Source organism: Perognathus longimembris, chromosome 1 (genome assembly GCF_023159225.1).
Source record: "Perognathus longimembris pacificus isolate PPM17 chromosome 1, ASM2315922v1, whole genome shotgun sequence".
Lineage (NCBI taxonomy): Eukaryota > Metazoa > Chordata > Mammalia > Rodentia > Heteromyidae > Perognathus > Perognathus longimembris.
The window spans coordinates 94,706,783-94,778,871 of NC_063161.1; the positions used below are offsets into that span (position 1 = coordinate 94,706,783).

General features: G+C 35.6%; 1 protein-coding gene across 1 annotated transcript; it reads left to right on the plus strand.

Annotated features, from left to right (window-relative positions):
- Window positions 1-9,317: 9,317 nt before the first annotated feature.
- Window positions 9,318-57,595, plus strand: LOC125340653 (aldehyde dehydrogenase 1A1). Its single transcript, XM_048332412.1, has 13 exons — window positions 9,318-9,450; window positions 21,946-22,050; window positions 31,209-31,349; window positions 33,515-33,644; window positions 35,392-35,453; window positions 37,033-37,161; window positions 38,520-38,633; window positions 42,897-42,999; window positions 44,680-44,864; window positions 47,714-47,878; window positions 49,788-49,945; window positions 51,421-51,495; window positions 57,048-57,595. Exons 1-13 carry the CDS (start codon window positions 9,388-9,390, stop codon window positions 57,118-57,120), a joined length of 1,503 nt encoding a protein of 500 aa, XP_048188369.1. The 5' UTR covers window positions 9,318-9,387; the 3' UTR covers window positions 57,121-57,595.
- Window positions 57,596-72,089: the final 14,494 nt, after the last annotated feature.

Here is a 72,089-nt window from a genome sequence, read left to right on the forward strand (position 1 = left end):
TATGGCCTAGTGGTAGAGTGTTGTCTCATATACATGAAGCCCTAGGTTTGATTCCTCAGCACCACATAGTAAAGGCCAGAAGTGGCGCGCTGTGGCTCAAGTTGGCAGGATGCTAGCCTTGAGCAAAAAGAAGCCAGGGACAGTGCTCAGGCCCTAAGTTCAAACTCCAGGACTGGCAAAAAAAAAAAATTAACGCCCCCCCCCAAAAAAAAGGAGAAGAAGAAGAAGAAGAAGAAGAAGAAGAAGAAGAAGAAGAAGAAGAAGAAGAAGAAGAAGAAGAGAAAGAAATAGCCATTGCTCCTTTAAAAAACTTACTTGTTACAGTATCATACGTTGGGCGTTGGATACATTTCTTGTACTGTTTGTTGCCTTGTCCCTCATGCCCCCCTCCCTCCCCCCCTTCCCTCCCCCCCGCCCAGTTGTTCAGTTCACTTACACCAAACAGTTTTGCAAGTATTGCTTTTGTAGTTATTTCTCTTTTTTTACCCCGTGTCTCTCGAATTTGGTATTCCCTTTGAATTTCCTACTTCCAATACCAGTAAACACGGTTTCCAATATACTCAGATAAGATTACAGAGATAGTGTAGGTACAAACATAGGAAGGTGATACAAAACATCATCAATAATAGAAACTACACATTCACATAGGACGTTGAAAGTAGTTATAACTGTGATATATCACTTGTTTCCATATCATGGAGTTCATTTCACTTAGCATCATCTTATGTGTTCCTAAGGGTATAGCTATTGGGCCTTGTGATGCTCTGCTATGGCTTGCCTAAACCTGTACTAATTATTCCCAATAAGGGAGGCCATAGAGTCCATGTTTCTTTGGGTCTGGCTCACTTCACTTAGTATAACTTTTTCCAAGTCCTTCCATTTCCTTACAAATGGAACAATGTCATTCTTTCTGATAGAGGCATAAAATTCCATTGTGTAAATGTACCACATTTTCCTGATCCATTCATCTATGGAGGGGCATCTGGGTTGGTTCCAGCTTCTCGCTATGACAAATTGTGCTGCGATGAACATTGTTGTGCTGGTGGCATTACTGTGATTTTGTTTGTGGTCTTTTGGATAGATACCCAACAGTGGGGCTGCTGGGTCATAGGGGAGTTCTATATTTAGCCTTCTGAGGAATCTCCATACTGCTTGCCAGAGTGGCTGAACCAGTTTACATTCCCACCAACAATGAAGTAGGGTTCCCTTTTGGCCACATCCCCTCCAACAATTGTTATTATTAGTTTTCTTGATATATGACATTCTTGCTGGGGTGAGATGGAATCTCAATGTTGTTTTGATTTGCATTTCCTTTATGGCCAGTGATGTAGAGCATTTTTTCATATGTCTATTGGCCATTCTCCTTTCCTCATCAGAGAAGTTTCTTTGTAAGTCTTTAGCCCACTTGATGAGGGGGCTGTTGGTTCTTTGCAGTTTTGTTTTGGAAGAAGGTAATTTTTTTAGTTCTGCATATATTTTAGAGATGAGGCCTTTGTCTGTTGAATGTCCGGTAAAGATTTTCTCCCAGTCTGTGGGCTTTCTGTTTATCTTGAGAGCTATGTCCTTTGCCGTGCAGAAGCTCTGGAGTTTGATGCAATCCCATTTGTCCAACCTTTCTTTGATTTGTAGCCTTTCAGGGTCTTCTCTGTACGTCAGTTTGAAAATAAAAATTTGAGAAAAAAAAAAAAAAAAAAAAGATTTTCATTGGAAGTCTATCCAAATATTATGTTAGTGACAATATCTAGAATTCAAAGTAAATTTAATTCCAAGAACCTACAACTTAACCACATTTTACTCAAAGTTTCATTTGCCTGTCCCAATCCAATCACCACCACAAAGCAGATGTTCAATAAATTATGGATTAAAAATTGAATGAGAGGCCAAAATAGATCAAGCACCAGTACTTTCCCACTTCCTTATACCTCAGCCTTCACATGAAGAAATTTACAGCCAATACAGAGATTAAATTAGGTTGTTTATACAGTGGCCAACTTTTGTAAGGAGGTAGCTCAGAATTATGTGGCATAGCAGAGGGACAGAAATTCAGAAATAGGTTCTCCACACACAAGGTACTACGTGGTATTTCATAGTTGACTCTATTTGATAGCATGTACTTAGATCCAAATATCTCAAGACCTTCATGAAATATTCAAGGTTTTATATTCATGAAAACCTCATTGGGATTCATAAATACTAACACGAATATTTTACCAAGGGCAAAAAGGTTATAAAATTAAGTGATTTGATTTGGCAAAGATTTGCCAGTAAATCTATGGGTATGACTGAAATAGAGACTATAAATCTAACTACATAATCTCTAGAGACAGCTTGTTTAATTTCCGCCACTGGCGCTGCTAGTCTCTCTCCTAATCTGTTTATCTTCTTCTTCCTTCTTTCTTCTTCTCCTTCTTTTATCTTCTTTCTTCTTCTTTTTTCTTCTTCTCCTCCTCCTCCTCCTCCCCCTCCTTCTCCTCCTCTCCCTCCACCCCCTCCTCCTCCTCCTCCATTGCTTTTCTTCTCCTTTTCTCTCTGATCCCATTTACACCTTTGGATAAACATGCAAGGTATGAAAGAAAGGAAAATGGTACCAACTATGGAAAAGGGAATAAAAAAAAAAAAACTTACTTGTTGCTGCATATTTTGCATTTGTCATTTTGTGTTTCTTGTAAAGAAAGTAGGCATCTATCCAGATTCATTGTGATAGGAAATACTGCTAGAAAAAAATTTCATATATCTAACTTGTCTGATTAATTTGCATCCTTGAGTTTCCTGTCCTAAAACATCCTGAATGAAATATCTTTGTATATCAAACTAAAAATCAAAGCAGGGGTGGGGGGAATGAATCAAAGGGAAAAAAGGAATACTTCAGAAGTTGGGATAGTGTTAATTGGAAGGGAAAAGTAGGAAGAAGCTACCACTTTGTGTGTTTCAAGTGACAAAATTGCTCTACTTGAAGTAGTGCTTATTTTGTTTTGTTCATTTTTAAAGTATATGTTGAGTTGCACACTTACTATTTTTTTAGTATTCCATACATGGCATTTAACATTTTTCTTGCTGTTGATGGTGGTCATGAGGTGTGAACTCAGGGACTGGGCCCTGTCCCTGAGATTTCTGCTCAAGGCTAGCTCTCAACCATTTGGGGCCACAGCTCCATTTCCAGTTTTCTGGTGGTCAAGAGTATCATGTACTTTCCTGTGTGGGATAACTTCCAACTTTAGTCCTCAGATCTCAGCCTACTTGGTAGGTAGGATTGCAGGCGTTGAGCCACTCATGCCTGGTTGGCTTTTGTTATTGAAAACAAAAAATAAAAAGCAAGAGAGCCTGGAGTTCAAGCTCTAGGACTAGCACACACACACACACACACACACACACACACACACACACACACACACATAAAATAACAATACTAAGGGCATTGCAAGGTGCTGGTGGCTTAGTCCTGTAATCCTAGCTACTCAGTAGGCTGAGATCTAAGGATTGTGGTTTAAAGCCAGCCCAAGCAGGGAAATCCATGAGACTCTTTTTTTTTTTCTTTAATTTTTTTCTTTATTGTCAAAGTATAGAACAGAGGGGTTACAGATTCATATGTAAGGCAGTGAGTACATTTCTTGTTCAACTTGTTACCTCCTCCCTCATTTCTCTTCCCTCCTCCCTCCCCCTTCCCCTCTTCCCCCAAGAGTTGTACAGTTGGTTACACCAAATGGTTTTATAATTATTGCTTTTGGAATGGTTTGTCTTTTTATCCTTTGTCTCTCAATTTTAATATTCCCTTTCCCTTCCCTAGTTCTAATACCCATATAAACAGTATCCAGGTTACTCAGTTGAGATAGAGTGGTAGCAAGGGGGTACAACCACAGGAAGGGAATACAAGATGGTCTACCCACTTGAGCCACAGTTCAAAAGCTCTGCCTTTTTGGTGGTTGATTGTAGACAAGTGTCTCACAGATTTTCTTTCCTAAGATATCTTTGAACTATGATTTTCAGATCCCAGCCTCCTGAGTAGCTAGCATTACACGTGTAAGCCAGCACCAGGCAGGCTTGCTCTTTCTAAAATTTGCACCCAGGCACTAGACAGGGTTTTATGAAAATGGCACTAATCAAGAACAGTGCTCCTAATGACTTAACCTCCTTCCACTGAGGCCACCTCTTAAAGAATCCACATCCTCAACCTCACTGCAGACCAACTCTCCTGCACTTGAACATTTCAAGCAACCATTCAAATCACAGAAGACATAGAAGTTTGTAAACTTATTTTAGTGCAAGAAATTATCCATTGAAAGGCAATTCACTATATCACTGGCCATAAATAAATGCAGATCAAAACAACATTGAGATTCCACATCACCCTAGTAAGAATGTCCTTTATCAAGAAAACTAAGGATAACAGATGCTGGAGAGGATGTGGCCAAAAGGGAACCATACTACTCTCTTGGTAGGAGTGTAAACTTGTTCAACCATTCTGGAAGGCAGTATGGAGGTTCCTCAAAATGCTAAACATAGAGCTTCCACATGACCCAGCAGCCTCACTTTTGGGCATCTACCCAAAAGGTTACAAGCAAGACTACACTAAAGCCAACAGCACAACTATGTTCATTGCGGCACAATTTACGATTGCTAAAATATGGAACCAACCAAGATGCCCCTCAGTAGATGAATGGATCAAGAAAATGTGGTACATGTGCACAATGGAATTGTATGCCTATATCAGAAAGAATGACATTGCCCCATTTGTAAGGAAATGGAAGGACTTGGAAAAAAATTATACTAAGTGAAGTGAGTCAGACTCAAAAAAAAAAAACATAGACTCTATGGTTTCCCTCAATGGTAATAATTTGTACACATATAGGCTAGTCCTATCAGAAGATTAAAATAGATCAATAGCTATGTACATATGAACATGTGTTCATATGCTAAATGAAATGAATTCCAACATATGAAAATAAGTGGTTTCCCATTGTTGTTGTTATTTTCAATATACCATCTGAAATTATGCCACTTTCTTTTATCTTTTGTCCCCAGGGTTTTACCCCTGATGTCACTGTTAATGATTTCAGTACCCTGGGTATTGTATATATGTTTATTGGAACTAGGGAAGGGAAGGAGAACATCAAAATGGAGAGACAAAGGGTAAAAGACAAACCAATGCAACAGCAGTACTTACAAAACTATATGCCGTAATCCAACTGTACAACTCATGGGGAAATGGGAAAGAAATGCATAGGGGGGAAGGAGGGAGAAAAATGGGAGAGGAGGCAACAATTTTGATAAGAAATGTATGCAATGCCTCATGTATGAAACTGTAACCCCTCTGTACCTCACTTTGACAATAAATAAATAAATAATTTTTAAAAAGAAAAAAAAAGCAAGAGAGCATTGCACTAGAGCATATGTGAATGCTCAGGTGTAGAACACAGGGTTCTCCACCTATCAGCACTCAATCTCCTTGCTTCAAAACTTGATCATTCAGCTGAACCTACTATTCCAAGTACATGGTTACACTGATATTATTTAACATTGATTACTTAGAGGGAAGAGGGAGTTATTTCTATGAAAACTAAACCAAGTAAGTTGCAACCACTCACACTGCTAAGAAGCAAAACACATTGTTCAATAATCTATGCATACGTCACTTGCAAAAAGCCTGAGACACATAGAATTCTTAGCTGCTGTAATGTACATTGCCTCATTCATATATCCAGTGTCTCTAGTGTCTCTCTCTACTTCAAAAAAAAAAGGAAGTAGAAAACATGGGCAAAATATTGAGGGGGTCTATATGTAAGATCATCTCCAAGCAGACCCAGTTCTAAGAAATAACTCTAGCCCTTGACTATCCTGCTTGACTGAATCATGTAAGTCATTAAGAGACATCAGGTAAAGAAACTTTGCTAAGAATGGCAAATCAACACACATACCTATGAGAAGAGTGGCAAATCTACACACATATTCAAAATTTACTTCTGTTTTGAAAGTCAGCCAAGAACAGGTTCTCTCACCCCAAACGTATCTGTTTGCTACATTATTTAAAAACCTACATGGTCCATACTAAAACTTTAAAAGACTTGAGAACAATGTGGCATCTCGTAAAATTGTAGTCCTCAAAAATATAAAGAAACTCTCACTGTTGGAAGCAGCCGAAGTTGAAGCAAGAGACACTCAACCAGCCATGGCTGAGGCACCAGGGAAAGGATGCGAGTGAGCACCGCAAGATATTCTATGTAACTGACTGAGAAAATCAGCTGTGATCAATTGTCTAAAAGAATCAGAGAATGTGAAGGTAGCTATGTTGGTCCATTTCAGGCTATGACAAAAATGCCAGAGACTTGATAGATTGTAAACAATAGAAATTTATTTGTCACACTTCTGCAGGCCAGAAAATCAAAACACTAGAATGTCAGTTGGGCCACATTCTGTGATAATCCTGGTTTGGGGTGAAGTCTACTGACTTTGGTTTGGATTTTCCCATCCCAGAACCCTTCTGGGTCCCTGAGCACTGATTCTATTCATGAAGGTTCTACTTTTGTGATGTACTTGTGTGCTGAAGGTGCCATCACAATTGAAATTTCAATTTTAAAATGCATATTTTGAGGAGGCACAAATATGCAGACGACACAGAAGTTGCTTTATGTAACCATACAAGCAGATTCTGCAAAGAAATTTGACTTAAAAATTAATTAGTTAAGTGAGTAGAAAGGCTTCTTGTATCTGGTCAGAAAGACTGAGTCTTGAACATGCTATAAAATGAGAGTAGTTTCAGTACTGGCAGAGGGCATGAACTGTATGCTTCTTGTTATAATGATAGCTCTCAACGGTGTTGGAGGAAGTCACATAAAAGAGATGAATAAACTTATGTTTCTTATTTCTCTCTCTTTCCTTCTGTATCACACACACACACACACACACACACACACACACACGGAAAAGGGAGGAGACTAGAGGGGAATTAGCTTGTCTCTAAGAAGGAAAAAAATAAAAGATCAAATATCCTTTGTCAGACATCCCAAGTTAGAGAATCACCTCCTTTTCCTCTGCCTGAGTAGAATACATAAAAATCAAAAAAGTAATACATATCCCTCAGTTGAGCCTTAAGTGTTCATCTATAACTCCTTTATTCTTACCAAAACTAAGTTTATCTCTGTGAAAGAAAGGAAAACGATGTCTCCTATCAATACAACCATTCCCAGGAATGTATTATTCTATAAAATGATTTCTAAAACCAGGCAATATCTCAGATATATATGTGTGAAGATAGATATTGATATATGTGAGTCAATATATACATATGATTCAAGGTGTGTCTGGGAAGAAAAGACCCACCTTTCAAGTGAATTAAATTTAAACAATGATTAATGCATGATGCATAAGGGATACTTAGTAAATATTTGTCAAAAATTATGTGGACAGATGTGGTAACCTGCCTCAAAGCTGTTGCCTTTGTCTGCGATCAGTAATGCCTGGTTTAAAGAGTCTGTTCTTACATAATTATCCAACAAAATACAACTGAGTATTCATCCTAAGAACAAGATGACATGCCAAGTGTGCTACAAAGTCCTGCACTTTCACTGCTGAGACATCAAATAAGTAGTTTGAATCCATGAACTGTGAGGCTGGGAGCAGAAGAAAGCAAGAAAACACAGATGTTAGGGATGGCTGGAGTGCCATTCTGCATGTTACATAACAGCTCTTGTGTAAGTGGACAGTTAACTCAAAACACATTTGTGAAAAAGAAACCATTTGGTTTTCCAAAAAGGAAGGACTTGAGAGGGAAAAGAGAAAATGTTGAAGGAGCACAGAAATTGCTCTATGGATCTTTAAATGAGGTGCAGCCTAGTCAAGGACACTGAAATGATATTGCCTTAAAAGCTACAGGACTGTCCGTTGCCCTCATAGTTGGCCTCACTGATTTTTTTGTGTTTTTTGGTAAACAGAATTTTATTTAGAAAATCACATATTCATTAACTTACCCATTGTTGATTTTTTTAAAGTAGACTGGCAGAAATTACAACAGAATTTATCTGGCTCAGAAAGATGAAAATATTTACTTGTCCTTTCTACAACATTTTCTAATCTCAACCTAAGATGAAATAAAAGATCAAGTGTAAGTGTCTGGGAATCCACTTGTGGAGCAGAGAGAAAAAAGCAAAAGATGGGCCCAGACTTGAGAGTTAGTGTGGGCTATAAGGAGATTCTGCCTTTATTAAACTTTAGATCTGTGATCATAAGCAAGCTACTTTATTTCTCAATATCTATAAAATGAGGGTGGCAAATGAAGGTAGAAGGAGAAACAGAGGCTCCTACACCTAATACTTAGCTTCCTCACCTGAGTTTCATATTCAAGGAGTTGCCAATATTATCAGAAAGAAGTTGTTATTGTTAAGCAGAACACCCAAAGAATTTTATCACATTGACTTTGTAACTTTTGCTGGGGCTTCAACACAGAAAGCATTGTACTTAAAATGTGAGTAATACTATTAAAAATTACTTGCTCTGAAAGTTCCCAACTTGAAACATTTAAGTTATTGAGGAGCACTGGTCTAGTTCCTTCTTTGTACAGTTGTGATTTGCAAATGCAGATTATCTTCCCAAGGAAGACATTACTTTCTTTAATGTGAATTTTCTTACATAACACTGCCATGTTAATTGCTACCTATGGTTTGTGTGTATGACTGTGTATGCTATTTCCAAACAGCCCTGGTCTTTTTTCTTTTACAGTATGAAAAACAAAAACAATTGACAGCTTCTGAAATAACAACAGCCTACCTATTCAGCACTGAAAATACTGATCTGTTGCTTTATTTTGTTTTTAGACCATTTTAGGTCTAGATAGAAGGTCTCTGTTTCCCCACTCTCATGCTAATTTTCTAGGAGATAGATCAATTTGCTGACAGTCTTATCCTGAGACACAAGGGTCCTCTCCTCCTCTTTCCTAGTGAGAACAAGTTCTTTTTACACTCAATTCTGAAATTCTCTGGTTCCAAGTCTGTCAGAGAACAGAATATTATAGCGCAGCATTAAAAAATAAGCATGAAGAGCTAAAACTAAATCATAATAATAACTGGCTTTAGTGGCCAGAACAGCTGCGCCCCACTCACGTATCACAGCCTTCAGCTTCGTAAATGAATTCATCTGTAAATAGTGCAATAGTCTCCAGATGCAACTTCAATGCTTTTGGTTTCTTAAGGATTTAAGTTTAAAGGCAAAGGCTTTCTGCCCTAGGTGTTACAAATAAGTAGTGTCCTTTCTGTTCTGCTCGAGTCTGTTCATCCAATCATATTCCAATATGCAAATAAACCTTAGTCTGAGCAGATAAAAAGGAACAAATAAAGCTAAGTGCTCTATCAGAAACAAATTGCTGAGCCTGTCACCTGTATTCCAGGAACTGAATCAGAAATGTCTGCAGCAAAACCAGATATACCTGCTCCACTCGACAACGTGAAGTTTCAATATACTAAGGTTAGTATAACTTGTACGTGGTGCTGCTTTGCTTTGAGTTTGTAAAAAGTCCATCTCTTTAAAAGCATAAAAGGTCAGATTTGCCAAACTCTGTAATGATCCCTTTGTAATTTTTTTAAAGGCTTACAAACTATAGGTCTGGTTTAGTGACCTATTCAAATTGGGAATTTTAAATCCTGTCAACTTGTCATAAGTTCATTCCTTAAAATTTCTCCAAGTGATAGTAATTCTGTTGTGCGTGAAAGGTTCTTAAACCGGAAGTCAGCAGACTTTGAAAAGCAGTTCTATTAACTTCAGTGCAGCCTGCACTTATGATAAGTCAGCAAATAAGCATTAGAAAAACTTGTTAAAACGGACAAACAAGTGGGATATATTGGTTTTAATAAACAGACACAGAACATATTTTTCAATGTTTAATAAAATGACTGTTAGAATCAGAAGACTTAAGTCTGAAAATGGGATGAAGACTTTCAAAAGAAAACTTCAAGTGAACTTGTATTATTTTGTATGTTTAGAGAAAAAAGTATGCTTAATTTTCCAGTCAATTTATTGCTATTGGAGTGTATGTGTAATTGTTAACTGATAAATATTTAGAGCAACAAGTCCAAGAGCCAGATCCAGACTTCAGACTCTGCAGCTAGGAAGAAACAGCAAACAGATTCTGCTGGAGTTAAGAGTAACTCTTATTTCAATTATGTGCCTGCTTTCTTCACACATCGCAGCACTCCAAAACAAAGAAATAGAACAAAAAGCAATCCAGCTCAAACTATTTAATATTAGCATTATGGTGTGCATACAGAAAGTAAAGTCATAAAATGAAGTAGTTCAACTCCAGGGAGAGTTATTTTGCTTTCTGAATTAACCAGTGAAAGACTGAGACCATTAAACCTCATGATAAAGTGTAAGTCCCCAGTATGTGATATTTATGTCATTACAGGTAACTGATTTGTTTTGAATCCTAATGCCTGTCACATTTTGAAGCACAATGAATGTGGAAGCAGCTCAGCTTTTTGGCTCTTTTACTTAGGACAATGCCAGCAGACATAAAGTTGTAACTTTATCATGGTTGACATGCAGCTATGAAGTGTGTCTTGGTATTACTTCTCCAAGTTTTACTAGTGAAAAAATTCCTTACCAATTAATTGTACTGTAAATGGGAACATGAAAAGTGAAAACTATTCTCAAACATTTTTTTTTTACAAAAATATGTTCAAAATATCCCAGGATTCTAGTCTCCTCACTTTCTTATCCCAAGTTTGTCATTTGCAGAAATTTTATTTCAAAGTAGGAACATTTAAAATCGTATCTCGTGAGGATCAAAATTGTTGATGAATATTACAGGAAGTATATTTCCAGTGATTTTACCTAGGAAAACATTTTAGTCATTTAGGTGGCCTCACACTTCTGTAAATTTGAGTTTGTAGAATTTTGAAAAGTCATCTCTGTAATGCATTTTTAAGGAAGCTTTATTACGAGAGTTCTACCAGTGAATTACCCTTTCACAGCCATAATTAACCCTATAAGTAATAGCACTTGACAAAGGAGATGTTACACAAAATCTAATGTACAACCAAGGAATTATGGATACCTTGAGAGAGAAAGTTGTGTTTTTAAAGTTGAAATCTGTTTATTTCAGTCCTTGCACAAGATCATCCTTTAGCAGAAAGTGACTAACCTAAGTGTTTAAAAATGGGGAAGATTTGAAGTACAAGGTATTTTCTCTCTGTATGAGTACCTTTCTAGGTAGAAATCAACAGCTTAGTTCAGTGGATTGTGACTTATACATGCATCTTCTATAAAAATGGCATCTGTTCCAGTGGAATTTTATTGTTTGACCTATAGGTTACCATACTCTCATACTTGGGAATTTACCAGTTCATCTATGTTATTCAAATCTAAATGGGTTAGTTTTTACAAATGCCTTTGCATGTCCTTTTTACTGTGTACCACCAAAATATAGTTTGCACTTGCAAAAGGAGATGGAAAAATGGTGGCTAGTAACTGAGCTTTCTTTCTGTTTGCAAGCCAAGAAAAGAAAAGTTTCATAATATCCAAGGAATTTGTTTTTCTTACCAGCCTCTAAACATATGTATTAGTTTTCTTTAATCATTTTAATATGCTTCTTTTAGATTTTTTAAATGTATTGGTCATTGGGTCAAGGAAGAGAGGACAAGCAGAATTGAAAAACAATAAAAATACAGCTGAAATAGCAGTAGAGATACATATTCTTCACCTTGAAAGAAACAAAAGAACTCATTGATGCTTAGCTTTGGTATGCCTTATTTTCTACCAAATAAAGATTATTCTTTTCTTAAGGCAAATGTAATAAAATAGGAGTTTCAAAAATGTTTTCTAAAGTGATATAAAGCTGGGTGCCAATAGCTCAGACCTGTGATCCTAGCTACTCAAGAGGCTGAGTTCTGGGGATTCTGGTTGAAAGCCAGTTTGAGTAGGAAAGTCTGTGAGACACTTATCTCCAATTAGCTACCAAAAACCTAGAACTCGAGTTGTTACTTGCTCACATGGTAGAATGCTACCTTTGAGCAAAAGAATATCAGGAAGAGTGCTCAGGCTAGGCCCCGTGAGTTCAGGCCCTAGAAGTCTCTCTCTCTCTCTCTCTCTCTCTCTCTCTCTCTCTCTCTCTCTCTCTCTCTCTCTCTCTCTCTCTCTCTCTCTCTCTCTCACACACACACACACACACACACACACACACCTGTGGGATTTAAAACCCCAATAAAATCCTAAATCCACATTCTCATTCCTCTTTAATTCCCATATTTGCCAACTCATCCTTGATATTGAGCCTTTACATGAAGCACTTGTTTAAAAGTTATGTGACACTTGCTTCCTTTTAGATAAGATGAGGATTTTCAAGGCAGCCATTTTCTAAGGTGAATGAAAGTATTTAATTAATTTTATATCTGTAAAGCACTTGAATTCATGCTTATCACATGGGGAATGGTTGGCTGACATTAACTGTCCTCAATTTATTTGGTTTTCTGAATCCTTCCTAGTCTTTCCAGAAGTATCTTCTACTGACCTTTCTAAATCTATTTCCAATAAGTGTTTCTCACATCTCATATCCTTTGTCAAGTTTGTTTGATTTCTCTTGCACGGTCATGTCCCATCTGACAAAGACTTCACTAGAACCAGATTCCCAGAGGGTTAGCCAACATTCCAAGAATCAAGAATTTTCTCTTAAAGGATTTGGTAACTTGGTTTTCCATTCTCTTTTTACAACTTATAAAGAAACACAAAAAGGGAATTTATGAAAACAAAATATTTCACTAAGATTATGAAGGAGTAGTTTGTTCATGCTGAAAAATATTTGATCAGCCACTGATATTTTATACACTATATGAATGTAGGAAATGATAGCTAACATTTACCAGGTTTAATTGCCAGGGATTGTTTGGTTCTTCACAATGTTCTCAAGTGATCCTCTTATGTGAACTGCTGAGGAGGTTACGATTTTCTTTCAAAAGATAAAGACATTCTCAGGGAAAGAATGACTAAATAGCTTGCCTAGTGGCACATATAGCTATACTTCCAATGCAAGCAGGCAGTACCCTAATAGATTTAGATTAATACCACTGTATTGGGAGTTGTTGGCCTGGTGACAGGCCAACAGAGTATGTTTACCACCAATTCAGAAAAAAAGGAGGAGGGAATGAATGAATAAAAGTGGAATGGACTGGGGGTTTGGAACTAATGGTAGTGCACCTACCCAGAAAGTTCAAAGTTCAACCTTTATTACTGCAAGAAACAGGGAGAGAGGGAGGGAAGGAGGGAGGGAGCGAGGAAAGAAGGAAGGAAGGAAGGAAGGAAGGAAGGAAGGAAGGAAGGAAGGAAGGAAGGAAGGAAGGAAAGGAAAGGAAAAAAGAAAAATCCTCTGTGAAGGTTATTTTCCTAGAGGATGTGTGGAAGCAGACCACAAGCAAGCAAGAGAATAGTCTGAAATGATGTCCAAAGAAGAATGAAATCCGAAGTTCAAAGACTTTGAGAAGAGCTTACTTTGGATGTGGGTGTTATAGAGCAGTCCTATTAGCAAGGAACATTTGGTGTAAGCCTGATGAATTCCGTGAATGAGGTGTTCATGTAGCCAGGAAAGAACACAGATTTAGAGATAATAGCACATTTAAAGTCTCTGTGATAAGAATCTGTTATGTTCAAAGAAATGAAACAAATGCAATATTCCATTACATCAATTGAATAAAGATAGAACATGTGAGGTGAGACTAGAGCTGGACTCTGGGACCACACTGGCTGACAGAGTCTACTTTCCAGAAACCTTGAGTCCTTGACACAAGATGTGTGTTGAAGGTAGAGACGATTGTACTGTAATACTGATTTCATTTTAGAAATACTCTTTCACTTCTGAATGAAGCAAGATTTGGTTTGTGGCTTAGAAGTAGTTGAGGAAAAAGAATTGGTTATGAGCAAGGCGTAAAAGTTTAACAAAATAATACTGCATTCAGGTTCCATCTTTTACTTATTTAATAATATGAGCTTAGCCAACAACTTCTGATATCCCTAAGTTTGAGGTCCCCTATCTGTGAACTAGAATTATTAGAAACTGCCTTGAAAAGCAATTGTGAAAATTAACTCACTGGGACATTTGTGGTAGTTTTGGAGAAATGCTTTGTACTCAATAACTATGTGATCCATTCTTAAACTTTATTTTACAAGACAGTGCCTATAGTTCTGACATAATTCAGTTCTTAGTGTTAGAGGAGTTTGTATTTGTATCACTTGTCACTGTTCAAAATTGATCTCATCTTTTAGCCTCATTTGAGTTTCAGAAATAATTTATGGAACAGAGCTAGAAAAGATAGTATTGGAGTCCTATTTTAAAGCTCAGGAATCTGAGCATAGAGAGCATTCCTGAAAGTAAAGATTGCTCAATATTGTGGATATGAAAGCTCAGGGGACTGGATTCTGAGCGTTCCCATTCCAAACCTTACACTTCTCTACATGATGATGCTTTTTCTTAACTCCTCAAAACAATAATAATCTTACTCACAAAAATTTAATGAACAGAAATCTCAAAATAAGTACAATGTATTCTCTAAGAGTTTCTTATTCCTATTCCATCAATATCCTCCAAATTAAAAGTGTTTTCCTGACTCTTGAAGTTCATTTACTAAATCTCTCACTCTTCACCTCAATGAGAAGACTAGGTGAAAAACACTATCAAACAGTGTGACAAGGCTGAACGTTGGTGTCTCACAACTGTAATCCTAGCTACTTAGGAGGCTAAGATCTGAGGATCATGGTTCAAAGCAAGCCTGGGCAGAAAAGTCTATGAGACTTATCTCGAATAAACCACCAGGAAGCCCGAAGTAAAGCTATGCCTCAAAGTAGTAGAGCACTACCCTTGAGCAAAAGAGCTCAGGGACAGCTCCAAGTTCAAGCCCCATGACCGACTTAAGAAAATAGAAAATAAGAGTGTGGCAAACTGGAAGAGGAACTCAAACGAGAGTTTATACCTCTAAAATGGTAATACTTAAGATGACAACATCAATCAGCAAGGAAGAAAGCTGTAAGAATGCAGGCATTGATGAGGTAAGAAATACCCTTGTCTTACACAGTGGTTATCTGGTTTATGGTGGTGACACATGAGGACAGTTTGGATTTTCATGATGAGATTATGATGAGGAAATGCATGAGACATTTTCCTGGCTTAAGTAACAACCCAGAGCCATGATGCAAAGAACTCAAGCAATGTTTGTATCATAGTTAAACTTTCAATAAAAATCTAACAAACAGGGCTGGGAATAAGGACTAGTGGCAAGAGTGCTTGCCTCATATACATGAAGCCCTGGGTTCGAGTCCTCAGCACCACATATATAGAAAAGGCCAGAAGTGGCACTGTGGCTCAAGTGGCAGAGTACTAGCCTTGAGCAAAAAGAAGCCAGGGACAGTGCTCAGGCCCTGAGTTCAAGCCCCAAGACTGGCAAAAAATAAATAAATCTAACAAATAAAATCTTTAAAATAGAGTGAACTCCCTTAGTCCTAAGTTTGGTTTCTGCAGTTTCATTTATCTGGGCTTAACCAATGAAAGAAAATATTAAAAGATTCATATGTTTAAATTATGTACCTTTCAGAGGAATATGATGAAATCCTGCATCATTTTATGCTATCCCACCTGAGAAATGACTCATCTCTTTCTCAGTGTCCATGTTGTATATTCTGCCTGCACTTGGTCACCACCCACCCCTTACAGGCCACCTATAACACCAGCTCACTTATCATAGTGTGCAAGTAGCCCTGGTTCAAACATGGTCTCAAAGTGCAAGAGACATGATGCCAGCAGTTTTCCTGGTACAAATAAAAGGCCAGAGCTGGGCACTGGTGGCTCACGCCTATAATCCTAGCTATTGGGAGGCTGAAATGTGAGGACGGCGGTTCAATGCCAACCCAGGCAGGAGAGTTTGTGAGACTCCATCTCCAATTAACCACCAGGAAACCAGAAGTGGAGCAGTGGCTCAAAGTCGTAGAGTGGAAGCCTTGAGCAGAAAAGCTCAGGGGAAAAGTGTTCAGGCTGTGAGTTCAAGACACACACAAGACACACACACACACACACACACACACACACACACACACACACACACACACACCAGGAAAGGATTCCTGTAAGTAGAAAGATGAAAATGAATTGAGATATTTCAAGAGAGAGATGACATTCATGTAGCTTTTATTGCTTTAATTCTATATTGTAAACTTCTTCCTTTGCTTAATTTCTAAATTAAAATTTATCATGAATATACATATATACATATTTATGTATACCTTATGTGTATGTATATATACATATAATATGCATACATATTATACATATACATATATATACATATAATATGCATACATATTATATGTATATATACATATATATCTTACCTATCTAAGGAAAAAGCCTTAACATCTTTAGGAGCAGCATTACTCATGGCTCCAGGCATTCCCTGAAATACTGTTAAATATTAAGTGTGGATAGAATCTTCTATTGTTTCCATAGTCAAAACTCTTTATGACATAGAGGATGTGTGTGTGTCGGAACAACACAATGACAGTGTAAACTTAGTACATGCAATACTGTCTTTTCTCTATCCCTGTCTGAACTGACAAGACTGAAGGAGCTTTTAAACAACAACAAAAAAAATTCATGTATTCATATTAGTAAAGTCAAACTATTATTATAAAACAAAAATGGGGAGAACCAATTTTTTCTTTTTTGTTTGAGTCACCTTCTCATTTTACATTTATTTCTCTGATTGCAGTTAAGTATTTTCCTCCCATCTGTTATTTCCCCTGTCATTTCCTTTTATATGTTTCTCCTTTTGAGTCTCAACCTTTTTGTTTTGTTGCCTCAGTATTTGGGTTGGGCGAAGCTGCCAGAGATTGAACTTTGATTCTGTTAAATGTTTAACAGACCATGTGCCTAATAGGAGATCCTCTCTTATTGCTTCTTCATCCCTCTCTTTCATCTCTTTCTCTTGCCCTCTCTCATTCCCCCTGATCTCTGGCATACCTCTGGTTTTCTCAGGCTTAAAGATCTACACATTTATAACAAACATCTCTCCCTACATGCTTCTGTCACCACCCACCACTCTCCAGGCTGTGACCATGGCTTTTGGGGTTGGAAATCCATACACAGGTGACATAAAGAAGGGACTGTTATCACTCTCCCTCTCACTTAGAAAATCATCATAAAAGAGACTTTGGAGCATTGAAAATATGATCTGTAACAATCTCTCTGTCGCTACGAAAGTATTGGCTTTCCTCCTATATAACATACCAGAGCGGCTGATTCTGTTGTTAACCAGCCCTGAAGAGAGAGTGCAAGCATGGGCTGAAAGCACCTAGGTGGAAGGAGACAAAGGCTTTCCAGTTTACCCAACAAGGCCCCACATTCCTTGTCAACAGATGAGACTATGAGCCCCTTCATTTTGCCCAATAGTAAACTCCAGCTTGATCTAAAGCCAGAAATATTTTTGAAAAAATTTATTATTTATTAGTTTATAATTTTAACTTTGCACTAAAAACATTTAAACCACAGAACTTTTAGTTTGGAAAAGCAGTTATTTTCCCCCTCAAAATTAGGATTTTGATGCTATACTACACACAGGAAATAATGACTGAACCAGAATTGATGTAATACATCTCTTTAAATATGACATCTAAAATGTAGATGGTAGAAAACAGTGTTTAAGTTCCCTCAGTATTCTCATTGACTGTGTCCCCATATAAAAGTACTTCAATGTGCATAGCCATCTATAATTTCCCATCAATATTAAAATGTTAAAGTTGATGTCTATCATACGTCATCATTATTCAAAAGCATACTCAGTCCAAGATTCTCAAATAGACTAGATTAATGTAATGGTTAATGAGTTTCAAGACTATTTTATTTTAACAAAACCATATTTTCCCCCCTAAACTTGCCAGTGCATTAATGGAAAATACAATAACTGTTACTATGATTGAGCATTTCAGTAGGCCTAAAATAGATGTACTAATTACTATAATAAACATTCACTGGCCTAGACTTTTCCATATAACCAGTTATTATAATTACAGGAAGGGTGATGGTTCAAATACATTTGGTCACACAGGTAGCTAGAAGGCAAATACCAAATGTAAATCTAAGAAAATTAAAACAATAAAAAAGAAAAAAAAACATAATTAAGTTAGTTCCTCCTAATAAATTCTCCATAGCAAGGAAGAAGTAAAGGATGGTGCAATGAATGGCCCTGAGGGCTACCTCCCTCATTATCTATGCTGAGTTCACTTTAATGCTGAAGTCTATTGTGGGGGACATAGTTAATGCATAACTTGAAGATTTCAGGGTCCTATTTTGCAGTAGGCACTGCCACATACTCAGAAGTTGTGGGACATTGTTCTTAGGTCATGAAAGCAGTCTCTGCTCTATAATGTGGACACTGATTGCTCTACTTCAAATCAGTTTGGGGCACTTTAGTCAGTATCTCTTAAACATCCATTTGATCTTAGATGTAGCATAAATTCTCACTCTGGGTTCCAACACAAACTGACTTCATTTCAGGTTATTTTCCACTGGAACCCTTATTTTACAGGTGGTTTTTTCACCATGTTGAAGATATACACATTGGTGTATTCTTTTGTTCATGATTTCTGTTTTTTCCATAAATCCTTTTGTTCTTCCAATCCACATAGCTCTGTTGCACGAGTCTCACGATGTAGTTTATTGAGTAAAACACAGCTTTTGCTATTGTATTCTATAACTTTAAGTCCTAACCGGCCAGTCTTGATAGAAACCCACTCTTGTTTTAGATTTTAAATCCCTCAAGTGTAGAGCCATTTCTAACAGATTTCTCCTTTTCTTAGAACAATCTCTAGACCAATATTTGCTCATTGGTTCACAAAAAACTTTCTGATTACACCAAAGTGACTACTCAGGATTATGTTAAACAAAGGTAAAAATAAAATTGACAATCAATTTCACATTACTCTGTATTAAAGATGAAAACTGAATGATTTGGGATAGTGGCTAGTGACGGACTTCTGAAATACATCAGACAAATCATATTATCACTTTAGAATAGTCCTTATTTATGAATCATTCCCTAACACTAATCTAAAGGGAGAAATTCATGAAAAGTTACAAGCATGATTATGATAATAAAACAAAATAATCCATGCACAGTATAAAAATAATTTCACCAAAAGTTACCACATAATGTAAAATAAACTAATGTGCTCAAGCCATGTTATTGTGAACATGAATTCACAAATAATTATGTTTGTGGATAAGAAGAACCCCATAGAAGGTAAAATGCATAAATACAGGCCTAGTAACACAAAATCAGTTCAGCAGGGTTTTTTTTTTAATTAATTAAAAAAAAACATTTTATCTCTCAAATGGTGAAAGTTATGTTCTCAAATTTAAGATATAGAAAGACTGAGGAGTAATAAAACGTTTGGAATTCAGAGGGCAGGGAAAAGCAGGATTAATAAATGTGAGTAAATCTGATTCATATTTCAAAGGACTGACTTAAAAATACGGGGAGGTACCAGATGCCTTTAGGAATTTTTAAATTATTTTTGTTGTTCTTGTTTGTTGGCAATCTCCTGGGTATTTATATGGATGCGTATGTTTAATATTAATGTGAAATAAGCAAATTCATGTTTAACATTTATGCAGAATATCATAACAATTTCATAGCAGAATGCTAGCATCTTATGTTGGGAAAAGAAATCATATCTTGTTGGCATAACTGTCTAAGTCATTTGAAGAGGTAATGTTTTATTAAGCTAGAGTCTGAACTAAAAGAAGAAAATTCCACTATGAGGAATAGTACAAATAAAAGTACAAAGAAGAAAGTGGCCTGGTGTTTGAAGCAGTAGAACAAGCCCAAAACAAGTGGATAAACTAAGGACCATTGAAATACTAAGCAAGGGCCAGGTAATAAATCATATCCTGTGCATTGCTAAGCCATTAGACAAAAGGAAGTCATAAGATGGTCTAAGGAAAATTGAAAGTAAAAATCTAAACTTTCTTGGTTGAGGAAGATTCCAGTAACAGAAAGAAAAGTAAATTTCATTTAGCCAAAGGGAAGAGTAGGCAGGGAGAACATAGAGATCTTTTTGGGGTAGTGATAAGGAGAAAGAATGATCCACAGAAGTATCTATGTATTATTCAGATTACACATGTTATTAACATAAAGAAAGTGTGTATGTGCATGTGTGTAAATATGTGTGTATTTGTGTGTGCGGGAAAGAAAGAGAAAGCGACAGAGACAAAGCAAAGATCATTTGATGAGAAAGCTTAAAGTGAACATAGAGCTTAAAATGTTTGTATGGCTGGGAAATCCCTTGGTAAGAAAAATACTACATGATAAGAAGTAGGGAGTGATGATGGAATTCTGTATAGTTTGCTTCTGGTAGCCAGTGGCATGCCTTTCATTTATTTGTTTGGTTTTTATAAAACAGGGATTTCAATCTCTCAGAACAAGAGTATCCCCTACTTAAATTACCTTCAGATGAGATTAGCTACTAGATTTCTTAGTGAAACCTATGAGAAAGAGACATGTAGTTCAAGAAACTGGGGGAAAGGGAGAGTAGAAATAAGGATATTTGTTCTGTATGCATTACAAAGGAACAGAAAGGTTTAAAGGATTATCAGTAGGCCATTTTTAAAGTGTGAGTTTCAAATGTTGTAGTCTTGAATTTGCATCTCATTAATAAACCAGTTTGAAATTCACTCTTTGTACTGGAGAAAAATGTTTGACAAAACTAAATTAAGAATTATTCATTTTGTGATGGAATAAATCCATGCTCTGTCTCTGTTAAATGCCAGAACAGCTTCTCTTCATTCATTTACTATTTTAATATTCCTGGTTATTTAAATATGGAACATAAGTAAGTTTAAGGTGTTATATTTCAACTTTGTTAAGCTTTTGAAAATACAAAATAACTAATTCTAAATAATTTCAGGTCATACAATTTTAAAGACTTATGCACTGGGTTTGTAGCTTGAATCTTTATTCAGAAACACCCTCTCTTCATTGATATTTAAGGATAACTTATTAATAGTTCATCTCTGAGGGAAAATATATTAAGACACCACTCCCCTAAAGTTTAAGTTGGTTGCTATGCTAAATGCAAATCACTTATTTAAAATTCCACAGTGATAGCTATCAAGATTACAAATTCAGCAAATGAGTACACTGAGATATTTGTGATTTGCTATAAAGTAGGGTGGACAACAATATTCTTTGCTTGCCTATATGCTCCAATATAATAATTTAGAGTACAATATCCTTCTCTATGTGTTGAAGTATTCAAGAAATTATAACAGAGACTTGACCAGAAGAACAGAAGAGCATGAAAGGAGGAAAGAGTCCAATGTAGTTAGATGCAGAGACTGATGTGGAAAGGTGTATAACATACCCAGATATGGAAGAAATAACTCCAAGACAGTCCTTATTTCTCTGGTAGGGTAATTGAATATAGACAAAGACCATAAAATTCATCTTGTTGTGTCCCCAGAACTTTAAAATGAAGGTGCTTTAGTTCACCTTGAACTAAGATAAATTCTGATCAAAGTGCCAAATTGCCTAATGTTTCTTAGAGTAAATCAGCACAAATTTCCTAAGCAAGCTTTAAAAAAAAAAAAAACAGAACGCCTAAATCAAAGCTTTAAAGTAATTAAATAAGGCACCAGTTACACAATCATTCATTGCATCAAATCGTCTATAGGCCCAAATAAACATAGTCACATACTGTAGTGAGCATGTTATAATATATGTATGTTGTGTGCATGTATGTATATGTGTATGTGTGTGTGATGGATGCATGTGTTTATATGTAAAATGTCAGAAACAACCACGTATTTTGAGAGAGCAATATTGAGGCATGTTGTGGTAATTCTCCAAATTTAAGTTCATAATATTTTCCAAAATTTTATGAACACATATTTGCTTGCAATTTTATCTCCTTTCTTATTTGTATCAACAGATCTTCATCAACAATGAATGGCATGACTCAGTGAGTGGCAAGACATTTCCTGTCTTCAATCCTGCAACTGAAGAAGAGATCTGCCAGGTAGCAGAAGGGGATAAGGTGAGTTTCAGAACACTATTTCTATTCCATGCCAGGTTTCTTTGTTTCTCATCATTCTAAGCTCCTCTACCCCACTAGAAGTTGGAGAAGACATCATGAAAACACAGATTATCAGGCAGTATGGGAAAAATTTATCAATCATCTTTAGTACATAAAGCATACTCAGCAGTCATATAATAACCATGACCCATGCTCTGGGGATTTTGGTTATCTTTCTGAGATTATTTTTCCTGATTATTTTTCCATTGAAATATTGTCTGTATTTATCAATAGACAACATAAGACTGACTGATCATAGGTTTAAAAAGTTGAGAAATTATTTATATGAAATTATCCTTTCTAGGTTGCTAAATAAATATAAAATTAATATAGACCTATTAGAAACAATGTTGTACCAATATATTTACTTAAAAGTCATTGAGTTAACAATCAATGCCTTTGAAATGACTGAAATTGAATATCTGATGATGAAGTTGTTCTGTTTGGGGCTAATGATCACAACAAAAACAAAAGCCAAATTCATATAGTGTATCTTAGTTTATTCTCAGTGCTGTTTTGATTTAATACTTAAGGTAATCATACAAAGAAGACACTAGTTTAGCTGAATATTAAAGTGATATTAAAATGTTCAAATACAAAAACTGGATGACTTACTCAAATTGACATTGCAAATAAATTGTGAAATTAGGATTCAAACACTGCACTTCTAGCCTCAGACAGACTCTGTGATGTTTTCCTTTTGATTATTATAAAAGTAAGATAGGATGACATTAAATAACCTGAAGTATTCTTAAGAAAATTGCAAGGCTCCTGAATTTTGATCTGAACTATGTATCTAAATATAATAATTTCATATGTAATAATTTCATATCTAAATAATTTCATATGATTTTTCTGCTCTTTAGCTACTGGGATGTTACTAACAATAAATATCTGTAATGCAAATGCTAAATAGAGTGTTAAAAAAGAATTTGAATGTATGGAAAAGACTACTGGAAGATGAACTCACACAAAAAAATTTTAAGGTATTATTTTTGACACTGCTTCAGTCAGCTGTAACAATTCCACGCTCCTGCCCACTTCTCCTTCATCACCACATTCTGAATCTCTCAGATCACAAGTCTCAAAGCACAGACTGAGCCAAACAGGCCTATTCCCCACAGCCAAAGACCTCAAGGAGATTTTCAGGGCTTCTTCAGATTGTAGCACTATCAGCCCATGAGACCTGGGTCTTTAAAAGGCAGAAGTACAATTTAAACACGGGAGTGAACAAAGGAAGAGGTTAGAAACAGAATCTAATTGTCACGTGTCACTCACTTTCAAATTTTACTTTCTGGGTATACTGAAGAATTCACCCATGCATAAATTGTTCCTTTGAGTTCTCACTGACGCAGGGGGAAAGTTCTCAGACAAAGGACCTTTGTACTATTACTCAACTCTTTCTTTAATGGCTTGAGTCCCAGGCCACCTCATCAACCAAACAATTCCAACTTCATCCCGCCCAGCGTCCCACCCCAAATATTGCTTGCTTGTCCCTGCCACTGTGCCGATCCAATGTGGGCGTCAGGAACAGGTCCAACTCTCCATCTACAGTAAGAGTTCAAAGGTCCCACGTTTGTTTTGTACTCGCTCTCTTTGTACTCCTCTTTGTATAAAATAAGGAAATAGAGAACAACACACTTAGAGCACTGAACACAATACATGAAGATCTCCAAAAACACTAGGCACAGGAAGCCTCAAGCCCCAGTCAGTATCTCTTTTCAAACTTTTTCCAAATCTTCTCCAATCTGCTCCGACTGAGCTGTTCTTCCGTTCATCAACCTAAAGCACTGTATTTGCCTTTCTCTCATCTATAGTAGTTTTATTTTTAGCCTTTGAAGAAGCCTCATACTGTTCTCCACAGTGACTAATTTTCATTCCCACCAAAAAGCATATTAGGGTTTCTTTTTTGTCAACATCCTCACCAGCTCTGTCTCATAATAGCCATTTGCTTATGGTTAAGGTACTTTAAAGAAAATACACTTTTTATTCATCTCTGATTACTAGTGATATTGAATAGAATTTTAGTAGAATTAATACAAATTGACCATTGATAGGACTTCTTTTGAGAAACATTATATTCAGATCATTGCTTCCATCCTGGGAATTGAACTCAGGGACTTTCATATATTAGCAAAACAAATTCAGTTTGTTTGATTTTTTTTTCAGACAGGATCTTAAGCTTTGGTAAGGACCAGCCATAGACCATAATTTTCCTATACCCATTTCCCAAGTAGCTGGGGCCACAGGAATATACCACCCCAACACACACACACACACACACACACACACACACACACACACACACTTGCTAGTTTTAGTTTTGTTTGTTGATGTTAAATTTGCTATATATTCTGGATAGTAATTCATTGTTATATAAATAGTCTGCAATTTTCTTGTATTCTACAAGTTTTCTCTTCTCTTACTTGCTCTGCAAGCTCTGAGTTTGACAAAAACACACATTTATTTTGTTTTCTTATTTTGCAAAGTGGGAGTCTTGTAAAAACAGATCATTGCCCATATCCCTATCATAATACATCTCTCTATCGTTCTAGTAGTAATCTCATAGCTTTAAGTCTTTCATTCAAGTTTCTATTTGAGTTGGTATTTTTGTATGTCATGAATGATAAAATTTGCAATTATCAGTTCTCCCTACTCCATTGATTGAAGAGTCAATCCATTCTTTCTTCCATGTAAGTTTCTGTTATCTTTGTTGACTATTAATAGGTTGTAGATGCATGAATATAAAAGAAGAAAGAACTAGATGTCAACAGAATGAGCTTTTGAGGGCTGCCTATTCTTTCTATACATAGGTATAAAGTGCAGATACATAGATAGCCAGATAGATAGATAGATAGATAGATAGATAGATAGATAGATAGATAGATAGATAATAGATAGATAGATAGATACACAGATAGAAGACTACAGATTTATTTGTTATTGACAATTAAAAGAAAAAATATTCTTAATGTTCTAGCTCCAAAGCCTTGAACCATTAGATTTTTTCCTAGATTCCTAGATAAACAGCTGCTTTGCTGCTGGGTTGAGTTTCATCGTGTGAACAAATCATTATGCCTAGGTTCCAGCTGAACCTTTGTCAGGCAAGTCTGAAGACTTTTCTTAGCACAGTTTCTTCCTAAAATAAAAGAAAATAAATTATCACATTGGAAGTCTTAGAAATGGCTGCCAGTGATTTGTTCTCTGATTGGTAATTATTCTTGCCCATGGAAGAGATTGAGAACTCTTATTAACACCCAGCAAAGCTGCAAGTCAAGTCATAATATTGGTCAAGTCATATAGACAACTGATCAAAAGTTGTTGATGGTACAAACTGTTCATGGTAAGTAATAGTTTGATTATCATTTAAAATTCTTATACTTGTATATTGTAAGGGATTTACAAACAAAAAATCCTTTGTCTTTAAAATTGGGTGCTGTTCAAAAACTTTGCCAACAGGAAATAAATGTCTAGTAAACTAACATTCCTTACTGAAAGGTACAAATCTATTATGTTACATAGTCACAGTAAACTTAATATGCTGAAACTGACTCTTTAGATAATGATCCAAAGGCTTATAGCTAATTTATTATTAGACTACAGTTAACAAAAGCCTCTAGATTCTATGTTTCAAGAGTATCATAAAGAATAGAGGAGGGGTAAGAACAAATGGAGGTTACAAAGCAAAGTACAAATGTGGGTGGGAACTGTTTTCTTTTCACTTCAGTAGCTTTTTTAGGCAATGTTGTCTAATCCTAAAAATGCTTTTTATAATACTACAGCATGACCTAACAAATACTTGGTAGAGATAAAAGTAAATGTCTGTTAAAGTGTTTATGACAGATGTAAAAGTAAAACTGATCTGATAACTATGATCCCCATTTTATGAATGAGTTTAACTTGGGAACACACCATCTGGAAATGATTGAAGAGTTCACTCCCTCCTTAACTCGGCCTAAGGAGCATTGCATACCATAACCATTCAAACCATCTTCACATTGTCAGATTATGATTGTGGACCCTTATTTTAAAATAGAAATATTTCAAATGTCATAGAACACAGTGCTAGAATGGTAGCCAGTGTATCAGATTTGTTTATGGTTAATTCAAAAACTACTTCCTTGGCAATGCCAGTCTTTGAATAAAATGATAGCCTTTCAATTAACCAAAACCAAAACCCTTTATGTGCCTAGTAGTTATGAATAATACAAAAGTTTTGTTATATAATGGAATCAGTTGACATTTGATCAACGTTCAAAAGATAAATAAGATGTATACTTATAATACATCAGTGTATTATGATAGGTTTATAAGATAATCAAACTAGTTTAATTATTAAATTTAATAAATTAATTAGCTGAACACTTTAGGATAGAAAAATACATATACATTATAACACAGATAATAGTGAATATTTATTACAATATGGATTAGATTCAAAACTAGATGTGGGGGGCTAGAATATGGCCTAGTGGTAGAGTGCTTGCCTCATATACATGAAGTCCTTGGTTCGATTCCTCAGCACCACAGATACAGGAAAAAAAAAACAACAGAAGTGGTACTGTGGCTCAAGTGGTAGAGTGCTAGCTTTGAGCGAAAAGAAGCCAGGGAGAGTGCTCAGGCCCTGAGTTCAAAGCCTTAGGACAGGCAAAAAAAAAAAAGTAGATGTGGTTATATTTCATATACATAAGGTCTACTCACCTATGAAACAAGATCCATGGTAATTAATTATAGAAGCAACTTGTAGCCATCAGAAACTGATTTTAGTACATATAGTTTATTAGGTTCTTAACTAGTAGCTATCATCCAGATGGATTAGTCAGATGAGGTTTTAACTAAGTGGTGATACTTGAACTGAGTCTGTGTAGGAAATAGGTTCAGTTCAAAGGACATGCGTGGCAAGGAGGCTTTCAGGTGCAATGGTGGGTAAAATAGACCAGAAAGACTGTGAACATATATTTTGAGCAGGTGAGGTGGATCACAAAAATGTTGGACCAAGCACAAGTAGTTTGGCTTTGGAATTGTGAATAAAGGAGAGTGGTTGAAAACATTGAAAGGAAAAGTAATAAGATTAAAAAGAAAAACATGAGGAACATTAGCCTGGTACAAGCAAGACAGTTGGAGCCCGTTTTACCTCACCTTATCAATAGCTTTTCAGTTCATTCTCTCTTCTTTCTCACTGTTCCTGTCCTGAAAAATAATAAGGCCCTATACTGGTAGAAAGTATGAAAATTAGAATAATTACTGATTGATTTTAATGTCAGTTTGTTTCCTTGGACACCATCTAATGAGCTTGACCTGATGCCTCATCAAAATTAATGTGTCAAGGATTATCTCATTTAGTCTTTAACACAACTCTGTGAAGAAACATGTCAATTTTAAAGTTAAGGAAATAAGCACTATGTACCTACAAGTTCTGTATCTGAGGTCCAAACAAGGAAGGATCAAAGTATTATCTTGTTTTTATGTTTATATGATTTGGGGAAAAGAAGGGGAACAACAAAATGGTGAGACAAGGAACAATGGGTGAACCAATGCAACAGCAATATTTACAAGATACTGTGTTGGAAATGAACTTTACAACTTGGGGAGGAGGTAATCAGGTGGGGGAAGGAAAGTGGGAGAAAAAGGAGAGAGTAGCAATGTTTGATATGAAATGTACTCATTACCTTACTGTGTAACTATAACCACTCCATACATCACCTTAACAATAAAATAAAATTAATTTTTAACCTGTTCTCCTATTACTAAGGTAGACTAAGTAATTTGACCTATTACGGTTGTGTTGATAATGAATGTGTGTAGAATGTGTTAATTCCATTATTTCCTAAGCAATATATTATAGCATCTACCTAACCTTTGCCTAGTATTAAGTAATCTAAGTAATATAGTTATGATTTAAAAATGTGGAAGGGCATGTGTATGTTACATGTAAATATTGTGTTCTTATTTCCTAAGCTATATACTATAACATCTACCTAACCTTAGACTAGTATTAGGTAATCTAAGAACTATCGACATGATTTAAACATGTGGAAGGGCATGTGTATGTTATATGTAAATATTGTGTTCATTCATATAAAAGATATGAGCATTCATCGGGTTAGGTTATCTACAAGGGGATCCTGAAATAAATGTCTCTTAGATGATGAGGAATGGATGATGACGTGTAGCTGTATTTTTTGCCATTTGATTGAACATGGTGGGAGATTCTCTTAAATGTTACAGAATGAATTGGTATAAAAAGTTTGAATGCATGGAAGAGAAAGAGCAATCAGAATTCAAATCTGCATTGCATTGTTCCAAAACAATCTCTTATTACCTCAGTTCTACTCTTGTAAGATTAAATATTAACTGTGAGAAAAGGAAAGATTCAAACGACTTAGCTACAAAAAAAAACTTTATTTGTAGCAGTATTCTCCATGGATGTGTTTTTCTATAGCAGGATTATTTGACTCGGAGCCAGCTTCTCCACATCCCTTTGGGAGACCAACATGCCCATATTTGGCTAAGGCCAATGGCAGAAGAATTCAAATGAAATCTGTATCATACCAATCTGTTTAAACAAAGAGCTGTATGTGTTTTATAAACCATGGCATCCACATATCATGATGGCAATCAAATTCTTTGTCAGTGCCCCCCCCAAATAGTACTGTCTTAAATTTAATTTGGAAGAGGCTAAAACATGTAGCCCAAAACAACTAAAAAATATGTGTAATTAATAGAATAACCCCAAAATGTACTGTATATTTGACATGAAAGCAAGTGATAAATACACCTATTTTATTGCAAGTACTCATTTGTTCTGCCAAAGTTTGACAGTGATATAAGCCAATGCATGATGTAGTACAGTGAAAGAATCTTTGCATATAGCAGTAAACATTAGCACTAAATCAGACCAGCATATACTCCTGAAAGTACTTTTTGCAACAGTTCATCATAATACTTTGGTGATAAGTAGGGATAGTCCCTAATTTACTATGTCTCTTTCAACTCACAATATTTTAGCTTTAATCAGATGTAAAAGCAATACACATTCAAAAAAATGTCAACTTTGTGTTTCAAACTTTGATCTTTTCCTAGGCTGGCAATATGTCATATTGCATTGTGTGTTACTGGGAAACTGTGTTTAACCACATAATCACCATTGTAAACAATCAATATGGTAACACACAGTGTACTATATTCAGTAAATTAAATGAGACCTCAAAACTGTATCATAAATGTTGGTGCTCTCTGCACAGAGCAGCTAATGTCTGGTGTTTGGAGACTCAGGTGTGTTACATACCATTTCAATGTACTTTCTATTTGTTACTGGCTTGTTGAGATTTAATTCTGTTACAAGTCCAGGAGCATCTGTATTATTTTTTAAAAGTTTATTTATTTGCATTTTGGTTTTCAGACTTGTAAGGCTGAGATTGCCCAGTGGAGTATAACCTAAGGACGACGATATAGTTTAGAAGTTTGGGCCTCCCCAAAGAGAGGTTTCATTGTAAGCAACTTCAAAACATTAGGGTAATATCCTTTTTCCCACCATAATTAGCAAAGGAAATTATTCCCTCTGCCAAAAATTAACACTTACTGGTCTGTTACCATCATGATTGATAGTGGTCAGTCCTATGTACAAAAATATAAGACTGGAATGATGTATGCCTTTAAGATATTTGCAACTAACTTGATGAAAGAAATCTGATATAAAGTAGTAATAAAAGAAGTGTTAGGGGGCTGGGAATATGGCCTAGTGGTCGAGTGCTTGCCTAACATACATGAAGCCCTGGGTTCGATTCCTCAGCACCACATATATGGAAAAAGCCAGAAGTGGCACTGTGGCTCAAGTCATAGCCTGGAGCAAAATGAAGCCAGGGACAGTGCTCAGGCCCTGAGTTCAGGCCCCAGGACTGACAAAAAAAGTGTTAGATTTATAGTAGGGACATTCTTTAGGAGATGATTCTGAACAGATATTTGTAACAGAGAAGAGAATCAAGGCAAGTTCTGAGGAACTAAAGGTCTATGCCTGGTTTAGAAAAGCACAATAGAGAAGAAAGAGGATGAGACAAGGAGGCCCAACTCATTTATAGAAGCAGGGACTTAATTTTTATTGGAACTTTTCTTGAATCAATATAATTTCGAGCTGAATAATATTAGTATAAGAAAAGAAGAAAGAAAAATCTCCTTACCTAATTAGAAACTGAAAAGCATTTTACATCCATTTGGGAAATGATTGCTGAACACAGGCAGATCCTTCTATAGATCACTCCATTCTCTCTTGTACTTCTTTATCACTTTTCCCTCCTCATATAATGAATTAGTATATGTCTAATCCTCTTAGATAGTAAAATTATAATTCACTCTTCTGTAAGCTCTTCCAAAAAATGTGTAGCTGATAGAGTCTCCAGAAGATATTTGCTATTTGGGATCTTAAGCCATATTTTTTTTTCCAGTCCTGGGCCTTAGACTCAGGGTCTGAGCACTGTCCCTTTCTTCCTTTGGCTCAAGGCTAGTACTCTGCCACTTGAGCCACAAGGCCACCTCTGGCCGTTTTCTATATATGTGGTGCTGGGGAATTGAACCCAGAGCTTCATGTATGCAAGGCAAGCTCTCTTGCCACTAGGCCATACTCCCAGCCCCAAGCCATAACACTTCTAACCAAAAGAATAGGGTGTTGAAGAACAGCAATGGTCTATAGATGGCCTACATTTAAAACTCTGTTGAACAACTTTTAGGTTATTTACCTCTTTTTTACCTTACCCCCCTCTCTCTGTCTCTCTGTCTCTCTCTCTCCTTCTCTCTGTCTCTGTCTCTCTCTGTGTCACACACACAAATTATAAAATGGGGAACATATTTTTCTTATGAGATTACTGAGAATTATGTGACTGAACATATGTATAGTTAAGAGTAGCAAAGTATCATACTGGGGTAGGATAGAGTACCACTTATACTCCAGAAAATCAAAGGGTGTGGAGCTTATCTTTCTAAAAATTATTTATGCATCAGGAATCATTCTAAAGGGAGGGATGCATTGAATGAGAAGCCCTGGTCTATTTTACAGAGTTGCTGCCATTACATTGCACAAATCCAGTCTACTGAGCCTATTGAATTGAATTCCTTGTAACATACAGGCTGATGTGGACAAAGCAGTAAAGGCCGCAAGACAGGCTTTCCAGATTGGTTCTCCATGGCGGACTCTGGATGCTTCAGAGAGAGGACGCCTACTCTACAAGTTGGCTGACTTGATTGAAAGAGATCGTTTGCTGCTAGCAGTGAGTATTGAATAATATACAAACTGGAACCTCTCAAAAACATTCATTGTTGGTTCACATTTTGTCCCATCATTTTGTGATTCCTCTTCCTTCCCCCAAATTAGACCAACATATATACAAGACATAGGGTACCAAAATCAAAAACAGTGACAACAGGGGATAAACCAAAGGGGGGTATGAAAGAAATAACTTCAAACAGTACATTTTTTTAAGAGAGTGAACCAGTGCAATAGTGATACAAGACTTATGTTGGAAATAAACTTTACAATGATGGGGGAATGTCAGGAAAAAGGGAAAGTGATAGAAAAACAAGGGCAAGGGTAACAATATTCAAGGAGAAATGTATTCATGACCTTACTTACGTAATTGTAACCCCTCTGTACATCACCTTTACAATACAATACTGGTATTAGAACTAGGAAATTGAAAGGGAATACCAAAATTGAGAAACACAGGGTAAAAAAATAGAAAAACAACTACAAAAACAATACTTGCAAAACTGTTTGGTGTAAGTGAACTGAACACATCATGGGGGGAAAGGAAAGGGGAAGGAGGGAGAAGGGGTATGAGGGACGAGGTAACAAACAGTACAAATAATGTATCCAATGCCTAATGTATGAAATTGTAACCTCTCTGTACATCAGTTTGATAATAAAAATTTGAAAAAAAAAGAAAAAGATAAAGAAAAACTGAAGAAAAAAATAAAATTCAGCATTTGAATAGTCATGTTGATAAACACTACAGGCTTTGACAAGATCAGGTGCTATGAAGATCTCCTAAATTGATGTACTGTGTTTCTTCAACATACTTGACACTCAAAAGTATTTTATAGAAAATCTCATAAGCTTTGTTAACAGTAGCCCAAACATCCCTCTAGCATGAGTTTTACATCAGTTAGCCTAACTCGGCAAAATATTTAACAAAGGGCTACTTTTTATTCCTAAAGTGTGCCTGCACACAATGTTCACAAAAAGTTCTTTTTGTCTTTTTCACAGATGAATTGGTAAAGAATAAAGGCAGGAAATCCTATTACTTGGAACAATTATGTTTCAATGACTATTGGTTGTGTTCATCAAATTTTATCAATTTACAAATCAGCACAAAACACAGGTTGTAGAAGACATTTCTTCCTTGTCTTTTTCATCCAGGCCTTATAATAAAGTCAGTTTAACAGATTCAATTTCAGAAAAATTAATAATTGCCTGTAAAATTTTCAAGTGGCAGTAATACAAAGTACCTCATTTTACTCGAAGAAATTAGTAATCACAGTTAAAGGATAATTTATTACTCAGATATACAGAATAATTCAAATTATGCCAAATATAAAACTAGAAGCTATTTACAATGAAACTGTCCTGGGCTAACGTGTCCTAAAAGGAAAAAAGATTTTGATAAATTTTGGCTTCTCTTATTTATCTGACTTATGAGCTGTACAGTATTAACTACCTCTGTTAGCATAAGTCTTCCCTGTGAAAAAATAGCACAGATATACAAAATCATGTTTGTTTAAATTTGGGGGATAGTTTACAGTTTAGTACAGAAGCAGAATAGCTTTAGCAGTTAATCACTTGTAAGTTCCTGCCAGTGACCACCCCAAAGAACACAGTACCCCAAAAAGCTTAAGGAAAAACAAGAAGAAAGTAATTGTAAAGTGACTGCTAGACCAAAAAATATTGGACTATATAGCTTGACTTTTGAAAGGATAATTGGGGGAATCGTACATTGTTTTAAAACTTGGTTGAAAATGCATAGATAAAAAATTATCTGTGTTAAATTTGTATGAGTGGATTATTATATCCAGGTATAATATGAAAGTTAAACATTATTATAAACAATCAGGAAGAATGACTAATACTAATTCATCACAAAACACCTAGATCAGGTGTGAGCTAGGGCTAATCAAGATGCTGATAGAAAATACTAGGCTTTAGCACCTACACCACTTACTACCCACCCACACCTCTCATATCTTTCTATTTGACCAAAAGCAGCATAATATTTAACTTTTTAGATCTCCCTTTTAGAAAGAAGAGTTAGACAAGATTATTTAAGATTCCTTTTATTTCCAAAACTCTCTAGCACATGATGATTCATCATCTTGACCATATATTTTTATTCTTGCCTATTTCTGTGAAATTTTAGTTGTGGAATGATTTGTTTTTCAGACAATGGAGTCCATCAATGGTGGAAAAGTATTTTCTCATGCATACCTGATGGATTTAGGGGGGTGTATCAAGACATTACGGTACTGTGCTGGCTGGGCTGACAAAATCCATGGCTCCACCATACCAAGTGGTAAGGAAATTGGGGAAACCACCAGGTATTTATGTTGTGGAGACACTATTATACACCTGAGTAGTTTAAATTCCTTTAAAGATATTAGTTAAATCTAAATTATTTTACCTTTTAAGCCAACTCATCTCTGAATGTATAAGTTAAATTAAGATGAAAAAATGTTTTTAAAGTTGGACATAATCATGCAGAAGACAGTACTATGGATAATTTAGAAAACATTCAATTAAGAACATTCTTTTATTTATTGTCAGCTTTTTTCTCTTTTATTTTGTTGATGAATGTCTCACCTACTTCCCTGCCTGGATAGGCTTTTAATTGAAATCCTCAGCCTTCTCAGGAGCTAGAATTACAGACAAGAGCCACTGATGCCTAGCAAGAAAATCCTTTATAGCTCATATTCTTAATTTAAGTAAATTAGCCCTAAAAGGGTCAAAACTTTTCAACAGTGGCCTCTGAAATTAATTATTTAAATTCTATTTCCATAGTGACTTTTACATCCTTGCTCTAATATAATTATTCTTCTTTTCATATTCCATTATAAGTTCGTTATATTCAACTATGCCGGTTAAGACTCAGTACAGGTAGACTAGACCAATTAAACAAACTCCCAATTTGTTTCAAGTAGTTTAAAGTAAGATGAGTCTGTGCGTATAGCCCAAGAATCTCTGTATATGAAGGTGTACACATGCAATATTTAGTGCGATGTGTACATTACAGATTGGACATGAAATATTTCACAAGAGGAAGTACTTGGGAAATACTAAGGATAGAACTGAAGTTGTGTAAATGTAATTCTATACCTCTAGAATTGGACGTGGTGTGCATTTTTAACCTAACTGGAACATTCAGTTGGTTAGAAGTACCAGCTTGGAAGTTAAAAGAATAAGACAATGGGAGTACCAAAAACTATAGTTATTTTTGTGTGCTAATTTTATTAGGTGTCTCATTTTATCTTCCAAAATCATGGGGAAACCACTGAAAGCTGTGGGTCTTGAGAAGAAAAGTTTTTGTTAGGATAGTCAGGAAGCTCCCATGAGAACTAAAGCAGACCTGAACAAAGAGAACAAAGCTCTCAGGATGCCCATGAATTAATCACATTAAAAGGGACACAAATGTCTTTCTTGCACTTTGGGCATTTTTATGAGTTTGCTTTTTTTTTTGTAGGGACAAAAAATGGTAACATTTTAGAACAAGTCCATAAATAATTTTCTTACTGATAGGGAGTTATTTTATTATTTTAAAATCATGTTACCCTTTTGGGGAGAGATTATATAGTAAAGCAAAACTTTGAGCTCGTGCAAATACATTTGAATACGGTTCTTCCTCTTAGCTAGAGATAACTCACATCCTATATCCTCCTTTTCTATAAACTTTAAAAATAAGGATAAATGATTACATTATGCTTCAAATTATGTTATTGCCCTGTATCTTTATTTTCACTTTTTCTGCATTGTGGTTTCTACCATTACAGAGTACTCTTTGGGGAAGACAGGTATCAGATTTTTAGTTTGTAAAAATTCTTTCTCAGTTTCTGTTTCTTTCTTTTTTTTTCTTTCCTCTCTCCCTTCCTCCCTCCCTTCCTTCCTTCCTTCCTTTCTTTTTTCTTTCTTCCCTTATTTATTTCTTTTCCTTCTTCCCTTTTAAGTTACTGTTTACATATTCCCTTGACATCAACTTTCAAACAACCTTTCCATGAATGTCAAATGTATTCACCTATAGAATTGAGTTATGCTTATTTATTTTCCAGATGGAAACCTTTTCACTTATACAAGACTTGAACCTATTGGAGTTTGTGGCCAAATCATTCCTGTAAGTTATTTTCCCGGATGATTTTTAGTGGGGGTTGGGGTGGGGATAAGTCTCTTGTGCTTTTTGATTTGGTGATAAATCTCTCTCAAAGTTGAATGAATTCATATACGTTCAACAAGCAGGACTTGTTGGATCTGCTCTTGTTGTAACTAACCTTAGGGAAGCTAGAAAAATGTCCTAGCATGACTTACTTTGTACACGATAGTTCACTTTTTAAAACTGGTATATGTAGTCCTTATTAAGGGCCCAGCTTTACAAGGCCACCCCACAGTGTTCACACAGGCTCCTCAATTGCAGGGCGCAACGTCAGTGGGGTGACCTCTGGCCTACTATTCTATTCTGCTTTAAGACTCCTTACCATGGACTGCATCAGCAACCAGAAATTTAAAATCCTGAAATGGATTTTTAATTAAAATAGAAGAAAGAATCCCAGATATGGCGTACTCTATAGACTATATCTTTAGTAAACAGGCTTGAGATACTGCAGTCTCCTCTATAAGAAAATAGTATTTACATGAAATCATGATTTCCTATAAGCCTAAGGATAAGGAGATTATCTAAACTTGATTTATATATTGAATAAACTTAAATAGAGACATAATGAAGCATTCTACAGTTTCAAAATTCCAATGAGATTGAAGTATAACTATATTGACATTTTAATGAAATTGCTTATTAATTCAAAAGCTTAGCAAAGTGTTGAAGATTGAGCCATCCCTTTTTCTTCAATAATTCTCAAGACATTATTGGTAGTCATACATAATGAAATTTTGCACACAGATCAAGTCACTCCTCTTAGTTCATGTATCTGTTGATGATTTTGCTGAGCTCATCACTCAGTCTCTAGATCCTAGATATTTCTGTCTCCAAAATTATATGTTGTGAGTATTGTTCAGAGGAAAAGCACATATTTCAAATTGAAAAGGCCCTGGTTTTAATTGCCAGTAAAACACACACACACACACACACACACACACACACACACACACACACACGCACATGCACTGTCTTAGATAAGCACTGCTATAAGTCACCTAAATGACAGGAAAAAGTTCATATTTTGAATGTACATAGTTTACAAGATAATTATATGTAAAACCATATGCAGTAAATTTTCCTTGTAGGAAAATATGATGACAGTATTTGAGTATATTTGGGGGTTCTCCTCCACTTCTATCTGATTTAAAAAGAACTAATTAGGGCTGGGGATATAGCCTAGTGGCAAGAGTGCCTGCCTTGGATACATGAGGCCCTAGGTTCGATTCCCCAGCACCACATATACAGAAAACGGCCAGAAGCGGCGTTGTGGCTCAAGTGGCAGAGTGCTAGCCTTGAGCGGGAAGAAGCCAGGGACAGTGCTCAGGCCCTGAGTCCAAGGCCCAGGACTGGCCAAAAAAAAAAAAAAAGAACTAATTATCATTTACTACTCATTTTAGCCATATTCTGGAATAAAATAAATTATTACACAAAACAAGGAACTTATCATTTAACATTTACATGTAATACATCTAATGTTAGAAGTTGCATCAGCACATGTGGCTTTGAATAATGCACTCCATTGTCAAATATTGCTTCCTAGTGGAATTTCCCGCTGGTTATGTTCATATGGAAGATAGGGCCTGCCCTGAGCTGTGGAAACACTGTGGTTCTCAAGCCAGCTGAGCAAACACCCCTCACTGCTCTTTACATGGCATCTTTAATAAAAGAGGTAAGTTTTCTTCATGGACACACACAACCAATAATAGGAGGATCTCACTGAGTACTACAGTAAACTGTCCTTTTTATAAATGGGTCCTGTGTAGTGCATGGAGAGATGCATGTAGCAGGGCCTCTGGCTGGAATTTCTGGCAACCAGCCCAATGAAAGCTGCCCAAATGTATGACAGGAGGCTAGACTCAAAGGCCTAGTATCAATTACCTTGTGACCAGTTCTTTTATTTAGCTATCATAAACATAAACTTACAATAAAATGAACACACTATTCTTTCAAATATTATGTTAAGCTGGTTTGTAACTGACATGGAGGGCCTGATGACCTCTATGAATTTGTTTACACTTAAAGAAATTTTTGGCCAATATGAAGGTTGAAGGTCACTTTCCTAGTGTGTTGGTTTGTAATTCTCAGCCCCATTGTAAGCACATGTATCACAATGATTGAATAATTTATAGCCCCTTTCCTATCACTGTTTATATTTCCCTGCTTGTTTAAAGTGACAAGGAACTCATGAAACTGATTTTCATCACTTATCTTAATTGAATGGACATAGTTTGCCTTGAAAGCAATTCATTGTCTTTTGATTTCTTCATATCTTACCAAAAATCAAAATTGTGTCATCACTAGAAACATAAAATTTAGAAACTGTGTAGGAACTCTTTATTTTTATGTCAAAAAATAAGCAAAATAGATGGCAAAATCAGGGATATAGACATAAATAACCTGAAATGTTAGCCTGAGTTGGATGTCAGTGAACCTTCATCCTAAATGAACAAGCGTGCTTGTCTAATAGTTTACTGATTACATAATGTGCATGAGGACTCACTCACACACAGCTGTTAAGCACAGAGCAATGACAGCTGCAAGCTAAAAATGTGGGCACCCTTTAGCTTTTATTTTTGCAGAAAAAGATAAGTGCACTGTCTTTCTTTCCTATTAAGTATTTTAATAATAACTTTTATTTGTTATTTTATTTGAGTTGAGGGAGCAATGGGAATTGAATCCAAACCCTGGTACTTACTACTAAAACACTCTGAGTTATACCTCGTTCCTTATAGTATGTTTTTAAGCTGCTATTATGAAATTCAGACACTATCTTTCAAATAAAGATAAAATCGTCGACAGAGTTATCCTTGGGAGAAAGTGTGCTTCAAGAATGCAGCCTTTGAAGTTATTTTTATGTGAGCTACAAAAATAAGATATGAAGAGGAAATGAAGATAAAGGCATATCTGTGAATTTCTATTGGTAGAGAAAGTCAGAAAGTTAGAATTAAGGGGGTTACCTCGACCCTCTACTCTTTTAAAAATTAAAATCTGAGTTTTGTTTTGACTACTTTGCTTTTTATCTCATAGGCTGGTTTTCCTCCTGGTGTGGTAAACATTGTCCCTGGTTATGGGCCGACTGCAGGAGCAGCCATCTCTTCTCACATGGACATTGACAAAGTGGCTTTCACTGGATCAACAGAGGTATATTACTTTAATCAGCCAATATTTTCAACCATCACCAGGATGTTCTATGTAATTTTTTTTTTTTTTTTTTTTTTTTTTTTTTTGCCAGTCCTGGGCCTTGGACTCAGGGCCTGAGCACTGTCCCTGGCTTCTTCCCGCTCAAGGCTAGCACTCTGCCACTTGAGCCACAGCGCCGCTTCTGGCCGTTTTCTGTATATGTGGTGCTGGGGAATCGAACCTAGGGCCTCGTGTATCCGAGGCAGGCACTCTTGCCACTAGGCTATATCCCCAGCCCGTATGTAATTATTTTTAAGCAGACACTTCCTTCAAACAAAACTTTTTAATGATTTGTTCTTGTTTCTAGCTTTCAGATATGTTTACATTGCTTAACCAGCACTAGTTTGAATGAAATGAAATACTTACAAAGCCAGAAGCACTAAAGTAAACTGTTTGAGTGGGTTTCTTACTTTCTCTTCAGGAAATACACCACTGAGGCTGTGTCATGAGATTGATAAAGTTTATGACAGAAAATATAAATTAGACCACAGTAATTTGTATGAAGGAATGCAACCCTGTTGTGTAGGTTATGAAAATTAAACAGGAGAGCCTCAACATAGTTTCCTTATTTGGGGTTCTTCTCTGCTTATCCTGAAGGGAACCAGAAACCCAACTTTTCTTGATGTTACCAATAGCCTTGCCTATCTTTCTCTCTGCTTCCTGTATGGATAGATATAAAGTTAAAAATAAGACAACAACCATGGACACTGCAAGAAGAACAGAAAGTGGAGGAAAAGACAGAGAGAGGAGGGTGAAAAAGAACAGTTTAATTGCTGAGCAATTTGATTATTATGTATGACTGGTTCTAATGTATTAATAATGCTTAGAAGTTTGAATAAGATTAAATTTTATTACTCATGATCTTCCATGAAATATAGGTAAGTAGATGTGTACTTTTTCTTTGTTTTTCTTAGACATAGAGTAGAAAAAAGATCAAGTTCTGCAAATCCTTATTTGTTATAAGAAGGAACAAACACCGAATTCAGAATTTCCTATGAATTAAAAAAAAAGAGTGTGTATGATGTAGTGATAGCTGTAGGAATGGAGAGGTTCCATTTGAAAACTAGCAGAGTAGGTAAAGAAAGGAATGCATAGGTTCTGCATCCTCGCTTGGGGTCTAAATCCCACACTTCCTTCTCCATTTGTCTGTACCAGGGGATATTTTCTGCCTGCTCCAGTAGCAATAATCACTGCCTATTTCTCTGGAATCAACTCTGAGCCTCACTAGAGAACATTTGTTCATCTAAGAGCCTCTTAAATTTAGAGTCTTTTCTTTTGTGTTCCTATTGTCTATGATAAATAGTTGTGAACATACATGCCAACTCCTACTTACCTGTACCCCTTGCCTGAGTCTTCTCAAAGGTTGCCTTCCTCATTGTTTTCTTCAGAAAGCAATACAACAACCCTGCCGAGCCAGCCGGCAGTGAATGGGAATCCTGACTGAGGGTGGCGAGGATTAAGGAAAAGGAAAAATACAAGACAAGAGAAAAAAGACAAGAGGCAAAGATGGGGTACGGGAGGTCTGCATCTCGAGATTGAGACTCAAGACTGCAGCGATGTTTATTCTTATATTCCAGCTTATATACAGTTTGACAACCAGGAAATAGCATAGGATTAACTAAGGTTTAAGAAAACAGAAAGGCCCTGAAATTGGTAAATAACAACAGACAGTAAAACAAGATATGGTTGAGTGGTTTACATAACAGACTCTTGTTGACATAATAAAACATCTTGGGATTAGTACTGTCCTTCAAGTAAACCTTGTCCTTGCATGTCCTTGAGATAACAACATAGCCAGAGGTTAGGACAAACTCTGTTGTTGGCACCCTAAGCCATGACCTTGCATGCCTTTGAGAGTAAGTCAGAAGTCAGGGTGAATTTCGCTGTTAGCTCCCGACAAACAACTTCTGATTAAATACTGAAGAATTAAGTGCCAACAACACTGATTTTAGACGCTACGCATCAAATTCTGCATCTTCCCCTCATACCCACTTGAAGGCTCCTAAAAACCTGTTTTTAGTTCTTTTTCAGCTTCAAGTCTGTTGCTTAGCTTACAATAGGGAACTTGGCAAATGTTTTCCAAGGGGAAAACTTGTAAATCAACATTACTCATGATCGTTTTATCAGTGAGACACATTCTACTAAGTTAATCATTTCAAGGTATCTCTGGGTTGGTTTAAAATAAAACCATGACCACATAACATAAGATAGAGTCAGGTTAAAACATTTCCGATAGCACTTGTACTTGTGCTCCCCAAGGCAAGGCCAGTGTCCTGGAACACACTGTTCATCTGCACTCTCATAATTCTTACCTTTGTCTTCAACACAGACATGGAGGGAAAAAATAAAAAGATAAAACATTTTGCCAAGCAAAAGAATGATATCATAATAAAAAAAATTTAATGTTTCCTTGTTCTGCTCCTAGCTAGCCTTGTGGTAAAATTCAAGGCAACCTTTCATTTGTAAAATGTAACCTTCTTCTTGACTCATATTTCTGACCAGCTTTTGTGTTAGCTCTTTAGACATCTGTAGCTTTTACAAAAAACTAGTCTAATCTTCATTTACTAAGGCAAAAGGTATTTGCTTCAGTAGAGTTCTTCTGGTAAACCTAATTCTAACTAGGACAAGTAGAGAAAAGAGGGGACAGAAAGAAATTGGGAAACTCCCAAAGGGGGAAAGGCAAAATATTTTGTGTTTGAATGGAAACTTCTTCATCATTTCTAATAGAAATGGTCATCAGAAAGACCTGGCGGAGGCTGAGTATGTTGGTCCACTCCTATAATGCCAATACTCAGGAGGAAGAAGAAGAATCACATTTTAGGCTTACCACGGCTACAGAGAAAGACACCATCAAATAGAGAAATAAAGAAGAATGAAAGAGGGAATAAATGGGGAGAGGAACATAGGGAGATATGGAGGGAGGGAGACAGGGAGAGAATGTGTGGAGGAAGGAAAACAACAATAAGGGAAAATATAAGTTTTGAAAGTAAATGGAAATTTCAAACAGATTGTTCCCAGTGAAAATCTACTTTTCAATTATTTTTAAAACTTATTTTTAGATATTTAATTTAATCCCATGACATATTTAAATAAAACTAAAATACTACCAGATTAATGATCCATTCTCTAGTGTACAGCAATGGTTAGTTGAATAGCTATACAAAATATAAATGGCATTGTTTTATTTAGTTGGAATAAAAACATTTTACTAAAAATCCAAAGTGTATATTTAGGAGTAAACACTGAGAATAACAGAAGGAAAATAAAATGCTTGTCCCTAAAAAAAAAAAAGAAAGGAAAGGCAAAAATCATGTAAGTGGATTGCCAATAAATACAATAAAGAAGAGGTAATTATTGAAACACGTCATGTTTTAGAGACAGAAAAACAGAAACAGAAGAAAATATTATTAATGAAAAGTAATGCAGAAACAAAAAAGCAATATCTTTATTTGTAAAGGAATAGCTAGCATAAAAGAGGAAATCAAAATTGCAGGAGTTCAGTTCATTCATTAATAACAGAGCATAAATCCAAATTTTCTTCTATTCCACCGAACAAAGCTATGTGTGTTGAAGAAAGGATGGCCAGTTAGAGGGGTATCTATCTATCTATGACACAAATATATGTTATATATACATACATGTGATATAACTATGTGTGCGTGTATATATGTATGTATGTATATGTATGTATGTATGTATGTATGTACGTATATTACCATTCAAGGCAGACTCTGAAGGAGTCTTTATGTGGTTCTTTCAGAGACCATGAGAAGAAGAGTCCTGCCAACAAAGAATTCCAGGGAAAGCCAGGATATGGGCAGGACATAGAGTCAGTCAGGTTGGAAAGGGAATATGATTTTTTTTTAAAGGAGTGTTCTTAACATTAGTAGAAGAAAGAAATGTAAAACAGATGAGTTGTAAACATGTCATGACATGTCTAGTCAATCTACAGATTCAGTTTTAACTCCTGTACATCCATATACATAGATCAACTATCATGTACTACATCCACTCTCTTGCCTGTGAGCATGTTTTGGATTTGTCTTCTCATGTCTGTAAACTTGGAACAGGGAACCTTTTATACCTGAAGGTGCTAAATCTTCAAAAATGCTCCTCAATGCTTCTTCTTAATACATTTAAGGATGGCACAGACAATAAAATATTATATGAACCTCTTTGCATGAGGGTAGACTAAAGGTTCTCCTTGGCAATGATCCATTTCAGGTTGGAAAACTAATCAAAGAAGCTGCTGGGAAAAGCAATCTGAAGAGGGTCTCCCTGGAGCTGGGGGGAAAGAGCCCATGCATTGTGTTTGCTGATGCTGACTGTGAGTAGCTGCCCCTTTGTTCACTTTCCATCTTTCTTCCTTCTCTGAAATCTGATCAAACTATAGGGTGAATTTGAGTGTTACAAAGAGGCTTGCTTTGAAATGTAAGAAAGTAACCATAGTCTGTGTCATCTTGAAGTTCTTACACATAAATAAATACAGATATAATTCTTTCCTGGTTTAGAATAAGTTGTGATATCATAATATGAACATTACATAAAATCAGTGTTGCATTTTTAATAATTCTAAGTCCTCATTGGCATTTTTTAAGTAGGTAAGGAGCATCAGATATGTTGGGTTGAGACCAACTGGGAGACAATTATTTTACACTTTATTCTTGATCCATTCATCCTGGTCATGTGGGCATTAAATGAGATGGTCAAAGGTAAAGGAAAAGTATTCACAAACTTTTTTTTTTGTATCTCCATATTGAGTTTACACATGTAAAGTCTACAATGATTATGCAATCCCACATATATAATTGTAGCTTCATTGTTGTTATACTACAACATAGAATTTCCCTAACTGCTTCCTAAATAGGAACTTAGTAGTCAAAATGGATGATCAAGTATCTCTCTGCATAATTTGTATGAGGCTAAAACAGAAGATTTGAAGTGTTTTGTGGAATCTGCCTGTGATACTATTGAGGTATTAATTAAAGACGATGTGCTATACTATACTACCATGTTAATCAGTCTGTAAATGTAACAAAATTTCTAATTCACCAAACCTGTCAGTAAAATACTTCCAGTGCCACTTAGTTGCTTTAATGTTGAATTGACTCTGCAGCATTTAGAAGAATTAGAATCAAGAAGTTCCTAATTGATCAAGATGACATTGACCAACACACACACACACACACACACACACACACACACACACACACCCCTTCCCAATTAAGATGCCTAGACCCAGTTTGCCATGTAAGGCAAAGCAAGAAGAATATACAGGTATACAAAACATAATATATGTTATTTTACACTGGTTTTGAAAATTTTTTCCCTACAATAAGTTGGAAAGACTGATTGTAAGTATTAGTGGGCTTTGTTGTTGCTTTTTCAGAAATATTACTTTTGCTATTCACCGAAGTATTTAAGAAAAGTATGAAATTATTTGAAATGATAGATAGTTGAGCTAGCTAAACCAAAGGCTCAAAAACAATATTTACATTATACAAAAATATTGCATGTATGCTTAGTTTACTTGTATGTTATAAGAGTATGGAGTATCTTCATAGTAGTGGAACATGAACATCTTCATTACCTATCAAAAGATAGTTATAGTATGAAACTGTAACCTCTCTATACATCAGTTTGATAATAAAAATTTGAAAAAAAAATAAATTCATGAGATAGAAAAAAAGATAGTTATAAAAATCATTTATTAAATACATTTGTAATAGCGTTTGATCTTAGGATAAAAATTCACATTCTTGGTTATGGCCATATTAGAAGTCTAATAATAACTGCCTTTTTTCTGGTTCTAATATTTCCTTTCCTATTGTCTTCATAGTAAATACAGGATCACAACAATTAATTTTTATCTTATTTATAAGAGATGGACTGTATAAAGCCCATGTTTGACAATATCATTCGTCACTTTTCTATAGTACTGTGTTGCCTGTGAGAAACATATTCCTTAAAAAGTATTTCCTCATGACTGTGAATGTTTTTATTATAGTGGACAATGCCATTGAAATGGCCCACCAGGGGGTGTTCTACCACCAGGGCCAGTGCTGTGTAGCTGCTTCCAGGCTTTTTGTGGAAGAATCCATTTATGATGAGTTTGTGCGAAGGAGTGTTGAGCGGGCTAAGAAATATGTTCTTGGCAATCCTCTGACTCCAGGAATAAGTCAAGGCCCTCAGGTGAGTACAGAAAACTAACAGGAGGAATAGCATTTCAAGGGACAAAAACAAAAAAATCAATTTTACTTTCCAATTTTGATTACGTTTGGTAACTTTTCAAATGAATGTCAAACTGCAGAGCTTCTGCATGGCAAAGAGCATAGCTCGCAAGATAAACAGAAAGCCCACAGACTGGGAGATCTTTACCGGTCGTTCAACGGACAAAAGCCTCATATCTAAAATACATGCACAACTAAAAAATTAACTTCCTCCGAAACAAAACCGCAAAGAACCAATAGCCCCCTCATCAAGTGGGCTAAAGACTTAGAAAGACTTGTCTGATGAGGAAATGAGAATGGCCAAGAGACATATGAAAAAGTGCTCTACATCACTGGCCATAAAAGAAATGCAAGTCGAAACAACATTGAGATTTCACCTCACCCCAGTAAGAATGTCATATATCAAGAAAACTAACAATAACAACTGTTGGAGGGGATGTGGTCAAAAGGGAAGCCTACTCCATTGTTGGTGGGAATGTAAACTGGTTCAACCACTCTGGCAAGCAGTATGGAGATTCCTCAGAAGGCTAAATATAGAACTCCCCTATGACCCAGCAGCCCCACTTTTGGGTATCTATCCAAAAGAACACAAACAAAACACAGTAAAGCCACTAGCACAACTATGTTCATCTCAGCGCAATTTATCATAGTTAGAATCTGGAACCAACCCAGATGCCCCTCAATAGACGAATGGATCAGGAAAATATGGTACATATACACTATGGTATTTTATGCCTCTATTAGAAAGAATGACATTGTCCCATTTGTAAGGAAATGGAAGGACTTGGAAAAAATTGTACTAAGTGAAGTGAGCCAGACCCAAAGAAACATGGACTCTATGGTCTCCCTTATTGGGTATAATTAGTACAGGTATAGGCAAGTCACAGCAGAGGATCACAAGAGCCCAATAGCTATACCCTTATGATCACATAAGATGATGCTAAGTGAAATGAACTCCATGTTATGGAAATGATTGTTATATCATAGTTGTAACTACTTTCAACGTCCCATGTATATCTGTAGCTACTATTATTGACAATGTTCTAGTATCATCTTCCCGAGGTTGTACCCACACTATCTCTGTAATCTTATCTGAGTATATTGGAAATCATGTATTAGAACTAGGAAATTGAAATGGAATACCAAAATTGAGAGACACAGGGTAAAAAAAGACAAACAACTACAAAAGCAATACTTGCAAAACTGTTTGGTGTAAGTGAACTGAACACCTCATGGGGGGAAAAGGAAAGGGAGAGGCGGGTGGGGGGATAGAGGGACAAGGTAACAAACAGTACAAGTAATGTATTCAATGCCTAAAGTATGAAACTGTAACGTCTCTGTACATCAGTTTGATAATAAAAATTTGAAAAAAGAAAACAAAGATGACCAAAAATAAAAGAACGCCCAGTAAGAGCTGGAGGCGTGGAGATCAGTCCGTGGCACAGGCACATGAACACAAAAGATAGGTTGCGATTTAGTCCTGCACTTGATTAAGACTTTTATAAGAAAATCCACCTGAGAATTATGTCATTACATTCTTAATAGGTATCAGCATCTTGGAATTCTAATTGCTAATGTGTATTTCTTCACATTCAGATAAGTGGAATTGTAATGAATATAAAGAAAATGTTTTAAAATTAGTTTTTAATTAAAAAGAAAACAAATGAATGTCAAAGAACCTTAATTCCACTATGAATTAGTGTCACTTTCTCAAAAAGAATTTGATTGTTTTCTGTAATAATTATCTCTCTCTCTAAAATCCTGTATATTTAAATGAATATAAAGTCCTTTCTCTTACAGACATATAAAAACACATACATTTATAATACATAAATACTTACATACAAAAAGAAGAGAAAAATCTATGATCCTTCACACCAAATATTGACTGGCCAATATTTTCTTCCAAGGGATAATATACAATTAAACCACAGTTTCTAAAACTGAGCTGAAATAAATCACTTCTAAGAGAAAGAACTAGGATCATATTTTAAAATCCTGGTTTCTACAGTTGTAAAATAAGCAATTCATTGATCTAACTGATTAATGTAAGATTTTAATCTCTGGAAGTGAATATTGTTTTATGACAGGTTGCTCTGACTAAGTAGGATAAGTAGGCATTTTGGAACTTTGAGAAACAAAAGACCAAAATATCTCCAGGGTGTATCCATCTACTCTACATCTACTCATCTGCTAAAAATGTAAATTAAAACAACTAATTTCTATAACACTTGTCTGAAATTCATATGATCTACTTAATGAAGCCTAATAATCAGGTCTGGCTAGAAACTGGCATCAAGCCTACTGACCTACACTGAAGAAACTTGCCCAATCCATGGCATGTCAGGATGTGTCATCTAAGAGCATTTTCTAGGGGGAACGGATGCTTCAGGAGTAGCCAGATCCAAGTGAAAGTGTCTGAACCTTGAAGCTCCAAAGTCCTGAATTCCAAAAGCACCTACATCCAAAATGCTATGTTTGAAACAAACTGTAATCCACCTCTCTTTTTCAGTCAAGTGTGAAAGATAATTACTAAACCTTTATTTCAAAGTAAGTTAATTTCCATTGTATGATTTATATGTTCCTAGTGCCAATATGTGTCCCTTCTGTGACCTTACATACTAAATATAAATATCCTCCATGTTTTTTTTCTTTTCCTAATAATTCATAAGAAGTATATGCACCCAATAATGCATCTGAACTTTTCTGAATTCTGTGGGGATACATTAGAATGATTAACAAATATCCTACATTTTCAAGGCCCAGCCATTTAAGTTGAACTTTATTACATATGATAATTTTTCCAAATAGGTGGATAAGGAACAACATAATAAAATTCTTGACCTTATTGAGAGTGGAAAGAAAGAAGGAGCCAAACTGGAATGTGGAGGAGGACGCTGGGGGAATAAAGGCTATTTTGTCCAGCCCACCGTTTTCTCTAATGTTACAGATGAGATGCGCATTGCCAAGGAGGAGGTAAATGGCTTCATAGTTACTATGTTTTCTCTCTTTTGTTGCCATATTTTTTTTCTCTCTCTCTCTCTTCCTCTCCATCTCTCTGAAAAATTCTCAGGTTGTTACTGTCTTTCTTAATAAACACTAATCCTAATTGATTTTATTGATAAAGGTTTATTTATGATTAATGCCAAATACAATAAGAAATCCTTTTGGTCTGACAAGAATTTCTAGCCAAATCCTGAGCAAGATGCTTAACACTCTCTGGTTGTCCATCAGAACTTGAATGAACTGATAGGATAGGAGTCCTCTTACATATGTGATAACCCAAATAAACACAAAGGGCACTATTTCACCTGAAATTAACTAGGCACAGGAAAACACATACTAACTGATCTCAATTATGTATAGCATATAATCAAGCCTGCCTCCCAGAAGCAGAGAATGGAATGGTGGATATCAGGGTGTTTGTGGGAGAAGTGAGGTAAAGATATTGATTAAATGACACATAGTTGCATTAGACAAGAGGAATATGTTCAGTATACATACTATAAAATATAATGACTATAATGAACAACAATATGTCATATTCTTGAACATTGTGCAGGACAGATTTTAAGTATTCTTACTACAAATTAAATTAATAAGCAAGTGCTTAAATTCTATTTTCTGAGAGGTGAGAGCCTATGGTTTGCCTTTTCATGTTTTCTACATATGAGCCATTCAGCCCCACCTTCTATGTGCTCTTCAACCTATATTTTTGGTTAGTTAAATTACTAATTTGGTATATGCAAATATACAAATTGAGTACACTTTATACCTATGTATGCATAAATTATAAACACATAATGTATATATATATAATGTGAATATATCTATATAATTATTAACCAAATATTTAACATTACACAATATTAAAAAGTACCTGGAACCAAGTACCTATGAAAACAAAAGTTTGAAATATATGAATAACACACACACATATCAGTATATATAATATATACCATTATATTGTTTAGTAGATTATATATTTTGGTTAAATATTAGATGAGATTAAACTAAAGTTGATGGCAGATGTTTTCTAGAGATATAATATATAATGAGTTTACATTTAGGAGAAGTAAGTCATTTATCTTGTGGACTCTGAGGGCTTTGAAACATGCAGAGATTGATGAGCTGGCTTTGAGTTGTGAAAGCGCTTTGTTGTACTCTTTGATAAACACATTGACAGCTCAAAGGTTGTGAATCATCCTTCCATTAAGTAAATTTGTACCTTGTACTTTAGGCACATAATATGAAAGAGAACCTAAGTTTATTTTCGTGTGTGTGTGTGTTTCTAGCTGTTTTATTGGTTTGTTTTTATTGTTAGTTTTATTTTGCTTATTTGTTTTACAGTCCTGGTGTTTTTCCTCAGAAAATCTTATGTACTAGGAAGGAACTCTACCACCTTAGCCAGACTGCCAGCCTTTTTAAAAAATCATTTCTTGGAAAGGATCTTATATTTTTGCCTAAGGACAGTCTTGGACCATGCTCCTCCTATCTTGCCTACATAGCTGTATTTACTGATATATCCAACTTGATTGAGCCATATCTCAACTGTCTTCCTGATAGCTTAGATTCAGAGATGCACCACAACACCCAGATCTTAAGTTGTTTTCTTTATGCCTTACATGTTGTCAAAGTAAGAATAAGCCATAATCAAGTCTCCATAAAGAAGAAATAAATGAATAGAAACCAGGTGGTGTGGCTCAGGTATGGAGTCCTAGCTTCTTAGGAGGTAGAAAGTATGGGGGGAAATTTAAATCATCATTTCCACAGAAAAAGCTTGACTAAAATTGTACACAAGGAAGGGGAGGAGGACCTATACTATCATTTAAAATACTTAATTTAAGCCTACTTTTATTTATTTTTTTCATTTTTCCTGATGTAGATATTTGGACCAGTGCAACAGATTATGAAGTTCAAAACCATAGATGAAGTGATCAAGAGAGCAAACAATACTAGTTATGGCTTAGCCGCAGGGATCTTTACTAAAGACCTCGATAAAGCTATGACTGTCTCCTCTGCTCTGCAAGCGGGCGTAGTGTGGTAAGTCAAAGTGTAAAAATGTACAGGTTTTCATGTGAGCTACGGTTACAGTTCACTTCACTTCACTTGGTGTCTCCTGACTTTAATTTCTCATTTGCATTTTTAGGGCTTGCCACAAAGTAGTTATTGTCTGTACTGCAAATAACATAACAACCAAACTAGCTAAATACTATATTGGAAGAACTATCCTTAACTCTATCCTTTTCAAAATGACATAGACCGAACAATTATTTTTATTTCTTTCATTAATTTATTTATGTGTAATTTATTTTTATTCTTGTTGTAAAGAGGTTACAGTTATATAAGTCATCTCTCCCCTCATCTTCTCCCAGTTTTTCCCTCCTGACTCTTTTCCCTCACAAGTTATATAGTCCATTTTCAACATAGTATCTAGTGAGTATCACTTATGCTTTTGCATCCTTTGACCAACCATTTCTGTGCTTCTCTTACCATCCTCTAAATAAGTAAACTTACATCTAAGACAGAAGGTGCAGAAATCAAAAAGAGCAATAAAAAGGAAAAAAAGTAAAGCAAAAACACAAAGTAAAATAACAAGAAATCTCATTTCCATTTCTTGGCGTTCATTTCAATAAACATCATTTTATATGATCATATGCACATCGTTATTGAGCAGTTGTGATCCTCTTTTAAGAATATTCTCCTTTGGTCTCACTGTGTACATGTTTAGAGTCCTATTTAACTTATCATGTCCAAGTGAAATTTTTTGTCTTTTACCCTCCAGTGTATTTACTTGTAGGTTTATAGGCACTTTCTAGTTACAACAAATGAGGGAAGCCAAGCAATCTATGTTCCTTTGGGTCTGTCTTTCTTCACTGAATATGCATTTTCACAAGCCTTTCCACTTTCTTATGAAAAGTGCAATATCATTCTTTCTGATGTTAGCATAGAATTCTATTGTGTGTATATATACCACATTGTCTTGATCCATTTGTCCACTCAGGGGCATCTCGGTTGATTCTGTAATCTTGGCTATGGTCAACAATGCTACAATGAGCATGGTTGTGCTGGTAGTTTTAGTGGCCTTCTTTCTGTTCTACTGGATAAATCCTCAGGAGTAGAATTGCTGGGTTATGGAGAAGCTCTAAGTTTAATATTTGAGGAACCTCCCTACTGCTTCCCAAGTTTACATTCCCACCAACAGTGTGTTCAAATTCCCTTTTGTCCACATACCCATCAGCATCTGTTATTAGTAGTTCTATTGATAATGGCCATTCTATATCCCCATGCATAGTTTCATGATTGTATTTATTTCTGGGTAATTTATGGATATTCTTATTGTCTGTATCTTATTGTATAGTGTTTTTCATATTACTGTGTCATACTGAAATTCAAGTAAATGGAATTCCTACAAAGTTTTACCCATTTGTACAATTCACAGTTTAGAAGTTATTTCATAGGTTCAGTATTACTTATACATTATAGAAAAGCTCATTATCTCCTTTTCTTTTTTTTAGGGTAAATTGTTATCTTCTGTTATCTCCCCACTGCCCCTTTGGTGGTTTCAAGATGTCTGGAAATGGACGAGAAATGTAAGAATAACATTTTAGGAAGATAAATACTAATTTTGATGAAAATTATTGTGACTCTCAGAGGATTAATCCATGTTTGCCTCTTTATATAAGTGTGCCTCTTTTCTTTTTTAGAAATTAATTCCACTAAATAGCTTAGTAAAGGTTGTTGTCCTCTCTAAGTAAGCAACAGCAGGAGGGAGAGAATATGTGTGTGTGTGTGTGTGTGTGTGTGTGTGTGTGTGTGTATGTATATATATATATATATATATATTCTCCTGTTGTTCATAAGGACCATATTAAGTACTTTATGTTGGTAGTTTAATTATTGACTAGTGGTAGAAAAAAATATATATGCAACCTACCTGGGAAATACTTCCAGACTGAGGTGAATCTTTAAAAGGAGGATATAAATATATGAACAATCTAGTTCCTTAAATATACTTCTTAAATAAATAAATTTGTTGCCTTATCTAAAAAACTAGTGTACATATGAATGATTTTCATGTATTGAAATATTACTTATATAGTCCCTAAATTTTAAATTACCTGAATGTGTGTTATTTAGGATATTAAAAATCAATATAGGGCTAGGAATATAGCCTAAAGGTAGAGTGCTTGCCTTGCGTACATGAAGCACTAGGTTCAATTCCTCCATACCACATATATAGAAAAGGCCAGAAGTGGCTCTGTGTGCTCAAGTGGTAGAGTGCTAGCCTTGAACAAGAAAAAAAAAAGAGCCAAGGACAGTGCTCAGGCCCTCAGTTCAAGCCCCAGGACTGACTGGCAACAACAACAACAACAAAAAGAAAAGGAATAAATTAGTATAAACCCAGAGGGAAATTTGACACAGGAAAACAGGTTTTATGGTTGTGACTAGGTTGAGAATATTTATACGTAAATGTGTTTACAAATGTGTTTATGAGCCTCAGTTGCTTTTGAAACTAAGATACATAGACTCCTTAAAATACACACACATATATGCACACATACAAATTAGTGGCACTGTATTTAATGTGCACAAACTTTCTGCTGTTAAAATTTTTATTAAATAAAAATAGGGCTGGGAATATGGCCTAGTGGCAAGAGTACTTGCCTCCTACACATGAAGCTCTAAGTTCGATTCCCCAGCACCACATATATGGAAAACGGTCAGAAGCAGCGCTGTGGCTCAGGTGGCAGAGTGCTAGCCTTGAGCAGGAAGAAGCCAGGGATGGTGCTCAGGCCCTAAGTCCAAGGCCCAGGACTGGCCAAAAAAAAAAACAAAATTTTTTTTCATTAAATAAAAATAAATCACTAAATAAAAGATACATTCAAACATGAAATAAAAAAAGGAAAGCTTCCCATTTTGTTAATAGCAAGTAAAATAAATCTTAGTTTTGAGCAGAGAAATGACAAAATATTCTATCCACCTCCCTCAATATTTATTCACTGTTTGCTATGAATAAAACTCTAGGAGTCTCAGAGGTCTAAGACTTTTATCCTCTATATCACTGTGTTGACAGAAAGAATATGTTAGAAATTGTAGAATAGAAAATAGCTACACAACACACTCTGTGACGTAAGTCATAATAGACTAGGAGTTTACCTCATGAAGTAAGGGAAGCAGTTAAAGACCAAAGTGTTGAAGAGCAGAAAATCTGGCTACCAATAAATAAAGCACTGATACAACATCTTTCTAACAATCATGATGTTCATCTGCTAAAGATAGTTAATGGCAGCTGGGTGCTGGTGGCTCACACCTGTAAGTCCTAGCTACTCAGGAGGCTGAGGTCTGAGGATCATGATTCCAAGCCTGGGCAGAAAAGTTCCTGAGATTCTTATCTCCAATAACTGCTCAGAGGGCTGGAGATATGGCCTAGTGTCAGGAGTGCTTGCTTCATATACATGAAGCCCTGGATTCAATTTCTCAGCACCACATACATAGCAAAAGGCAGAAGTGGTACTGTGGCTCAAGTGGCAGAGTGCTAGCCTTGAGGAAAAAAAAAAAAAGGAATCCAGGGACAGTGCTCAGGCGCTGAGTTCAAGCACCAGGACTGGCAATAAATAAAAATAAATAAATAAAAATAACTTCTCAGAAAAAGCCAGATGTGGCATGGTGGCTCAGGGACAACACCTGAGCCCTGAGTTTAAGCCCCACAACCGGCACCACCACCAACAAAATAATAATAATAATAATAATAATAATAATCACAACAACAATAATAATATTTGCTAGAGTAATAGAACTCACAGAAAAAGCAATGCTACATCTAAGTGAAACATAGAGCTCAAGTAAGTAGCAATTAAGTAGAGAGTAGGATGTGCACAGGATGTGTTGAATGTTAAATGGCTAGTCAATGTGGTTAATGTGGATTTCTATGGGGAAGGATTTGATTTCAATGTTAAACATATACGAATTAGAAAGTCCATAATCCAAGAAAATTGGCTAGGGTCTTCCTATAGAAATAGTGAAAAGCTATGGGTATCTTCTATTGAAAGTTCAAATGGTAAGAACTGCACAGACCATGAGAAGCCATACGGGACACAGAACTCTATTTGAGTCCAACACTGGCAAACCACATGGCTCGGTTTCTGTTGTCTGACACCTGAGCCTCTATTTCTTCATATTTAAAATGGAGATAGCATGACTTTGAATTATTTAAAGATTGAAATGGTATAAAGCATTTATTTTCTAGCCATACAACTATCCTAGGGAAGACTCAATTTTTCTTTCCTTTCTCATTGCTATTCTTTACATTTTCTATTACTGCAGGATTCCTGAACAGAACTAATTACCTTATGCAAAAAGCTATTGCAAAGGTTAAATTACTTGAAAGGGTAGTTCATGCATTGCTGGCTCAGGTATCTAACAAATTACTCTGGGAGAATGGCAAAATATAAAAGGAATAAAAAATTAGACATAGTATGTCAATTTTGATGCATTTAATTTTGTCAGACTTTCACATAGAAACATAAGGAAATGAAAGAGTCAAGACTAAAAGTGGGAGTCTGCCACCCATAATTTCCTTAAAGTTCATAATTTGGGTCTGAATAATTTTCATCTTTAAGATACAAAAGAAAAGATTAAATTATAATTTTTACTTCAGAAATTCCAGCTGAGATTGCTTCTATTAAAATCTACCTAATAAAATTGGAAAGATTAAACCAACCAGTCATTTACTGGATGATGTTTAGACAGAATTACTGAAGTGATAGCCTCAAATGACACTCTAGAGCTAAATTATAATTTGTGTTCAAAAGTATAAAAACAGAATTTATCAGTTGAGAGCAGAGTCCTGAAGAAGCCAAAACTAATGACATGTAAACCCAGAGTGGTCAATGGTAACATGAAATGCCTAGCCTTCTGAGATTTCTATGATGTTTGACCATATATTGCCACTAGAATGACTGGCAGGAAGCACTCCTTGTGTACAATACTATTTATTTTCACCGAATTTAACTTTAGTCACTGGAGACTTGGCCAGAAGGACATTTCAAATATAATTGACACTCAGTACTTCTTAGTGTTTCCCTCCCTCCATCCCCTCTTCCTTCCATACTTCTCCCTCCTTCCCTTCCTCCTTCCTTTCCTCTCTCCCTTCCTTCCTTCTCTTTTTTTTATTTGCAGGTACTGGTGCTTGAAATTAAGGCTTCGTTACTATCCTATAACCTTTACAATTAAGGGTGGTACTCAACCACTTGAGCCACCACTCCACTTCCACCTTTTTATTGCTTAATTGAGCAAATGAGTCTCATGGACATTCTTTCCCTGCCTGGCTTCTAATCATGATCCTCAGATCTCAGACTTCTGAGTCCCTAGCATTATACATGTCTGAGTCTTCATCACCTTGCTAGATATTACTTTTCCTTGCTTCTTTCAAAAAAGGAGGTGCAAGGCAATGTTGTAAATGACTGAGTTTATAGCAAGAAATCAAATTAATAATATCACAGTTCAATTCAGAAAGTTTTCCCTCTGGTTTGTTGTTGTTGTTGTTGTTGTTGTTAGTTCATTTCTAGGCACAAAGGGAAAAGAAAGACATAACTTGCTACCATTTTACTTAGAGTGTGAATAGTAGAAATGCAGTCTCAAACCTCACTCCAGAACTCCTGAATCAAAATCAGCATTTGCATAAAGTCTTAGTTAATTTGTACAAACAAGATTTTTAAAGCATAGAACTAGTAACTCATAGACTCCGTAAGATAAAGAAAACTGGGAGCAAATGTTCTTGTGATCCAACACAGACAAAATGTGTGCATAGGATTCCAAATGAAGAGGACCTACTGGCAGCATGAATGTGACAATAATCTCACTTATACCTCTCCTGAGAGTATCAAATGTTCTTATGACTAAAGCTACAATAGAAAGCCTATTGGTGAAAAACCAAGGGTTAATTTATCTACCTTTTGAGATAAAATACTACCTTTTAATGGACTTCAGACAGCTGAGTCTAAACCCTTTAATTACTTTGAATAACATGCTCATTGAAGCTTTTAAAAAGGTATTTTCAAAAGCTTAATTGCCCAAGAAAATAATCAGTGTAAGGGGATTAAGTTTCTCGGGGGAAAAAATGTCTTCAACATACCTGTCTAGAAGAAAGGGGGAAAAGGATCAAGATCTTATTCCTCTGTAGACCTACATGTGTGCGGGTGTTATGATTTTTAAGAATGGTTGGATATACATGTAATTTCATCTTCTTATCAAAACAACATAGAAGACAACTGAACTCAATCCTTCTAGGTATCTCTTCAACAAAGGGTAAACTATACTTTCTAAAAACGGTCAGAGGAATAAATGTGATGACAAGATACAGGGTACAAACAGTTTGGCATGTTACTTTGAGTACTTGGTGTAGACTTAAGAATTATATGAGAAATTGATTGGGAAGGAAGAGGTCGTTTAAGGTGAAAAAGAAGACAACATCCAAAACTACAAAAAGTAGATTTAGACCAATCTTTATTTCCCACTTTCCCTCTTAATACATGCAAGGAACCTAAAAAGGAAGAAAAGCCAATCAACAAGAGCTAACGTTTTATTTTGTTTATATTTTTGCTATGAATCAAATCATTTTCTTAAAACTATGGCTGCAAAAGATAAGAAACATCTTTGAACGTGAAAGCAAGGTTGATTTTTCCCTTTACCATCTGTGCTGATAGAAGCAGTATATATAAGCTCCACTTTAGATTGGAGTTTTTTTGAGTGTTACTCCTGAGTGATTACATAACACAACTTCTCTTGTATTACCCCTTGGTAATTTTTTTAACCTAATCCAAGATTGATGACATTCTTGTTGAATTGAATTTTTGGAGTAGTTAGAACTTTAATAGAAAAGTAATGTTAAAAATGGACAGAGTCTGGGTGTCAAGAGAAAGTATATAATTTAGGAGGAAAAGGTTTTAAAGTTGTTTTCTACACAAATAGATTCATGTTCCTCTCAACAACTTATGATCAGGTAGCTCTCCTGTGAAATTCTTTACACATAAAAAATACTTCCCGTTGTCCCTAGCCGAATAAGCAAGAACGAACTTGTAACATATCAAGGATTAGCTCTCTGTCCACTGTAGTGTTTATGTATGTTTTCCCTTCTCTCCAGGGGAGAATATGGTCTGCGTGAATACACTGAGGTCAAGACAATTGCCATGAAAATCTCTGAGAAGAACTCCTAAAAGACACCTTCAAATCATCTCCTACAGTTACTAATACAGTGAGATTTAAATACAACCTCCATTTTTTCTTGATTTTTTTTAAAACATAGCGAATCATTAGTGCTAACACTACAAATGGAAACCATGTTCTGAATTCTGAAACCATGAAATCATGTGGTGTATTCCTTTCCATATGTGATTCCAATTCCTATCCTAAATAAAAATGATAGATTGGAGTGCAAGATAGCTCTATGCTTGTCATAGTCATATGCTTTCCCTTATGGTTACATGTCTTGAATAATCACCTTATAGAAAAGGTCTGTAGTTATTTACCCTTTTTCCCATCATGACTTCCTATAGTACTTAACACACATGTTAACTGCACAGCAAGTTGTTTGAAATGTTTTCTAGATGTCATGTCTGCTTGTCAAACAAAATGTTTAGCTGTATCTGAATATAAAGCTAATAAAACACAATCCTGCATGACTTTTGTTCAGTTTGACTTTTTTAGATGAAAGTTTGTTATGGTCAATTATCTATGTCACTTGAAAACATCATTTTTAAGCTAAAATTGCACTGAAAAAATGAAAATCCAATACACACATCTTCACAAGGATAAAGAAATACTTTATTTTTCAGAAGAATCCTTGAAAATCTATAGCACCTACTAGGGATGGGGCCTTTATAAACACTGACTTTCTATATCGTTTTAGGCAGAAACAGGAAAACAGAGTGATCTGTTAAATGGAAATGCATTCCTTTACTAGAGAGAAAAGAAACAATCCCTACCACCCTAAGTAGGAGGCATAAAAGAAATAAGGCTTTTACAAAGCATAAGACTGAGTGATCTGCCCAAGAAATAATAATAAATTCTAGTCCAGGGAACTGGGAGTAGTTTAATAAGAGGATTATACTGGATATGATCTTAGTGTTGATATGATTTACACTGAATAAAAGGAAAAGAAGGCAGCATAGCCAATCCAGATAGATTTCATTAAAAAACATTTGGTTCATTCTGTACAATGTGTTCCCTTCCTAAACAATACCTTTTAGGTGAAAGACCTAAAACCTGTTTGGTTTTTGTTTGTTCTGTGTTTGGGTTTTTTTATTTAAATTTTCTTTATTACAAAGGAGTTGCCATTTAACAAAGTGTTTAGGAATGTTATATATCTTGATTAAAATCACCCTTCTGAACATTTTTACCTAGCCCTCTCCTTCCTACTACCCCTCTTTCTCTTGTTTTAATTATATAGGATATACATTGGGATATTGGATTTGATTTGGATATATTTTTTAGATCGAATTCCCTTTAGTTGTGAGATTCCCCATTTCCCCTGCCCTCCTTTAACCCAGTTGAACATTAAGGTAACCATGTTAGGTGATGCTGTTTTATGTGATAAGGCAGCACTTGCTAGTCTAGGGAGAATGATAAAGATCACATACCTTGTTTGTAAATGTAACTATTCCATGCTTCTACTATACCCTCAAAACAAAGAACTTTCATTCTGCTGTGTTCTCATGGAAGAAGCAAGTTAGGCCCAAGTAAAAGCCTAAAAATTTAATCTAAGTAATCTTTAAGATAACCATTACTTCAGATACAGAGCTTATATTAATTTTTTTAAATTTTTGTTACTTAAGTAGTTACACAAAGGAGTTGCCTTTTATCAAAGCAGTTTATTTTTAAATATTTTTGAACTTTGTTTCTTTTTCAAATTTTAATTTAGCTTTACTTTTTAAAAATTTATTTGTCAAAGTGTTGTACAGAGGGGTTACAGTTTCATATATAAGGCAGTGAGTACATTTCTTTTCAAACTTGTTACCTTCTCCCTTGTTTTTTCCCACCTTTCCCCTTCCCCACTTCCCTCCCCTCCTTCCTCCTGAGTTGTACAGTTGGTTTATGGCATATAGTTTTGTACGTATTGCTCTTGCATGGCTTCATCTTTTATCTTTTGTCTCTGTTTTGATGTTCCCCTTCCCTTCCCTAGTTCTGATAAGCATATATGCAATACCCAGGGCACCAAAATCAGTTACAGTAACATTAGGGGTAAAACCATGGGGAAGAAAGACAAAAGAAAAAGGCATAATCTCACATGGAATGTTGAAAATAACAATGCTAAGCCACTTATTTCCATAACTTGGAGTTCATTTCGCTTAGCATCATCTTATGTGCTCAAATTATGTAGCTATTGAGCTATTGTGATCTTCTGTTAGGATTACCCTAGATGTGTTCCCAATGAGGGAAAACATAAAGTCTATGATTCTTTGGGTCTAGCTCACTTCACTTAGTATGATTTCCCCAAGTCCTTCCATTTACTTATGAAATTTAGTTTTATTGTCAAGGCAAGGTACAGAGAGGTTATAGTTACATATGTAAGGTAGTTTATAAATACAATATATCTTGATCAATGTCATCTCTTTCAACTTTCTCACCCATTGTTCCCTAACCACCCATTCCCTCACTCTTCATAATTTTGTTAGGGATATATTGGATTCTTGGCTGCATTCTCTCCCTCTTCTCCTCCTCATTTATCTACCCCTCTCCCCTTGACCTTACCTTGCCCCTTTCGAGGAAATGGAAGACCTTAAAATTTATGTTAAGTAGAGTCAGTCAGGCCCAGAGAGACAAAGGATGTCTCTTTTCCCTTATATGTGGAAGCTAGATGTAGCTTATAAAATTGTAAGTGAATACATCAGATGGCATGCAAGTGTATACAAATGGATTATGTGAAATACAGTTGTTTCAAGAGAGATCTCAAATACTGTAACTCCTTAGGCAAAATCAACAAGCAGCAAAATAAACTTGTTTTTATCATTTTACAGTAATTACTACCCTAGTGACTCTGATATTGTACCACTGTAATGGCTACTGCTAGTCAGGGGCAACAATGTAAGAATGAGTAAAATCCATTCAATTCTTAGGCCTGAAATAATTTAAATCACAAATTTGAGTTCCTCAAACTTGTATAAACATATACAATTTGCAATTTGAACTATCTTGTAAGATTTGGCATATCATTGCCATCTGAAACTAGAAGATCTAAAGCATTCACTAGAACTGAAAGGTCTTTAGATGTTGAGATAGAAAGATATCCAAATACAGAGAAGAGTGGAGTTTCCCCAAAAGCAAATAGTGTCTACATTTTAAAAAATGTTTAAAACCATGTGCAAATAAATTAATAGGTAGACATGTTACTATTGCAATCAAATCCCACCCGGACATATTTTAATGTATAACAAAGAGTGCTGGACACAGAACAGGATAATAACCAGATGCAAGTTTAAATATTTGAAAATTAAATCTTCATTGTATATATAAGGCATTATAGGATTAAACAGAAAAAAAATCTGTTTTATATTAGCTCATCCTGAATCTCTAGACATTATTTGTATTCATTCCATTATTTGTATGAAAGATATACTGGCAATAACTCTTAAAACCTTGAAATTTTAAAGTATTTCTTAGTAGTCCAAGTATAAGAAATTTTTATGAAGAATTCAGTTTTGTAGTCATAAACATGATCTCACTGTCCTCACTGCCCACATAGTCCAAAGTATTTTCATCTCAAAGAATATCAAACTAAACAGTAGAAGGTATAATCTGAAAACGTTAAATCTGATGCATATTCTCAAATGTCTAGTCTCATCGGGGTTTTTTTCTATTTTTTTCCTTTCCTTTTCTCCTTTTTTCATAATTTTCCAATATGATATATTCCCCTGGGTTTATTGTTAACTTGTCCAGGGAAACAATAGGGGAAATAAATGTTTCTTAGATTCTTACTGTCAACTCAAAACAGAATGAATTCAAGATGGAGAAGTATAACCATTTCTTCACAAGATTCAGGAAAGAGTGATGAATTCACGATATCTTTTCCATGACCTATGTGTGTTTGAACACATATTATAATTTTTGTGTATATTTAGAATTTTATCTTTTCCAATTTTATTTTCAGGCTTATTTATTTCAACATTTTCCTTTATATCAGGTTTCCTACAATCTAATCACATCTGAGAAATATCTTGAAAGCAATTAGCTACAGATCCTTTAGCCATGTAGGAATTGAATATCTTGCCTAAGTATGATTGTGCTCAAACATCCTGACATTTGGAGTCAAACAGATGCTAGGTTTTGGTTTTCAACTGTCATTAGTGGTATGAACTTAAGTCAATTATTAAGCCATTCCCACATAGTAATAAAACAACCTGTTGTGGTGGTTTTTGATATCTTGGAAGCAATAAATGTTTAACTTAAATCATATTGGCTTTTGGAAATCAGCAATGTTTTCAAATCCCTGTTTGTACTCAGTGGTTTGGGGACTTGGGACATGTTTCTCTAACCTTCTAAGTTCTACTTTATCTCTTAAAAAAGAATTAATAATGATAACTACTTTTGGATTATCCTAAGACATTAAATGATGTTTGTAAAAGGTTTAATAAGATTCCTAAGTCATAGCAGGTGCCTATTGGATATAAATTATCTACTTAATATCCTTACCTAATAATTACTTCAACAAATCTTGACCTTGATTCTATAGCTCTTTCCTTCATATTCCTTGTCTCAGTCTTGCTTTGACATGGTAGGCTAATCTCAGCTTAAACCCCATCATATTATGATGATTTGCCCATCCCTCTTATGTTTTACTCTTTTTAATCTTTCTCTTCAGATAAAGGTTAGAATTCATTATCAAAGTAAGAACAGGGTGGAGAGGAATGTGAGCCAAAAAGCTGGCTTAGGGTTGAGGTTATAAGTATGAATACATGTAATCCCAAGGTAGAGTTTGCTCTAATTAAATGAACTCTACTGCCTTTCATCCAGTTACTAGTCATCACCATTAATCTTTAAGCTAATAGTTAGAGACAGCAACCTAAGTGAATGACAAACAGAAGAAGCTGGTTTTCAAAAGCAATGCAGGAGCCCGCAGTGATTTTGGTCACTGGTTGATTGATTTGGAGCTCAGCCCACATGAATTCAATGGGAAGGATTAAGAGACTGAAAGGCACAGAGCTTAGCATTTGTGCCCACTGTGCAGTCATCCCACATTCATGTAACCACAAACGTCAGAGCAGGAAAAGAACTTAGTGTTCTTCTAGCTCAACAACTTCATTTTACAAAGGCATGCGTGGAGAAATCAAGAGGCACTTGAAAGGTTGCTAAATTATGAGTGGCAGTGTTTTGGTTAATACCCTTTGTTATCTAACCTTTGGGTCTGTACTACTGCCATTGTACCATGTGATATTTGTTGCAGGCATTTATCTGAGTTTTGACTAAATATGCAACATCTACTGGTGAGTTTTATTTGTGTATGTTTTATTCATAGAGATTTATTCATTCTGTATCAAAAGAAGAAAAGTTATGTAATAACTGCTATTATATTCTTTCTCTATATGTTTTGCTTATTAAAAGGTGTTTTACTTTTTCCATGAAATTCAAACTCTAAAATAGTGCAAAATGGTTTCTATTATTTTCAAAGTATTTTTGAAAATTTAGTGACAAAAATTAAATGGATAATCTCAGCATAAAAATGAAAATCAATTACATGTACGTAATTTTCAATGAAGAGTTAAAATATCTTGAACAAAATTCTGAAGACTGAAAAAAAAAGAAAACCTAAAATCTGAAAACAAGTGGTTAATACTTTGTAATGTCCAAGCACACTTTAGGTGACATTTAGAGGTTGTATGCTTCACAAATAAACAAAAGGTCCTGTTCACACATTACTTTTGTTTTTATAGAAGATGATAAATACATGCAGAACTATGTAAATAAAAGACTGAAAGCACAAAGTATCATTACACAAAAGGAAACAAAACTACTATTGCTTGAAAGGTAGAAAATCACTTTCTCCCAGAGATTTTTTTAAATGGAAGAGGAAGTATTTCCCCAGGAAAACTAAAAGATGAACAGATAAAGGAGGAAGAATGTTCTGGGAATGAGAGGTTAAAATAAAATTTAAAAAAGGGAAAGACCTAGATCATAAGATGACATTCTTATTTTGCTGGAATATACAGCAAGGCAGGTGGTTTGGAGGAAGAACTTGGAAATCTTGAATCTAAAACCAAGTCATAAAAATTCATCAATGAGACAAACAAGAACCTGAGAATAAATACTGAATTTGTTGACACTGAATTTTTCTAAAAATTATATATAGATTCACATGTAGCTATTAGAAAACAAAATAGAAAATGAGGCTGTCAGTGTGGCTCAAGTAGCAGAGCACCAGCAAGTCCAAGGTCATGAGTCAAATCCCAGACAGGCCAGAAAAAGAGAGAGAGAGTGATAGAGAGAGACAGAGACACAGAGAGATAGAGACACAGAGAGAAGAGAAAAAATGAATATTTGTACCCTCTTACCTACTTTCTCCTAAAGGTAACAGTTTACAAAACTCTAGTAGAATTTCACAACGAAAACACTGATGTCATCACAGCCAAGGTAGAGAACACTCACGGCCTCACCTCACGGGTCCCACCCATGGCTCTTTAATACCAGGCCAATGGCCCCTTTCATCTCACCTTTTGAATATCAGTAGCAAACATACCATTTTGTTCTCGGTATCATGTTTCATGAGAAGTCACTGGGCGTTTTTCTATCCTATTTAAACTTTACTTTGTTTGTATCCCCCTTTTTACATATAAGTTTGGGTCTCTCTGATAAATATGATACACTTTACTGACCTCCATAGGCCTAAAGGTCAATGTCCAGTTTTCGTGATGGAAGTAAGCTGAGGAAAAACAACTGTAGAACTCCTTTCATGTCTTCTAAACTTCACTTCCCATAAGGTTCATGAGACATCTGTTATCTCTTTTATATATCAGCTATACCAGACCCAACTCTCCCTCTGTAATAAAAACAAAAATGATTTTCCAACGTACAAGACTGACTCAGGCCAAGTGAATGATGGTAATAGCTGTATAACATTCCAAAACTTTTAAACTACTGTCTACTGATTTGCAAAATCAAAATATTATTTGGGTTTGTATCCTCCAAAAACCAAAGGAATGGCAGTTGGTAAGCAAACACAATATTGAAAACAAAGGTGAAAGGATGAAGTCCCCCATGAAGGATTTTTCTCACGCGCTGTGAATATGGCTTAGAGGTAGAGTGCTTGCCTTGCATCCATGAAGCCCTGGGTTCGATTCCTCAGGACCACATATAGAAAAGGCCAGAAGAGGCGCTGTGGCTCAAGTGGTAGAGTGCAAGCCTTGAGCAAAAAGAAGCCAGGGACAGTGCTCAGGCCCTGAGTTCAAGCCCAGGACTGACAAAAAAAAATGAAAGAAAGAATGTTATCATTATTAAATTATAACTAAGGGAAATAGTCCAAGTAGAGCTTAGAGGAATAAGGAAGGAATAACTCTCTATGTACAAGTACTAAAGGGGTGGAAAGAATGTACTTAATCATAGTGATAACACTGGTGCTGAGTCATCCAGACTGGGCTAGGCATTTGTGGCTCATGCCTGTGATCCTAGCTATTCAAGAACTGAGGTATGAGGACTACAGTTAGAAATCATCCCAGGCACATAAAATGCATGAGACTCTTTTCTCCAATTAAGTAGCAAAAGACAGAAATAGAGGTGTATTTCAATTGAGAGAGAGCCAGCCTTGAGTGAAAAAGCCTAGCAGAATCATAGGGTCTTTAGTTCAAACTCCATTACCAGAACAAAATTAAAAAAAAAAAAAAAGAAACTTCTAGTCAGTAATCTCAATCCTGATAGCTCTTCTTTAATCTTCCTGATAGACATCCCTTCTTTATCCTTCTTCAGCTAGTTGACTTTCTCACATGGCCTATAACATATTTTGTTAATTTCTCATCTACAATGTATTATTCTCAGGTACATTAACCCTTTTGTTATTTTTCTACCTCCTAAGCTGAACTAAGAAATGGACACCTGAGACTTTGAGTTCATACTTTTATTTTATAATATTTTTGTGTTTTATTCTAGTATGCATTTATTCTAGTATTTATTAAGAATTCTAAAACAACCATAGGGAATAAATCTATATTATGCTATCTTCATCTGTCATCTTTTTCTAGTACTTGTTCATATTTAATAAATAAATAACTTTATTTTTTTGCCAGTCCTGGGGCTTGAACTCAGGGACGGAGCACTGTCCCTGGCTTTGTTGCTCAAGGCTCTACCACTTGAGCCACAGCACCACTTCTGGCTTTTTCTATAATATGTGGTACTAAGGAATCGAATCCAGGGCTTCATGTACATGACGCAAGCACTCTACCACTAGGCCACATTCCTAGCCCTAAAAAAATAAATAACTTCATATGTGAAGTATGTATGTTGGATTTTCTATGACTCTGATTTTTGCCTTTTGATCTCCTGAACACAGTAAATCTAGAGATAACAGAAAGGTATAAATGTCAATGTCCCGAGGTGGGAGACTGAGTGAAAGAAAGCCAGAGGCACTAAACATATCATTTTTCTCATCATTACACGGACTGCAGGTGGACAAGATTAATCAGATCAGAAGCACAGTCTTCTTAACACAGCCAGCCACATGGATAACTGAAAGAAATACCCTGGAAAAGTTCTGTAGAAAGTCTAACTAGGTCCAGAGAGATTGGCTGCATAGAGCCAGCTCTCACTCTTTGAGGTAAAATAACAAGAGAGGGTTTCCCTTTCTTCTCATCAGTAAAGATACTAATACGTGACCAATGTAAATATTTAATTGATGTAAGAAACTCTTTTAACATCTAAATCCAGCCCATAGTATATGAATCATGAGGAGTCTTTGCTCAGTCATTAACTTCTCAACCATTCATTATATTCCACACGGTTGCTGCATTTTGTAAGGCACTATTCCACACAGGATTAGAAGTGATTCTGTCAACAATTCATGTATAGCTAGAATGGACTTGTTATTCCACAGGAAATAGGAGAACTTTTAATTTCTATGACATTTGCTGACTTGCCCACATTTCTAGATTAAATTTCTGGATTAATACTGCAAAGATTGCTGAAATCTAATCTTATTACTCCCAACAGTAGTACTTTGATGCTGCTCTGACTTTACAAGTGCCTCATTGTCCTTATAAAGTGAATTAGAGGACCATCTGTAGCATGTATAGCAAAGAACAGTATTCAGTGAAGGAAGAGGAGAAAGAAGGGCTGCAAGGGAAAGGAAAGTATTGCTTAGGGACAGTGGAAAGTTGACACTTTAAAGAGAAGCTGCATAGAAAATGGATGCAAGTAAGTATCAGCATGCTCATCACTGAAATGAATATCATGTAAGGTCATCCCAACCAGGTGTTATTTTCATATTCTCTTCTTTCCATTCAAGAGTTCATGGTTTGACCTCTTAATGCTAATTTTTTTCCCTTCACAGTTTATACTAAGCAGAGCATGAAGTATGGGGGCGTAGAGATGGGACAAGAATGGAAGGAGTAGGTTGAAAAGTACAGCTTGTACATAATTTAGAGTCTTCTCTCTTCCATGCATGATCCTGAATTGCTTTCTGCTTAGCAGATGATAAAGGCATCAAAAGAAATTGTGAGTAGTGACGGAGGTGGGATGATAACTGCAATTTCTGAATTGTTCATGCAAATACATATTGGAAGTAACAACAACCTTTCATAAAGAGCCAAAGAACTCCCCTCAAACAAGATTTACAACATGCAACATCCTGAAAATAAAAGCTCCAGTCCTGGGCAGATCTGGGGACCTTGTTACATAACAGGAAGTGAGACATCTAGCCTTTCTTGACCCCAAACAGAAAGAGGACAGAGGAAAATGTTTAGCTACAACCTGCCTGTGGAATAATTGCAGGTTCCAAACAACATCAAACAAAAAGACAGCCCTGACTTTATTGGCATGAAGTGCTATTAGGCTGACAAACATCCTGTGATCTCAAACTACAAGAATAGGCAGAAAATGACTGTGGTGAGGATATGAAAGGATTGCAGGCTATTCTCTTCATGGCTGCATTATCACATTTATCTCCAAACATTTTGAATTACATGCTAGAGGGAAGAAAAAAAAACCTAAATATGATTTTGCCACAGGCCAATGGGTGAAATTGAAGCAAAGGATAAATTTCCTGACCCTATGGAAGGTCCATCTGATCTTCTATGATAATAATCATATTAGAAGCAAAGGAATGTACCCAGCCACAGTATGCTTATATTCAAGCAGAAGCACTGAAAATAACTTTCCATAAGTTATCTTCATTTGAATTAATTCTCAAGGTATTTTTGTTTGTGACAGGTTGTTTGCCTTAAGTTTAAGAAACAAGTTAGAACTAAATGCTAATGAAGTAACCTCCTCTTTCTAGAAACACACAAAGCTTTCCTGTGCCAAGCATAAAGAAATGCAATGACATTTAGTGTACCTTTTGGCTCAATCTTATCACTACTAACTATGGATGCTTTGAGAGCTTCCATGGGACATTTGCTATCAACTAGCCATTAAAGGGCAGTGTCCTCAGATCTAATTAATAATTTACAGACTGAGCCACTTCCTGGTATCATACAACCTGGCACTTTTCTAAACATTAAATATTGTAACTTCGTTAGAAGTGGGCTGAGCAGTTCAGGTATACATGTAGTTGGCAAGTCCCTTCAGTTTGTCAGCTTAGCATGCATTTGAAGAACCTGCTTTTTTCTATGTTCCTTTCATATGGTTTGGAAACATCAAAGCACTCCTCTAACTTCAGGGATAGACTTACAATTCAGACCTAGACAAATAGAATATTTACCTCCTGTGGACTAAGGATTAAGGTAGGGCTAGGTACATGGCCTAGTTCAGCCAGTTAGAGCATTATCCAAGACAATAGCTAGACATATAAAGGATGATTGGTAATTCACCCAACATAAAGAAGCAGTGAGACTTAAAGCTCTCTGTTTTTTCTCCAGCTTCTCTTGAACCCATATAGCCAGCCCTTTGCATCTATAGGCTCCACATCTATGAATCTAAAAAAAATGAACCCCCACCTTTAATGACCATATACATGTGCTTTTCTTGCTAATATTACCTGAATAACACAATTACATAATTTAAGATGATTTAAATAATAGGGAAAGGTGCAACAGGGCTTTATGCTAATACCATACCACTTTATAGAAAGTCATGAATATAATAACATTTTATTATCTGAGGGAGATAACAGTACCAAATAGGAAATATGATGTGGCTCTTCATGAAAACTCCCACAGATCTACTCTTTTCACTTTCAGGATATGACAAGTTCCCTATACCTGTAGGACAAAATTCAATCATAAGTATGTCAAGTCACATTTATTAGTAGTATTATTTAAAGTGTCACTTTTCTTCAAAGGTACAAGTATTCATCCTCTAACAAGCTAACTCAAGCTTTTGTCTGATAAAAGCGTATGTACTAAGCACTCAGCACACAGTTCAAGGTCACATATTGGGAAAAAATGTTTCTACAAAGGAATTGTAGAAACTGATCATCTTAGTTTTCTTTCACCAATTTACATATTAACTTTCTTTTCCAACTGGATGGGAAAACTACTCACTCACTGAATGAAAGGTAAATTGGAAAGAAGATTGTGTAGAAGGAAAGGAAGAAGCAAAATGACATGAAAATTCTTACTTGGCTGGTATTGCTGCTGCAGGCCCTTTGACTTTCTCTGGTTCTTTAAAGACCACCATTGTTGGAATTTATACTATCTGTTCCCCAAACCAAGTGAATATTTCTTTATTATGCCTGAAAATGTATTACTACTGCAATCATAAAATATCTATAATTCAATCTTTCTGCTTGACAGAATCTAGAACTACCTTTTATATCTTTTATATGTATTTTGCACACACATTATATTGTGAGATGAATTTTGTCCCCTCCCCCAAAAAAAATCCATATGTAGGGAAGATAAGGGGAGCTAGGATAAGGCCTTGAAATACATTGCTAAGCTAAAATAAGACCATAGACGTAAGCCTTAATTCAATTTAACTGCTTCCCTTATTTAAGAAATTAGGGTAAATAAAGGCATGCACACAGAGGAAAGGTCTTGGGAAGATGCTTCAGAAATTGACATTTGGATGCAAAGAAGAGGCCTCCAAATAATTAATTGATAATTGATAGTTTGTAAATTCTTAGAACTGTAAGAAATAAATTTCTTTTGCTTAGGCCGTCTAGTCTTTAGTGTTATATTCTGACAGCCTTAACAAACTAATGTGTAATTGAAAGGAACCATTCAAATCTCTTGGAGGTTTTTGGGTTTTTTTTTCTCAAAGTAGTATATTACTGATTGGTGAAGTCTCCTCATCCTTTCATAAAAGTAATCACCTCTACTGGTTGTGGGCTTGTGGGTCTGGAGGGACTTCTGTGGAGCTCAGAAGTCTCTCAGCAAGCTAAGGTTTGACCTAGGAGGGTAGAGGAGACACTGAGAAATCCAAGATATGGTGTGTACCACAGACAAACCCTGCCAGTTTTGAACACTGGTAGATTGGCCATATAGCTGAATACTGGACTTGCTGCTACACACACACACACACACACACACACACACACACACACACACACACAATCTTGCTGCTTCACCCACATACACACAATCACTCTTCATTTTCAAAACAGTATATCTTTTTTCTAAATTAATGTTCTATTTCTATGTCTTTTCAAAGAAAAGCTCACAATAACTCTCACCTGGGAATCACTGAATTTAAATAAATCCGTATTTGTTTAAAAACAAATTTTTTCATTCTGTCTTATACTTAATTCATGTTTGAAATGTGTCCATGCCACTTACAGGTGAAAAACTACTTTTTGTCCACTAGGCTAAAGAGACTTTAACTGACATCATGAGCAAACAAAGATGAGTTTCTCTATTAGTTAAGTTTTTTTCACATATTTAAATACTATATGTAATTGGATTGTCAATACAACTGTGTGATTTTAATATCCCCTAGTTCATATTTTTAATCTAAGATGTTATCAAATACCTTAATGAGTTCATATTATACACTAGGAAATATGCAAAATAATTTTGAATGAATTTAGTCATTCATTTTTATTTATATACTGAAGACATACCCTCTTTACAGGTGAGAAATCATGTGACTTGATAGTCCTATCCACAGTGCATAAGAGTTTGCTTTTCCCTACATCCTTTCCAATATTTGCCCTATTCTTAATGGTGGCCATTCAAACTGGAATGTGATGAAATGTCAGTGTCTTTTTCATTTATATTTCCTTTATGGCCAGGGAAGTTGAGTATTTCTTCATGTGTTTATTGGCCATTTGAGCTTCTTTCAAAAATTGTCTTATCAAGCCATCTCCTAGTTTATCAAAATGAATACTATAAGATGAAATGTGTTGTCAGGAAGTGGGCAGGTCAAGAAGATAGGGTTAGATGGAGAGAGATAGAGTCTGATAGTCATAATATTCAATTCACTTGTGTGAAAATGAACTAGATGAAGGGAGTGGGAGGCCCATATATAAAGACATACAAGACATGTTCAAAGAAAAAAAATACTAAGAAGAAGAATTGTCTGTTTATTTCATCAAATTTGGGGCAGTCCCTTCATTTTTCATTCCTCCTGTGGAGTTTCTTGCATGAGTTTCTCCTCGAACAACTTGAAGTCATAAAGGTAGTTTATGTTGTGCTGTAGTCAAAGATTAAACCCTCAAATTTCAGTGGGTATACACAATGAAAATTGAGTACCTTTGCCATAAAAATATCACGTGAGCACTGCAGCCTGCCTGCCTCTCACAGCTGTGCCACCTGTAATATGTAGCCTTTGTGGCAGGCACTTCAAAGAAAGAGATAGGAGGAAGAGACATTATAGCTTTTACCAGCACAGAAGAAATGTATTACATATCCAATACAAATCCAAGGGGCTGCCTTGAGAAATCTTATCAGATTTATAACCCTTGCCATCATCACAAGAAAATTCATTATATCTCAAAGCCAGATCAAAAGAATACACGTTTCTAAATATTATATGAGCCCAGCTATTTTTACAGTTCTTGTTTTTCCATCTTCCTGTCACTATAGCAACCACATTCCACAAGATGCAGAAAGAACTATCCAAAGAGTTGTAAGAAGTCTTTTGGTGTTTCTAATTTGAGATTCACTGGGTGGTCATTTCTTCTTAGAATGAGAAAGGACTTAGCTTCTTGTGAGGTATAGCATCTATAATTAACCCAACAAACACTTTTGGCCACCTCAATGCCAATTATGATCCCTAAACCTATAAGTAATTATGCTCATGTCTAACAGCTACACATCAGAGTAGCAAGATTCTGTAAGTCCCCAAGTAACTTGGAAAATATTTAGAAATATCAAAGAATGTAACAAGATAATAATCAAAGGAAACTAATCAAAGATGAAAGTACACATACATTTAATACCAAATGATTCCACCTTTTGTTAAAAAAAATCTGGATATTAAGAGATTGCCAGCTGGGAATGTGGCTTAGTGGTAGGGTGTTTGCCTAGCATGCATGAAGCCCTGGGTTCAATTCTTCAGCACCACACAAACAGAAAAAGCCAGAAGTGGTGCTGTGGCTCAAGTGGTAGACCCCTAGCCTTCAGCCTAGAGAGGCTCAGAGCCAAGGCCCTGAGTTCAAGCCCGATGGCCAACCAAAAAATAAAATAAAGGAACTGACTTTTTACCAGATTTCAAAGATGTGCACAAGCCCTTCTATAACACACACACACACACACACACACACACACACACACACACACTGACTCTGCTCTTTCTGGAACAGCAAATGGGTAATCAAATAAATAAAAAGAATGGAGGAACGTTGAGAGTTTTCCTTCATCAGATCCCTGAGTAAGAACAGATATGTCACTAGGGTAATACAATGTGTTTCCTCTATCCTTCTGTGCTTTCATTAACCAACAAATTCCTTCCTTTATTCTTTCATTTATGGAGTTGTTTATTCAAGTATTTATTAATTCCAGTTTTTATATTATTGTTTAATGTTCTACTTAACACCCTCTCTTTAGCCAAACCTTCACACCCACAAGGACTACATTCAAAAGAATATCCTTCCCAGCCCTCTGAGTAA

Bases quoted from the DNA above. Each gene is read 5' to 3' on its own strand.
- LOC125340653 (XM_048332412.1), top strand. From the start codon at position 9,388: ATGTCTGCAGCAAAACCAGATATACCTGCTCCACTCGACAACGTGAAG. The intron at 33,645-35,391 runs GTAAGGAAATTG...TTTATTTTCCAG, and splicing joins TGGCTCCACCATACCAAGTG to ATGGAAACCTTTTCACTTAT. The intron at 49,946-51,420 runs GTAAGTCAAAGT...TCTTTTTTTTAG, and splicing joins CTGCAAGCGGGCGTAGTGTG to GGTAAATTGTTATCTTCTGT.